Source organism: Tenrec ecaudatus, unplaced genomic scaffold (assembly GCF_050624435.1).
Source record: "Tenrec ecaudatus isolate mTenEca1 unplaced genomic scaffold, mTenEca1.hap1 Scaffold_1513, whole genome shotgun sequence".
Lineage (NCBI taxonomy): Eukaryota > Metazoa > Chordata > Mammalia > Afrosoricida > Tenrecidae > Tenrec > Tenrec ecaudatus.
This window is the reverse complement of record NW_027458002.1, coordinates 35,279-107,367: the sequence shown is the minus strand read 5'-3', so window position 1 is coordinate 107,367 and position 72,089 is coordinate 35,279. Positions and strand designations below refer to the sequence as shown.

Below are 72,089 nucleotides of genomic sequence, written 5' to 3'. Positions count from 1 at the left end.
CTTTTTAATCTCATAAGCCCACCATTATGCCATAGGCCCCCCAGAATTCACAACCATCTACAAAGGAGATGGAAATGAGGCTGACTGCTATTAAGAGCAAAGTCAGAGAAAGCAAAATAATCTCATATTTGGTGGGCATCTGCATATAGCTGGGGAGCACCCAAAGCTGTTTCGCATAGATAATGTGGCTTCTGCTCAGATATGTCTGAGTGTACGTGAGGTTTGGAAGGAGTAGCATTTAACTGGCTAAGGCATCATCTCACTTTACTGAATTTCGAAATCAAGATGCTCAAGAACTTGCAATGCTAAAGTGACCAATGCATGAATCATTCCGCCCTTCATTTAACACCACCTGTGCAACTTGGACATTTGGCGTGATAAGCTAAGAATATGAGTGAGCATAACCTGTTGTGAAAAACAGGAAGATACAGAAAGCTCCACTGTTTAATGTAATTATTGTATACGGGAACCTGCAGGATGTAAAATTTCCCATCAACAACTGATGAGGGAAAATGATAATGCTCCTTAACCCACCCCCCCCAAAAAAAAACTCATGTGGAGGCACTCTAGAAATGAAAAACGTAATCTGCGTGAGGCAACACTGAAGTCAGCCTATGAAACGCGGCATGTTAAGATTCCCTTCCCATTCAAATAGTTGAAAATCTAAGGCATGAGCTGAGAATAGTAAAACTGTTTGATGCTCCATAATCGGTGCAGGGGAAACACCAGAATAATTGCCTCTTCCTTAATATACTTGAATCTGCTGGAGTTACATTTGGAGGTGAGATATGGGAAACTGTTTGAATTACAATAGTATGGAAGTAAAAACAATTTTACACTGTGAGAAGCTCAAGTGTTTTCATTGGAATCAGTTGTCTGAATGACACCCACCTGGAGCTTTTTTTTTTTTTTCTTCAGTTGTAGCTTATGATTCTGTGTCTTCTCTTCTGCAGGCTAGGTTTTCAGGGTATTGACTGCTCTTTCTAGACTTTTGACAAACCTTTTGTCTGCATGTTTAAGGTCTGGTGCTGGCTGCACTTTTGCCTATGGGAAGGAGAGGGACACAGAATCAAAGGGTTTATTCAGATGGTCTATGTGTCCTAACGTAGAAGTCAGACAGAACAGTCTGGTTACTGTAGTTGCCATCCGCCTGGGACTGGGTTTTGCCTGCAGAAGAATGATAGGGATAAAAGCGATGCAAACAGAAGCAAGCATCTTTAATATTTTGATGCGTTCAGACTCCAGCCTAGACACTGATCCTTTCTGGGGACATTATATGCAGTCTCCCCTGACTCCAAAACAGTTCTGAGGAGTCGGTGATTGTGACTGAGTAGGAGGGCTCACTGTCTAGATATCACATGTCGTAGGTTCACATGAGGGCTATTCAACATCAAGCGGTGTCTTAGTGTGCCTCAATCAATTTTTCCACCCAAATCCCTAGGATTCTGAAGTTCCTAGTACCCTGTGTCCTGCAGTCCCTTTTACCCAATAACCCTGGTGTTTATACTTTATAACCACCTTTTCATTTGTGGAGATTAAAAAATTTAGTTATTAAATAATGTGGTTTATGGAAATTGAAAAAATAAGCCATTAGAAACTTATTTGTCTGAAAAAAATAATGCCAGTTTGCAAGGAAATGTCTGGATAGACTGAGTAGGCAATAATAGAGCCGGCTCAAAGTTGGCAGTCAAGCACTTGCTTCATTGAATGTATGTCACTATCCACAGTGTTGGAAGTAAATTGGCGTCATGAAACAGGTTCCTGAAAGGTCCCCAAATCACTATTCCAAGGATTTAAGCCATACTTTCCCCCATTCCATTTAACCTCCAGATCATTCAAGCTTTTAAAAAACAGGTCAATTTCACATTAAGTTCATCAGCCCACAACTCAATTGGCTCATATCAGTTCAAAGACCCAGAAAACACAATCTCTGAGTTGTTCTGTATTATAGTTATGATGAGCTGCATTATGACCATCTGCTTCTCTTTCTTTTTTTAGATAGTTTACCATAAGTAGCATGCACTCATGCTATACCACACACCTCTGATGCCATTGTAGCTGTAAGTTTATATCCAATGTATTCAAGACCCACAGACTGATGACGGTGAGATATGTAAAACCAGGGGGTGGGAGTCCCCCATCCAGAGATTTTTCATTTTTTTTAATATTAACTAAGACACTCAATATTGGTTTCTCTTGTTAGTTTTTAAAAAAATTTTTAAAAAGATGCTCAGTTACTGTTTTGTTGGGGTTTTTATATTTTGTGTTTGTTTTTATATTTACCTCTTTTGTATAGGTAGGGAATTTATAGGGAAATATGTACTGTATGGAATAAATTTTAAGAACTAAAATATATTTTATTTTAAATAAATTAACGGATCTTTGATCTTACAGCTAAATCACTGATTATATATATGCAGAGCCGACTTAAAGGATGAAAGAAAATTCTATCAAGGGTGTTACTTTTGACTTCAAAGCCTTTTAAATAAAGTCTTTTAACTACCTGTGGAAAAAAATATAAGAAAAAAAAAGCTAGAATCATGAGGTATTTGACTTCGGTCAGGACTGCCTCTTGACAAAATCGTCGGGATGGGATCGGACATAACTGAGAACTGAGTACCTTTCATCCAAACAGTTACTGTGGGGTAGATTCCAAGTCATGGAACTACCAGGTGTGCAGAGCCAAACTGAACCGAGTGATATAGGGCCTGCTAGGCTGTGTGAGGTTACAAAAGCAGACCACCAGGTCTGTCTTCTGAGGTACCACGATTTGGGTTCAGATGATCGTTTAAGTTATGAATTGAGCACTTTACTGTTTGTGCCACCCAGAGATGGCATGGATGAAAATAGCTTTTCACTGTTTAGTGTCTTTCCCAAACGGAAATGGGTGCTTACTTGTGTCCTGCCTTTTCTTATATTACTTGGGTTAGTCTGAGTACATTAGAGAAATAAATCCACTGAAACTGAAATGTATAAAATAGAGCTTTAGATAAAGGGTAAATGCACATGGAGAAAAAATCCCAAACCTGTGCAGCTGAAGTCTACAAGTCCAACATTAGCGCATATGTCACACCCCAATCCACTATGTCCTCCTCCATCTTAACAAACACATGCAGTGATGGTAGCTGCAGGTGGAAAGAACTGCCCATCTGGGTTTCTGAGGTTGTTAACTCTTTACTGGAATTAAAAGCGCCTTTGGTGCGCCTGGAGCGGCTGTTGTTTGTAACCACTCAGCCACGAGGGCTCCATCTCCTTGTGCAGGACTACTCGTGATTTATTATCTACTCCAATGCCGATCAAAGGGTGGTACATGGGTCGGTGATAATCTGTGACCTGTTTAAAATCTGTCCATTTGTGGCTAGGTACAGAAAGGAAGGTCAGGGTGCAGGTCACTGCTCTGTCATGTAAAGGGCAAAGCCGCAGCAGGGTTTCTAGAGTAAGGACACACTGAGGATGATGAAATACACCACTGAAAACCTTATGCTAATCATGGAACCACTGTCAGGTAGTGGAGGACTAGTAAACCAAGGCAGAACCTTGTCAGAGAGAGGGCCAGATGACGAACCCTTCTGGTCAGATTAAAGGAGAGGGCCAGTGACAAAGAGCCAGGCCGTTTGCAAGACGCATGGCCACGGGGGCTGCAAAGATGGGTTCAAACATCAGAAAGATATGAGGGTGGCCCAGGACTGGCAGACTCATAGTGACCCTATAGGACAGGGTACAACTGCCCCTGTGGGTTTCCCAGACTGTCACTCTTGACAGGAGTCGACACCCTCATATTTCTCCCAAGGAGTGGCTGGGGGTTTAAGACTACTGTCTTTGTGGTTAACAGCCCAAAAGTACCAGGGCCTCTAGAACTGCAGAATCCCAGGTCCCACCCTGAACCCACAAAATCAGAATCTGCCTCCCACCCTGATTTCCAGGAACCTGGGTAAGTGCATGCATGTGAAAGTTTAAGAAATACTGCCTTAGAAACCATTACTTTCCTGATCAACTTCCTCCTGCCAGGGGTGCAGAAATGGAATTCCATTGGGCTATGCTCCCCTAGAAGCATATTGAGGTCTCAGTGCTCCTATATCCTGCCTGTCGTCCAGATTTCCTGATTCTCACCTGGACTGTGGTCCCTACAGAAGGGTATTGGTGAGTCCTCAGTATGAACAGCCCCAAATTAGGTCTAGAGACACAGCTCCCATTTCAGAGTAGTAGAATCCACAGTTTACTGTAGAATTAATGACTTTTACTGGCTTGGGGTAGGGTCTAGTGGGAAACGTGTTTCAGCAAGAGATAATATGTATTCCAGATGTACACAATGAGTTTGTCTTGAGACATATTTATGCCTGTAGTTGTTATGGAGTCTCTTTATATCCCATGCAATGTTAATCTTTTTGAAAATTTATATTTGCTTTTTATTACCCAGATATATAAGTGATTTATAGCTAGGTCTGATGGATTGGAATCAGATGACCAAGCCTGGATTAACCATGGGTCCTGGTGACCATTAGTCAGTTCTTTCTGTTAATGATATTTTCACCTGAGTGAATGCATTCACGACTTTTCTTCTCTTAAGATAAATAAGCAGGTGGGTATCATTTTGCTATGCTGGCACTTCCTTGTGCTGTTTTAAGTTCACCCAGCAATTTTTAAAAAGACAGACATATTGAAACTGTCATACACTGAATAATTCATGTGGAAAAATGGGGGGAGTGCTAAATAGAGGTGACTCGTGGTACAGTCTTATTTACTGCTTGTTAGAAGGTACTGTGATCTTGTATACATAAACACTAGAAACCAGAAGAGAGGAAATGGTGGCTCCATGGCACAATTCTCACTAGTCATGAAGGAAATTTGGGTTTGATTCTTGGCCAGTGTGCCTCCTGTTACAGCTACCACCTATCTGCTAGTGGAGGCTGGCATATTACTATGATGCTGAACAGATTTCAGCAATGGTTTCAGCCTACAGTCAGACTAGGAGGGAAGGCCTGGTGACCTCCTTTCAGACATCAGCCACTGAAAACCCCCCAGCTGACAAGGGGTCAAATCTACAACCCACTGAAGGAATGGGGCAGGACCAGTGGGCATTGTGTTCTGTAGCGCATGGAGACCGCATGAGTCAGGAGCTGACTGACTTGAAGGCAATGGGCCGCAGCACTCTCTCGGAAGGCAGTGGTTGGAGCACATAGGTGTCTTTCATGTGGCCCCATGATCATCAAGCCTAAGTCACACAACCAACTCCGGGAAATGAAAGATACCCAGGGTACCAGGAATATTTGAAGGACCTGGTGTAAATTGGTTCAGTCCAGGGGAGTTCTGGAAGCCACCGAGGTAAGCTTCCTGCTGAAACCACTAACTTAGCCCAGTGCAAGTGGATGGGTGTCTGCGCATGCACCCAGGCACCATTAGTGTTTTGTTGTTGTTGTTGTTGTTGCTGCTGTTCACGTCCATAGAGTCGATGCCAATTCACAGTGAGCCTATATGACAGGGTAGAATTCCCCCTGTGAGTTTCTGACACTGTGACTCTTTATGGGAGTAAAAAAAGCCTCATCTTTCTCTTGAGGAGTGGCTGGTGATTTTGAATGGTTGATCTTGCTGTTAGTCCATTGCGTAACCAGGTGCTGTCAATTTGGTTCCAACTCATGACCACTCTATGTGCAGCAGAACAAAACAGCACGCTTCCCTGCGCCATTCTCACAGCCATTCCTACATTTGAGCCACTGTGTCAACCCATCTTGTGGAGGTTTGTCCTCCTTTTGGCTTGGCCAAGATGCTGCCCTTCTCCAGGGACTGGTCCCTCCTGATAACACCCAAAGTACATGAAGCCAAGTGTCACCATCCTCGCTTCTAAGAATCAATCTGGCTGTAGTTCTTCCAACATAGATTTGTTTGTTCTCCTAGAAGTTCTTTGGTGTATTCAATATTCCTCCCAAGGACCGTATTTCAAATGCATCAATTCTTCTCTTGGGACTTCCTTATGCATTTTCCAGCTTCCACATGAAAATAATCATGCCTTGAGTCAAGATGCTCCTGGGTTCTTAAGGTGACAAATTTTCTCAATGCAATTTGTCCAGTGATTTCTTGACAGATGTTTCCATGAGCGCTGGTTGTGGATTGGTCCAAGTAAGATGAAATGCTTCACCATTTCTATCTTTTCTCTGTTTCTCATGTTGCTTATTGGTCTAGTGGTGAGGATTCTTGTTCTCTTAACCTCGAGTTGTAATCCATACTGAAGACTATCATCTTTGAACTTCATCAGTAAGTGCTTCTACTCCTCTTCCCTTGCAGCAAGCAAGTTGAGTCGCCTGCATATCTCAGGTTGTTCTCAAGTCTTCCTCCAATCCTGAAGTCTCCAATTCAGCCATTCAAAACTCAAAACAGCTCAATGCCATGGAAGTCAGGTCAATTCTGACTACAGCAACCCTGTAGGCCAGGGAAGAACCTCCCGGAAGGTTTCCAAGACTGTAATCTTTCTCACTTGGGATAGCTGGTGAATTCCAAGTGCCGTCCTATTGATTAGCAGTCATGCTTAACCAAGACCCTACCTGGATTCCAAGTGTGACCTAGCAGCCACAGTTTTCTTCCGAGATCAACGGGGTTGTTAGGTGTGAATTCTCGACCCACGGTGGTCCAGCAGACCTGCTCAGTATTCTCCCAGGTGCAAAATCCATCAAGAGGATGCATTGTCATTACTTTTTTAATCATGTAACACACCCAGGTGTAGCAGCAACCCAGCTTTCTAATATCTCCCTGGTTTTGATAAATATGTCACATTCCCTGATAACTCTTCCAAATCCTTTAATATCCCGCAGCTCAGTCCCTGATGTCTGGCTGTAACAAAATGTGTGAAGGGAGACCAAATGCCAATAAATTCTCCCTGTCTGCCTCAACTCAGCACATAATCAGCTCCAAGGTAAATGCATGATAAGTCAGCTATGCGCTGGCGGGGTGGGGAAGAGGGTGGGATGAACCCCCTTTCAGTTTTGTCTTCTTATGGAGCTGACCAAAAGGACTTCTAATTTCAGTCTATTAGGAGAGTGAGAGTTAGGGTTTCCCCCTCACCCCCATTTTTTTCCTTTCCCTTTTTGTCCCTTTCCCCTTGGAAGATCAGCCTGCTCTGCTGTTCTGAAAGGGTTGTCTGCTTTATGCTTCACTCTCCACTCCATTAAATCACCTTTCCTCACATTAAATACAGGTCTTCAGGTGGTCAGAGAGCTTCGCTCTGAGGGATGATGTTATAATGAGGACGACATGTATGAAATATCATTTTTTAGCTCAATCCCAGGCAGACCACGGGGAAGCATGAATGGGGAGGGGGAGAGGTGTACCTCACTTTAGACAAGAGTCAGGCTTCTGAGAGGGCAGTCTCAACCTGGATGGCTGCAGAAGGCTTCTTTACCTCAATCACTCATTCATTCAAACAGCTTGCTACTTACTTATTAAGTGCCAGGCCTTGGGACTCTTTCAGTGAACAAAAGAGACAAAAATCCCTCTTCTGTCAAGAAGCTTCCATACACAGAGGCATTCAAACCCTTCCTGGGGAATGTGTTTAAAGTCCAATTTACATGAAAGCAGAGGAAGAGCCTGATGTGAGGGACTTCAGACACCCACACACACAAATCATCCAGGAGACACTATTCACTGGAGTTAAATAATTTTTGATTTTTTTCCCCATGAGCTTTCTTTTTTTTTTTCTTTCTGAGAGCAATTGTCCTTGGAAGCGATTAGCTGTTATCACTGTCTAACACCTTAGTGTGTATTTATTAATTGGCTCCTTTTCCTGCCTAGATAGGAGGGGCCTCCAGGGCTGCTAAAAGACAGAAAAATCCCCAAAAGGCAGCAACAAGAGATGCAGAAGACAATTGTGGCCCGTGTTTCTCATTTGAGTCTCTGGGGGGCCATTTGGTAAAGATGCAGATTACACACACACACTGCCCCGCCGCCCCCACCCAATATGGCCCTACTAAATAAGGATCCTACCCCACCATCTGTCCGGGAGCCCCTGAACTGGCCCTTCCCATGAAACAAGCCAGGGCCATTGAAAGTGAATCTTTAGGCAAAAAACCAGTGACTTAGGCTTTCCAAACCAGGATAAAGCCCATTTGCTAAGCACTTGCATATTAAAACCAAAAGGTTGATGCTTCAAACCCACCCACAGGTTCCTAAGAAAGCAGGCCTGCCAATCTGATACTGAAAGGTCACAGTCTTGAAAAGGATCCCTGGTGACATATTGTCCTGCTACCCATAAGGCCAGCAGTTCAAAACTACCAGCTGCTCTGAGAGAGAGAGCTGAGGCTTTCTACTGTAAAGATGTATAGTCTCAGAAACCTACCAGGGCAATTATACTCCGTTGCCATGAGTCAGAATTGACTCAATGGCAGTAAGTGAGTGGATGGGCTGGAATTGATTTACACCAACTAACACCAAGAACAACTATTTTGGGCGGCAGTGCCATTCTTCTCCTTTATCTAGAATCTGAACTCTCAGCGTCATTAACAATTTAGACAACAGACAAATAATAATAAACTACAGAAGGATAAAGAAAAGCTAACGAAGTTACTTCTGTTTGAGGTTTAGTTGTGTTTTTAGCAAAAAATATGAAATATGAAGGGACTTGCTGAAATTAAATATAAACCTATTTTGCAACCCCAAGTCTTTCTTGCCAAAAAATAATGTCTCACAATAGGAATGGCCTCTGCACTGCCAAGAAAGCATGGCTTCTGCGTTGGATCAGATCAAGATAGCTATAATACCCTGTATTGAGATCACAAAAGAATGTAATGCAGTGCCTTGTAGACAGTCTCATGTACATACACAAAATATTTTCTAAGAGTCTTCAGGAGGCTGTGCTACAGCCTAAGTAGGCTGAATTGCAGCTTAAAACAGAGAGAGATCCATCTCAAAGAGATGTGGGGATAGGCTTTCATAAAATGGAGTGCATCATGTAATCCAATGCAAGGGAAACCCAGTAAGTTTGGGAAGGAACTGCATTGGCTTGGACTAAACAGCCAGAGATTGTGCCACATAAAAAGAAGGAAGACAATTGATAAAGCAACCCAGACATTATTGTGGAAAAGGAAAAGAGACTTAGAAGACAATCAAAAGCTACAAGGAACCTCTCTCAGGGAGAATGTCCTGTGGCTTCAACTTGTGTGCTCTGGGGGATATTCGGCAGTCACATATAAAATTGTGTATTCAATTTAATCCCTTTAAGGGATTTATTCATGGGCCGTCACCCCAACTATCCTGACAAAAAATCTATCTTGAAAATCACCCTGCAGTGAGGAAGTTAAAGGTAAGAACATGGTACGATCACATGGAGGAAAATTGGGGAGCCAATGCAACAGCAAGAACCAAGGCCCTAGACCTATGAACCAAAGCAAACCCGTCTTGCCCGGTCTTGCTGCCTTAGCAGCTTTGGTCAATGCCATGTGGAGCGGAGTTGAGCTGCCCTGGTCAAACCTTCCTCAAATTACAGAATTGTGAGCAAATAACACACTGAGTGGGATTGAAAGTCACTAGGCAGCAGTAGGTAAGTAAAACATATGGGTCTACTATTACCTATCTGTAAAAAGTCTTTGGCAACTGGTTTATGGAAGACCCAGGCCCTGATTACCTCCCATAAACGTGTATTCTTTATCATAGCCACGGACGCTCATGAAAACATGACAGTTGTGCTCAGGAGAGGAAAAGGCGGGATAAGAACTGAGAAAGACGGTCATGTGACCTGGATATTGCTCGAACACTCCATTCTCCTCGGTGTCTTGGAAGAAGTAGAGGGATGAGAACCTAAAGCTGTAAACATTGTGTGGATTAGAAACATGTTAAGTTTGGGGTGAAGGCAGAAGGTGCAGTTTTAGTCCTATAAAGAGTTCCAGTCTCTAAAACCCACATGGGGAGTGTTACCCTGTCCTATAGGGTCACTGTGAGTCTAAAGGGATTCAACAGCAGTGAGGTTATTTGTTTTTAGATTCGTTGGCTGATTTGTTTCATGGCTGAGGAAAGTGGAACCCAGAGAGGTGAGATGCCTTGCCAAGGATATACAGTGAACGACTGGCAAAGCCAGGGTGGGAACCCAGGCCACCCACTCTGGAGTCTGGCCCTCCCCGACTTTTGACCCAGCCTCTCAGGAGCTCTGATTTATCACAAGTAATTTTCCCCGATGTATTTCGTCATCCTCAGTGTGTCCTTAGTCTAGAATCCCTGCTACGCGCTTTGCCCTTTACATGACATTGCTGGAATTGGAAATAGCAGTGACCTGCACTCTGACCTTCTTTTCTGTACCTAGCTACAAATGGACAGATTTTAAACAGTTCACAGTTTATCACCGGCCCATGTACCACCCTGGGAGCAGCATTAGGGTAGATAATAAATCACGAGTAGTCCTGCACAAGGAGATGGAGCCCTCGTGGCTGAGTGGTTACAAACACCAACCGCTCCAGGTGCAAAAAAGGCGCTTTTAATTCCAGTAAAGAGGTAACAACCTCAGAAACCCAGATGGGCAGTTCATTCCGCCTGTAGCCAACCTCACTGCATGTGTTTGTTAAGATGTTGGAGGACACAGTGGATTGAGGTGTGACAAATGCGCTGATGTTGGACTTGTAGACTTGGGCTGCACTGGTTTGGGATTTTTTCTCCATGTACTCTAATGTACTCAGACTAACCCAAGTAATATAAGAAAAGGCAAGACACAAATAAGCACCCGTTTCCGTTTAGGAAAGTCACTAAACAGTGAAAAGCTATTTTCCTCCATGCCATCTCTGGGTGACACAAACAGTTAAGTGCTCAATTCATAACTTAAACGATCATCTGAACCCATACCGTGGTACCTCAGAAGGCAGACCTGGTGGTTTGCTTTTGAACCCTCACAGAGCCTTGCAGCCCCTATCTCACAAGGTTCAGTTTGGCTCTGCACACCTGGTAGTTCCATGACTTGGAATCTACCCAACAGTAACAGTTTGGATGCAAGTATACTCAGTCCTGAGTTATGACCGGCCCCATCCTGACGATTCTGTCATGAGGCAGTTCTGACCGAAGTCAAATACCTCATGATACTAGCTTTTCTTTTCTTATTTTTTTCCACAGGTAGTTAAAAGACTTTATTAGGAAGGCTTTGAAGTCAAAAGTAACACTCTTGATAGAATTTTCTTTCATCCTTTAAGTCGGCTCTGCAAATATATAATCAGTGTTTTACCTGTAAGATCAAAGATACGTTAATTTATTTAAGATAAAATATATATTAGTTCTTAAACTTTATTCCATAAAGTACATATTTCCCTATAAATTCCCTACTTATACAAAAGAGGTAAAAAATAAAAACAAACACAAAATATAAAATCCCCAACAAAACAGTAACTGGGCATCTTTTTAAAAATTGTAAAAAACTAACAAGAGAAACTAATGTGTGTATTTGTTAATATTAAAAAAAGTGAAAAATCTCTGGATGGGGGACTCCCACCCCCTAGCTTTATATATCTCACCTTCATCAGTCTGTGGGGCTTGAATACTATGGATATAAACTTACAGCTACAATGGCATTAGAGGTGTGTGGTATAGCATGAGTGCATGCTACTTATGATAAACTTTCTAAAAACAGAAAGTGAAGCAGACGGTCATAAAGCAGCTCATCATAAGTGTAATACAGCACAACTCAGAGATTGTGTTTTCTGGGTCTTTGAACTGATATGAGCCAATTGAGATGTGGGCTGATGAACTGAATGTGAAATTGACCTGTTTTTTAAAAGCTTGAATGATCTGGAGGTTAAATGGAATGGGGGAAAGTATGGTTTAAATCCTTGGAATAGTGATTTGGGGACCTTTCAGGAACCTGTTTCATGACGCCAATTTACTTCCAACACTGTGGATAGTGACACACATTCAATGAAGCAAGTGCTTGACTGCCAACTTTGAGCCGGCTCTATTACTGCCTACGCAGCCTCTCCAGACATTTCCTTGCAAACTGGCATATTTTTTTAGCCAAGTAAGCTTCTAGTGGCTTATTTTTTCAATTTCCATAAACCACATTATTTAATAACAATTTTTAATCTCCACAAATGAAAATGTGGTTATAAAGTATTAACACCAGGGTTATTGGGTAAAAGGGACTGCAGGACACAGGGTACTAGGAAATTCAGAAGCCTAGGGATTTGGGTGGAAACACTGATTGAGGCACACTAAGACACCGCTTGACGTGGAATAGCCCTCATGTGGACCTACGACGTGTGATATCTAGACAGTGAGCCCTCCTACTCAGTCACAATCACCGACTCCTCAGAACTGTTTTGGAGTCAGGGGAGACTGCATATAATGTCCCCAGAAAGGATCAGTGTCTAGGCTGGAGTCTGAACGCATCAATATATTAAAGATACTTGCTTCTGTTTGCATCACTTTTATCCCTATCATTCTTCTCATGCAGCCAAAACTCAGTCCCAGGCGGATGGCAACTACAGTAACCACACTGTTCTGTCTGACTTCTACGTTAGGACACATAGACCATCTGAATAAACCCTTTGATTCTGTGTCCCTCTCCTTCCCATAGACAAAAGTGCAGCCAGCACCAGACCTTAAACCTGCAGACTAAAGGTTTGTCAAAAGTCTAGAAAGAGCAGTCAATACCCTGAAAACCTAGCCTGCAGAAGAGAAGACACAGAATCAAAAGCTACAACTGAAAAAAAAAAACTCCAGGTGGGTGTCATTCAGACAACCAATTCCAATGAAAACACTTGAGCTTCTCACAGTGTAAAATTGCTTTTACTTCTATACTATTGTAATTCAAACAGTTTCCCATATCTCACCTCCAAATGTAACTCCAGCAGATTCAAGTATATTAAGGAAGAGGCAATTATTCTGGTGTTTTCTCTGCACCGATTATGGAGCATCAAACAGTTTTTTACTATTCTCAGCTCATGCCTTAGATTTTCAACTATTTGAATGTGAAGGAAATCTTAACATGCCGCGTTTCACTGGCTGCCTTCTGTGTTGCCTCACCCAGATTTACGTTTTTCATTTTGAGAGTGCCTCAACATGGTTTTTTTGTTTTTGTTTTTTTTGGTCAAGGGGCATTGTCATTTTCCATCTTCAGATCCATATGGGAAATTTTACATCCTGCATGTTCCCGTATACAATAATTACATTAAACAATGGAGCTTTCTGTATCTTCCTGTTTTTCACAACAGGTTGTGCTCACTCATATTGTTAGCTTATCATGCCAAATGTCCAAAATGCACAGGTGGTGTTAATTGAAGGGCGGAATGATTCATGCATTGGTCACTTTAGCATTGCAAGTTCTTGAGCATCTTGATTTTGAAATTCAGTAAAGTGAGATGATGCCTTAGCCAGTTAAATGTTACTCCTTCCAAACTTCACGTACACTCAGACATATCTGAGCAGAAGCCACATTATCTACGTGAAAAAGCTTTGGGTGCTCCCCAGCTATATGCAGATGCCCACCAAATATGAGATTATTTTGCTTTCTCTGACTTTGCTCTTAATAGCAGTCAGCCTCATTCCATCTCTTTTGTAGATGGTTGTGGATTCTGGGGGGCCTATGGCATAATGGTGGGCTTATGAGATTAAAAAGATCTTTTAGGGAAGTTTTCTTGATGTTCATTTAATATTTAATTACAACTCTCTTTTATACACGTGTGTCTGTGGATTTCAACATTTCAGTGAACAGATTAGCACATTCCCATAGCGGAGTGAACCTCCCTTCCGTCATCTGGTCCCAAGTATTCTTGATATTGGTCAGGAGTGTTACCTGGAGTTGTCTCAGCAGGTTTCCTGCCATGGGCAGTAGAGCTACCACAGTGGTCAGCACAGCAGTTCTCGCTGACCAGGCACTGCAGTCCTTATCCAGGCTCCTGTCCTCACTTCTTTCTTCACTTGGTCCAGAGCTGATGGGTCCTTAGCACTCCTGCAGGTCAGCTTTCTCCCTGAGGTTAGTTTTATGTCTGGACTCACACTGACTCTCCCTCACTGTGAAAAACTTTGGAGGTAGAGAGTGCTACAACTTGAAGACAATCTGAATTGGGTACAGTGGAAGGAAGTATGATCTATAGATATAGATAATTATATAGATATTATATTGAGATATATTCCGCAATAAAATACTGATTAAGAAAGAAATCTGCCTGAAAGACAATGAAGGTATTGAACAGAGTGTAGGCTTCACTCTTTCCACATGAAGAGAAAGATACTTAAAACAGACTTCTATTCAAAATAATTGAAGCAAGAAAGTAAAAGTTATTTGTCCCATGTAAAGGAGGGAATTGTCAAGTCAATTCTTTTTGATGGGTGTCTGTGATGTGTGTGATAGGAAAGCTTACAGCTGTTGGCAATTGTTGAACATGATGATAATCTAAGGCCACTGAGTCATTCATGAAAAGAATTGTTGAAAATTTATTTTGTTGCCTATACATGTACCATGAGAAAAATAAATTAAAAATGAAAGATAATTTCTTCATGCATAATCAGAAACTGATGGAAAGTCTTGCTGGTACAACACTTCAAAACACTAGCTAAAATATTGAGCTGGAAAAGAGATTATGATATAAGCCAGAAATTTGAAATTAAAAAATTGTTAGCAATGGAATAGTCTTTATTTAATATTTAATTATTTTCTCATTTTTTTCTCCAAAACCATTTTATTTGGTGCTTATAATCATATCAATTCTTAGTTTAAGTGCATCAAGCAGCATTGAACAATTGTTACCAGAATCAGTTTCAAAACACCCCCTTCCTTCTTGAACTCCTTGGCATTAGCTCCCTTTTATCCCCGCCACGCCCTACTGTAGGCCCCAGAATCTCTTATTCTCTTTGCTATCTCGATGTGTTCATCAATTCTGGGTGTCATCTAATGTAAAACAGATAAACAAAGAACAAAATTTCAAGAATGTTACCGCCCATGACAAAAATACATCTGAGATAAACCCAAATAGGAATTGGAAATTGAAGAAGCAGGCAGTCCAAGTGCAGTCTGCTGCCCTTCCCCAGAGTCCATCACAGACCCAGGTGTGCTTAGGACCAAATGTGTCAGGCTGGCTACTGGAATGTGATGACCTTGCTGTCTGACTGCCTTTCCCAAGGCTTCTGGATCTAAAAATACTCTTTAGTAGCTGGCATCCTACAACACACCTACCTTCTTCTGAACATAAGCCAACATTCCCCAAACTGATTGTTACATACATTACATGGAATATACAAAACAACAACAACAAAACCATATCACTCCCTTCCAGTAGATTCCACCTTATAGCACAGCCTTCCAGTAGATTCCACCTTATAGCACAACCTTATTTCTCTATCTCTGCTGTTGAGGAGGGAACACTGTTCTTCACTTTCAGCACAAAGGAGGGATGCTTGCAAACCTCCATTCCTGCACTGGCCACAGTGTGAAACCACTGGCTGTGGAGACTGGTGCCCATTCCTGATGATGAGCCGGCTCTGTCTCTTCTCTCTGTGAGAAAACTATTGCATCCAATGCCTGTGAATAAGGTGTGCTTTTTCTGGTGACCTCAGACATTGGTTGAACGGAAATATTCTGTTAAGTCGTCCTTACACTATAAAAGAAGGGGAAAATGCAAATGGATGGAAGAATAAGGTTATTTTTATCAAGCTACTTTGTAAATTGAAGCACAACCAGAAAAAAATATCTTTAAAAGGAAAACCATTAACATGTTAATAAATATAAACAATATCATAAATGATGTCACAGAAAAGATGAGATTATTAACCTAAAAACACAATGTAGGAAATTCTATGAAGACCATGGTAATGGGAAAAAAACAATTCCTGACAATAGAATTAAATATGTTTAAACAAAATACAGAAAATAAACTAATGGACATAAGCAACCAAAATAAGATTCAAATTGGAAACACAATTAACGTAACTCACTGGCACTGACTCATAGTGACTGTCTAGAGTAGAGTAAATCTGCCTCTTAGAGTTTTAGGCACTGTAAAACTTTTTTAATTGAGAAATTGGCAATTTTATTATGAAATATATAATAGATAATATTATATCGATGTTAGATTTCTTATTTAATTTTCAATATTATTTTGTTAAAATAATTTTTGAAAGTATTCAAAATAAAAATATTTTAAAACATTTTTTCAAAACTAATATGTTTTAACATTTTATTTCTTTCAAACAAAAACCCTTTTATTAAGACCTAATCCAGACATCATCCCATTCTACAGTTAAATTGTATCCAGCAGTGTTTTAGAGTTAGAAAACATGTTTTTTCCTTCTTCAACTCCTATTAACTCCCCCATCTCTCTTGCTGAAACCCCCAGGAACCCTTATTCTGTAGAGTCACCCACCCTGTGCTTCATACATTAAGAAACATATAAAAATATATGAGGATCAAAAGTGCTACCAACAATAACAAAACACAGCAGAAATAATCCCTTAAATTTGTAAAAATCACATAAAATGTTAAAACCCAGATTCAGCACAAAATTCATAAAAGGAGAGATCAAGTGAAAAGTTTTAACCATCAAAGTCAGATGTGTCACTCTGAAATTCTATAGTCATCTCTCCAATACTCTCTGATCACCAGCTTTTTCCACCCCTCAGTTACGGTCAGAGGGAAATCACAGGAGGTGTATTCCCTGTGGAGATCCTGCAAATGTATTTTGAGATTCCACTGTCATCCATGGCCTTCTGCATGCCAGAATCTCACAAGTTAAGCTCTGATACTATTTAAAAATTTTTGTTTTTTAAGCTCTGATACTATTGGCTTCTTTGGATTTGGATTATATAATTTACATTCCTTGTAAATCTTTTTAAAGCCTCATCTGTCTCCCTTGGAGTGGCTGATGCTTTTGAACTGCTTACCTTGTACTTAGCATCCCAATGTGAAATCCACTATGCCACCAGGGTAGTGGAGTTGTAAATAACCTTTATTTGCATATATTATATATTAGTTATTTATTATACTTTGTTCTCCTGATTGAAAAACATATAGCTGTAATTTAATTAGGACTGGTACATTTATTACATTTTAAATGTTAAATAATTTAAAAATTATTTAACATTTAAAATTTTAAAAAACGGTTTCAGATTATTTTAGGTAATTACACTTAGCTGACCATTCTGCACCTCAGGCCATCAAAGATGCTGGGTGTTTTTGAGTCACTTTTACTCATGAAGACTTACAGCAAATAAGTAAACTTCCAAGTCCTGAACCATCCTCACTTGCTCTTAAGTTTGATACCATTTTTGCAGCCACTCTGTCTGTGCTTCTAACTGAGCGTTTTCCTCTGTTTTGCTGACACTCTACCAAACAGGATGTCCTTTCTCTAGGAACCAGTTCCCCTGATCACAGATTCAAAATACGTGTGAAGTCACACTATTCTCAGTTCTAAAAAGCATTCTGAGATATGAGTGTGGAATGTCCTCCTCTTATGACACATTTGCTTTCTTTTGGAAATCAAAGTTTTCATTCCAACAAGCGTTCACTTCCTTGGGACTCCAATGAGTAATCTTACAAAGGAGTCCGCGAACCAGACAGCTCATTCCAGTTCACCTGTTCCCCTCTGTGCCTGTAACACTTGTTTTTGCATCAAGGGAGACCGTGGAGAGCAAGCATTATGAAGGATATGCCACAAGTTTAGCCCCAGAAGTCACCCATTTATTTTCTCAGACTTAGAGATCTTTAGTCAATTATCACACACAGTGCACAGGGAGCATTGTAGAAAGAACTCCAGAGGCCTGCCCGGGCTGTAATAGATCAGCGAGCTCAGGACATTTGAAATCATGCTTTGCACTCATGAATCTGTGCATGCCTGTATTTCATTGTCAACAGATTTTGAGTAACAGATAGGATGAGAATGACCATGATAATCAGTTTGTAGAGAAGGAAAATCGGTCATACAAGATGAGTATGAAGGATCAGAGTAACTTTAATATTTGTTCCTCCGTTCAAGTATGCAGGGAGGAAATTAAAAAGCCTGTAAATTTAGAGGTGAGTGGAGAGAAAAAAAATTGTCCCTGGTGTGGCTGAGAGGTAAGAGAGGAAACCCTCATTCAACAGGAAATCCTCCCTGTCATTCATGTGTCTGTCTAGGACTGGGTGTGTGTGTTCAGTGGGTCCTGCACGCCCCCTGCTGCCCAATGTGTTCCCTGCAGGGGAGGCTTGTGTCGGCTCACACTGACTTCCCTCACTGTTCCTTGCACAGTAATACATGGCGGTGTCCTTAGCAGTCATGGAGCTCAGCTGCAGGGAGAACTGATTCCTCCATGTGTCTCTGGTGATGGAAAGTCGGCTCAGGAATGACGGGTTATACTCTGTACCACCATCATAATCTCTGTATCTCATCCACCACAGTCCTTTCTCTCAGGTCTGGTAGATCCAGTTCCAGTCGTAACCAATGCTGGTGATGGAGACACCAGGGACAGTGCAGGTGAGGGACAGCTTCTGGGAGAGTTTCACCAGTGCTGGCCCTGACTCCTGAGGCGGCACCTGGGACAGGACGCCTGTAAATAAAAATAATTGGAATATGTCAGTCACTTGCAGTTACAACCATCCTCATAGAATCAACACTGATATATGAGACCCTCAGGTTGGGGAACTGTCACCAGGCACAGAACTCACAGAAATGGCATCTTTAGACCACAGTTCTGCTTTCCCAAGGGACCCACAGCCCTGTCAGAAGAGAACTGATAGCTTTCAGTACCCAAGGCTGGGATTTTAACCTAGTGCCTGCAGAATGATTTGCATAGGAGGGAACCCTGTGTTTATCAATAGAGGTTCTTTTGTTTCTTCTGAGGCCATTGTAGGGTAATTCTTCTTTTGAACTTATTTGTGTGTTAGGCTGCAATGAGAGATCTCTTTTCCTAAGAGGTGTGTGTGAATGGCCAAAGGAAAACCCAGCATTTCTGAGCCCAGTGTTCTCTCCCTCCAGCCTTCATTGCTCCTGCCCTGACTGAGGCTCCCGTATATCCTGTGTGTCGAGGACTGGACAGTATGGAATTATCCTGTGTGTCGAGGACTGGGCAGTATGGAGTTCCTTGAAACCATCAGGTCCACCCGAGAGTATCATCATTGCCCCACACTCTCCAACACCCATGTCTTCTTTAGACACTGATGCTGTGAGGCAGAACTATGGGCTGTCACTCTACGTGCCAAAGCCTCTCTCGACCCTTACAGGAAGTTGGAAGCTGCTTAAGGCTAAAGGGCATGCTCACATTCAGGTCTTTGTGAGAGAAAGCCGGCACACCTGGTTGAGACGCCATCTAGGTCAGATGGGCTTGATTCAGCCAATGGGTTTAACCAGTATGGTCGACCACGCCTCCCAACTGGGGCCCTGAAAATGCCAAAAACTTTGAGACTACGCCTCTCTCCCAGCAGACACTATGCAGTTCAGTGCCTCCCGGCACTTAATAATTTAAGTATAAATTATTTCAGGAATTGTAAAATCATGCTTTGTTTTGAGTTGTTTTCTCTTCAAAAGATATTTGGCGTCAGATGTGCACACATACAGTTTCAACCAACTGGCATTTGGGGAAAAATACAACAGTGGAGAGAAACGGAATGTGTTGAAAGAAGCACATTGAGGGCAGAATTTAATGACATTGAGAGAACACTGGGCCTTCTGGGATTGATTTCAACTTATCCCAAGTTTGATGTGTTTCTCCCTGTCTTCTCAGGAAGAACGATGGATTTTCATTTTCAGGGCAGGAAAATAAGAGATATTTGAACTGTCCTTCCGGAGGAGTTCCCGGAGAGGCTCTCGGCTTGGGTAAATTGGGAAAGTCTAGACACAAGAGGAAACAAGCACTCAGCACCCCTGTCCTTGCTCCCATGGGAAAAACTGTATCCCCTGTACCCTGAGCTCCCTCTGCTACCCTCTTGGTCTCCTGACGCTTGAGATGTTTGTCCACGTTCCTTTCACCGTGCCTCCTGGTACTTTTCCCACATAATACATGCCAGTGTCTCCAGGTTTCAGATTATTGCTAAAACATGCTTAGCTGGCTGAGCTATCATGGTTGCAGTGTGTTGATTTTGAAGACGGGGCTGTTGCTAAAATTGTCATCACTAGGCTTCTTTGCCACATAACACACGCTTTGTTTCCCAGAGCCTGATAGATCTAGAAACTTGCTATCTGCAGACATGGCAGTGAGACATAGCCCTCTGAGAAAGCTTTCTGAGCCCATCACTGGTCTGTAGCAGCTCTACCTGCACTATTACACCTAGGAGTACAGAGGAGATCTAATTTAAAAGAGTTCTAAGATGAAAAGCACTGTGTTTGATGTTCAAGGTGCTCACAGGGTAAGACATCCATGTCACCAAGAAGAATCCAGAAGGGTGTCACCGCCACAGGTATCTCTGATCAACATGGGAAGAATATGAGTTTGAGTTGTGCTGCCATATTTTACACTGCAGGTGATCCACGTGTGCTGTGTTTGTGGAAGCAGAAGGTTGGCTCCGAGTAGGAAAGGCTGAGCAATGGCCCCTGGAGGGGATGTTCCTGACCCGCGTTCTGTGATTCAATCTCTCCTCTTCATCATTCACACTGACTGTGGACAAACAAGTCCTCCCTGAAAACCATGGGCAGTTTGGTAGAAATGCACGTGGTTGGCCTGAGCTGTGAGCCACAATGAAGGAAATTCCCGAGGATGCCATTTTGCTTGGTGACCTTCTTTCTTGGTAGCTCCATCCTATCCTAAGGACAAGGTTAGTCTATGAGAGATTCAGGCTATTGGGTAAAGTGAGGGTAAAATGATGACTATTTCTGAGCATCCACTTCTCTTAAAAAATAACAAAATGACATTTTATTGATAATTTATCCACATAATATACAATTCAGTAATTCAACCATATCAAAAGGGTTGTATAATCCTTACCACAATCAATTTTACATTATTTTCTCCCCCATAATCATTATCATTTATGTAACTTTTTATTTTGCAAAAATATACACAAGAAAGCAGTTACCAATTCAACAACTTCTACATGTGTGCTTCGGTGCCACTGACCATTCTTTTTATGTTGTACAACTATTATTTTTATTCTTCTGTGAATTGTGCTACACACCCATTAAAATGAATTCACTGTCCCCTAAGCAAAAATTCTTCCTCCTTCATGCACAGTAAAAAGTTTGGTTTCTTTTTAAAAATAATTTTCTTGATATAATTTTCACACTTCCCTTGTTAAACCAGACCTAAAAAGAGTTCCGTATGCATCATCACAATCAGCTCTAATGTTTCCTCCTGCCTCCCGCACCCTCTGATCACTCCCCAATTACCTTCTCCCTCCCCTTCCAGATAAACCATTGCCTCAGTGGTTGTCTTTATGTATCCACTTCTTCTGTGCTCCAAACAGGAAACAAATAACAGAAACTATAAACAAATACAGAAAGATAGAATAATAGCGCTGGAGGCTCAGGGAATCTAGGGTGGACGATACCTTCAGGACCAGGGGCGTGAGGGGCGAGGCTGGGAGAGTGGAGGGTGAGTGGGTTGGAAAGGGGGAACTGATTAAAAGGATCCACATGTGACCTCCTCCCTGAGAGATGGACTGCAGAGAAGGCGGGGAAGGGAGACTCCGGATAGGGCAAGATATAACAAAATAACAATCTGTGGATTATCAAGGGCTCATGAGGGAGGGGGCAGCAGGGACGGAGGGGAAGAAAAAGAGGACCTGATGCAGAGGGCTTAAGTGGAGAGCAAATGCTTTGAGAGTGATCAGGGAAAAGAATGTACGGATGTGCTTTATACAATTGATGCATGTATATGTGTGGATTGAGATAAGAGTTGTATGAGCCCCTAATAAAATATTTAAAAAATAAATAAATAAAGCATACAAAAAAGGGGGGAGCACCCACTTCTCTTCTCATTTCGTCCTCCTCATCTACCTTGGTGGTTGTGGAGTCTCACCTGTCACTTTCCAGGTACTCGATAGAAGTGCCCATGGTTTGTGACAAGATTTAGCTAGATCAGTGCTCTAGGTGATCTTATTCTGAGGACAGGATCTTATAACATGGCTCTGCACAATCCTCGCCTTCATGGGGAGATCACTAAAGATAAGGGCATTAGAGCAAAGTGTGGTGAAGAAAGCAAATGGCGCAAGGCTATCGATTATCTGGGGTCTTAAAGGTCTTGTCATCAAACAAGCACCAGTCTAAGTGAGGCGTCAAGTAAGTCCACACTGAAGAAGCACATCAGCCTGTGTGATCCAAAGATGGTGACAACAAAATACAAATATGATGAAGGGAAAAGTTTCAGAGCTACAATTGTGAACCTCCAATTTGTTAAAGGCTAATTGGACAGTGGGAACTCAAAGTCCATCTGGAGAATATCTAGTCATATTAGGCATTTGGCAGATCCTCTTGACAAGCTTTATTATCAGACAGAGATGACTGCAAACTTGATCATAGTGGATCAGACCATGGCATAATATGATACTTGGTCAGTTGACCTACCTCTTGACCCAACCTGAATTTGCTCTAGGGTCAAGTATTTCTCACTTGTTCTACAACAGATCCCCACCCACCTCTGGACTTTAAAATACTGAAGGTGAACTTTCCTTTCTTACTCTTTACTTTCATTTTTATAATGTTTTTATTCTCTTCCTGCTGTTTTGTTTTTGTGTTTTATTGTTTCTATGTGTTTTATTGTTTCTATTGGGTTTCCAAGTGTGTTAAGCACAGAAGGAGTGGATACTTAGAGACAATAACTGATACATTGGTCTGGGGCATGTGGGGAGCAAAGGAGTCAGGAGGGTGAGGGGATTTGGGGAGCAAGCAATGAATGCAAGAGGGGGAGGGAACATAAGAATTTGTTATGATATAGGTATATATATATTTACAATTCTTTTAAAAAGTGATTTAACTATGCAAGTGTATTACATGTGAATATTATATTAAAAACCCCTACATTAAAAGCCATCAAGAAGGCAAGGCCCAGGATGATGTAGAATAGCTGCTGCTTCAGAGAGGGGTTCCTGCATAACCGAGGATGAGGCTCCCAAACCCAGTCCCAATGCCGGCTCCAGAGACACCACTCCAACTGTTCCAGTCCCGGCTCCAATGAGCTTGGCTGCTATGTCAATGTCCCTTGAGATGGTGCTGACTAGAAGCTTCGACAAGGGATCAGTGAGGTCAGGGAATGTGGGACTCTCGAGCTGATGAAGTGCTCATCTGTCAGTGTCTCCAGTTATTTCGGCACCTACACAGACAAGGGTCGAGTCAACAACTGGGAGGTGTTCCTGACCAGGGAAAGGGTGGAGATGAATTTGGTGCAGGCATACATTTTCAGGGGATGAGGAGTAGTGTCAGGGGAGTTGCTCTTGGTGCAGAGAAGATAGACAGCTCTACACCTATTCTTGATATGACTGAATTATTGAATTGAAGCATATGTACATGAAGTTCCAATAAAATTGTTTTAAGGAAGAATGTTGTCTGTTACTTATGCAGACCTTCAGATAGGGCTTTGGTTAACAGGCTCATGGCCAAGAGTCTCTCTTTGTGAATAAAATTCTATCAGCACACGGCTATGTCCTTCTCTACTGCTTGCTGCTATTTTCACACTCCATCAGTTGGGTTCAGTAATAGTCTCCAAGAGTATATGACCAGTGGAATCATAAAGTATGATTTTCAGGCCTTTTTCAAAAAAGAAATTTGCTGATCCTTGATCTAGGGGAAGAGTCAGGAAGAAAAACAGCAAGACTTTCGGAAATATATAATTTTAAACTATAATGATTATTTGACAGAATATAATATTTTAAAATTTTCACTTGAATGGATAGGTAAGAACTACCTACTATGGTTGTACAGTGGTGACTTGCCCAGTAGTTAAATGAAAAGTCAATCATTCAGACCCAGCAACTGCTCTGTGGGAGAAATTTTTGGTAGAATAACCTCATAAGGAACTACAGGCTTGGTATTCTTATATGAGAAGTTCTCATCTGTCCTATAGGATTACTAGGAGTTGGAAATGATCAGTTTTAGCAGACTTTTAGTTTGGGTGAAAAGCAACTTTTTTCAATATATTATACTTGAATAAATGACACCAATTTTCAAACCACCAACTTTACAGCCATTAGTTGAGTCCTTAACAGTTAGCACTACCCAGGAACTTCACTGAGTCTGCCTGAAAGCTATTCGACTGTGGCAGTTAAGTGATTTCCTGTCAACTTGCAAAGGAATGAACTCTAGCCTGTCAATCAGTTTGCAGCTAAATGACCTAATTTGGAGGTGCAAATAAGATAAACATCTCACTAGAGGCCACATACATTCTCTCCATGCGAGGCATTCCTGTTCACAAGTCACATGGAGCTACGCAAATAGCAGCCAGAGCCTTGAAGCTGGAGGAGTCCCATGGAAACCCATGTTAGCACTAAGATGCTTTCAAGGCCACTGGATCCACAAGACCTTCCACCCACTAACTAGCCTGTGATCTGCCTGTACTCAGCGTTGTTGCATATGTTGCATGAATCGAGAGGAATTTACAGATTGGTGTCAGACATATGGACTACTATTGGACTTATAAGTTTGATCTGTCCTGGGCTGGTATGCTTTCTCAATTTACAATTGCTGCTTCTATAAAGCTCTTTCTATACACATAGAAGTGCCTATGAATTGATTTCTACAATCCACCCAGACTAACATACTGACCTCAAGACATATGCTGATCACCCCTGACAGAGTAATATACACTCCCTGTAGAACAAGCTCATTTGTTTGTTTTCCTCTCCAACAGAATGTTTTCTCTTCTTACAACTTTGAATCCACAAATATTAAGGGTAGGCACTGAATCATAAACAATATAGATTCCAAGTGGGAAACTATGAGATGAAGAACCCTGGATCAAAGTAAGAAACCTGACTTGAAACTCCCTCTCCAAATGCTCCAGAGTCAGAATGCTTCCTTCTTTTCAGGCCCTTACAGCACCCTACAATACACAGCTCCCTCCCTGCATGGGCGGTTCGTATCTGTACTCACACTGACTTCCCTCCGTGTGTCTTACCCACCGTAATACATGGAATTGTGATGGACTTTTAGACTGTCCATTCGCTGATACAGTGTGTTCTTGGCAATGTTTCTAGAGATGGTACACCAGCCTTCACGGAATCTACATAATATGCGATAGCAACAGTACTAATATGTGAAACCCACTGTAGGCCTGGAGCATGACTGATACAGGTCACAGCAGTGCTACTGAAAGTGAATCCAGAGATTGCACAAAAGAATCTCAAAGACATCTTAAGCTCCCTCAAGTCTCCTTCAGACCCAGCCGGTTGCACATTAGTGTTGACACTTGCAAACACAGAATATGCTGGTCATGAAAACCATGACATATTTCCAGTCTCCTGCTCCACACACTAGCTCTCAATAAAATGACTTGTTAAAATACCTGAGTGAGACAAGTCTGTGTTCATACAAACTACTGAATGGGCTTACCTGGGGACTCTGGTACTGAGGATCTTTTCCCAGAGCTGTATGGTTGGGAATGGTGTGGATTTTATTAGCAGAAGGGGGGGGGGCGGTATTTGCATATCTTCCTAATATACAGTGGCAACTATGGCTGAATATTTTCAAAATGCTCACTGTTCCACCTTAAACGTAAATGAGTCTCCCAGAAGGATTCATTGGGATTATTACTTGGAAATGGTTCCTTATTATGTGATTGCGATACACAGAATACAGTCCTGTTCATATTGTTTCATACACAATAAGCGATTTATATATAGCTGATTTAAGACAGTATGTATGCTCATTTGCTTAACATATTTCACTCAATTTATTTCATTTATGTGGCAATAGACCCATAAGTTTATATCTAGTCAGCATGAATTGATTTTAATGCTTAACATCTTAGAGAAGGAACACGCATATACTACAATTTATCTCTTTTTAGACATTTAGGTTATTTCTCATTTCTGGTTTTATAATGAAAGTTACTATTTGGGTTGAAATAAAAGAGAAGAGAAAAAAGCATTCACATTAATATTACAAGAAATCACAGTAACAGACATGGCCTTACAGTAAACTTTTCTTCAACACAATTGTAATATTAACAATAAATATCATATTTTTAGTGAGAGCGTTCCCATTAGGACAGAAACACACCAAAGTCTTAACTTTGCTAGAGAAGATGTCTTAGATGACATTGAAACTGCATAAAGATTTTTCTAAAATATTTAATAGTTTAAAGCCTCTTGTGTCAAAGTCAATAGGATCTCCCAGAAGCACAGACTTACGACAATACTTGTTTTATTGCAGAACAGAGAGTATGTTGTAGGACAACAGTTGCTAAAGGATGGTTTTGGGTCCAGAAGCCCTGGGAAAGGTAGTCAATCTGCAAGATCTTCACGTTCAAGTAGCCAGGATCCCACATTTGGTCCTAAAATAATAGTAGAATTTCCAATTCTACTTTCACATCCCTTGTCCTTTGGTTAATCTCTTCATTTTTTCATATGCTATAATTATATAATAATGTATGGCTAGTACTCTTGTTTTAAGAGTGATTTTAGTGCAATTAAACAAATAATATATTGAATATAGACTTTACTTATTCCATTGATAATACTGTTCATATTTCAAGGCTCTGAATTATATGAAAATCACTTTTCCTTTTCAATATTTTAAAGTGTAATTTGAAATGTTGCTGTACCCACAGATTTCCATCAGTTGTGCCCGGCTATCAAAAGAGATAGTTACTGGGGTCTTAAAGGCTTGAAGATAAACAAGCGGCCATCTAGCTCAGAAGCAACAAAGCCCACATGGAAGAACACACCAGCCTGTGTGATCACGTGGTCCTGAAGGGATCAGTTATCAGGCATCAAAGAACAAAAAAATCATATCATTGGCTGCACATCTCCATGATACGATCGCCGAAGACAAACGGGTGCATAAGCAAATGTGGTGAAGAAAGATGATGGTGCCCAGCTATCAAAAGAGATAGTGTCTGAGGTCTTAAAGGCTTGAAGGTGAACAAGCGGCCATCTAGCTCAGAAGCAACAAAGCCCACATGGAAGAAGCACACCTGCCTGTGCGATCACGAGGTGTCAAATTGACCAGGTATAAGGCATCATGCAAAAAAAAAAAAATATATATATATATATACCATAGTCAATGAAGGGGGAAGTGCAGAGTGGATACCCAAAGCCCATTTGTCGGCCACTGGAGATCCCCTCACAGAATGGGTTAAGGAGAGGAGATGGGTGAGTCAGGGTGCGATGTAGTACCGATGAAGAACGCAGCTTACCTCCAGATGCTGGATGCTTCCTCCCCCCAACTACCATGATCTGAATTCTACCTTGCAGGACTGGGTAGGGCAGAGGTTGCACACTGGTGCATATGGGAGCTGGAGGCACAGGGAATCCAGGGTGGATGATATCTTCAGGACCAGGGATGTGAGGGGCGACACTGGGAGAGTAGAGGATGAGTGGGTTGGAAAGGGGGAACCGATTACAAGCATCCACATGTGACCTTCTCCCTGGGAGACAGACAGCAGAGAAGGGGGGAAGGGAGACTCCGGATAGGGCAAGATATGACAAAATAACAATCTATAAATTATCAAGGGCTCATGAGGGAGGGGGGAGTGGGGAGGGAGGGGAAAAAAGAGGACTTGATACAAAGGGCTTAAGTGGAGAGCAAATGCTTTGAAAATGATTAGGGCAAAGAATGTACGGATGTGCTTTATACAATTGATGTATGTATATGTATGGATTGTGATAAGAGTTGTATGAGCCCCTAATAAAATGTGAAAAAAAAGATTTCCATCAGTTTCTGACGATGTGTGAACAAATATATCTGTCATTTATTTTAAATTTTTCTCATTGAACATATATATTCAAAAATATTTTCAACATACGTTTCATGCATAATTCAGTGGCATGAGATTTATCATTGCTTCAACGATTACCAACATCTGTTAATTTCCTGTCACCCTTAACAGAAATTGCGGAAAGAACTCCGACTTAACCCTTCCACACTACCATGGAATAAATTACTCTATCAATTTCTTGTTTCACTTGTTTTGAATAGAATTCTGATTTAAGTACTTTTCCTCTTCCTCTGGAAAGAAAGCAACCTAAACTCTGTTCATTGCCCCATTGTCTTTAAGCCAGATTTTTGAAATCAGTATTTTATTGTGGCATATCTCTCTATCTCAATCTCTATATAAACATCTATAGATCATACTTCCTGACACTGGAAACAATTCATAGAGCTTGAAACTTGTAGCACTCTCTACATCCAAAGCTGTTCACCGTGAGGGAGAGTCAGTGTGAGACCAAACATAAAACAAAACTGCGGGAGAAAGCTATCTGCAGGCATGCTAAGGACCCATCAGCTCTGGACCAAGTGAAGAAAGAAGTGAGGACAGGAGCCTGGATAAGGACTGCAGTGCCTGGTCAGCTAGAACTGCTGCGCTGACCACTATGTTAGCTCTACTGCCCATGGCAGGAAACCTGCTGAGACAACTCCAGGTAACACTCCTGACAATAGTCTGAACACTTAGGGCCAGAGAAAATGTTGATGTGCGACCCACAGAAGTTGGAAGACAGTGTAAGCCCAGCAAACACCTCTCCTGTATGTGATGGGATGCTGTCAACAGGGGGTTCTCAGAACACATTGACCCAAAACCCACCCCGGGTACTAATTCATGGGTGGAAAACTGAGCTTCCTATTTCTGTGGTTTCTTTTAGCCTCACAAATAGCCCTGCTGTTAGGAAACCTTTTCATTCCAACTCTAAATATAGAAAATAACATTGAAGTATTTTTTACCTCTTTCCAAATATTGTAAAATGTATTGGGGGGAAGAAGAATTTGGGATGATATCCACTTTTTCCCCTGTGTGTTCAGATGTACAAAAAGATTCAGGTTGACCTGGTCTTGATTCCAAAGCATGGTGAGGATAAAGATTGTCTTGAATTTCAATAGATCATTTGGGTACTTTTGATGGGAATGCACATGAAGTTACATTGAACATGAAATCTGCACAGATATTCATGTGATTGGTACAGTGAACACCTCAGAGAGAAGACTGTATTCTCCCAAGGACTCCACCAGCATCACTTTAATAGTCTGAGTCCCAGAGCTACAAGCTCCATTCAACCCTTTCCACCTTTAAATACAAGTGCACCTACCACATGCAAATACCAGTCCCATAAAATCACAGCATGCATGTACTTAAATTCATATTCCTTCGCAAACTGGAGAGTATTTTCTGGGTGTAACGATTCTTATCCACATGATCATGAATTGTGTGTGGGTTTTCCTCTTTCTGGTGGCGACGCCGGAAGGTAAGTGCTTCAGGGATTCACACATGAAGTCTGGGGATGCAGCATCTGACCACATGACTCACGGTGTTTCTCTTTATCCCCAGGTGTCCTGGCCCAGGTGCAGGTACTGGAGTCAGGCCCTGGACTGGTGAAGCCCTCACAGACCTTGTCTCTTACCTGTGCCGTCTCTGGATTCTCTTTAACCAGCAATAATATGCACTGGATTCGCCAGGTTCCAGGAAAGGGACTGAAATGGGTTGGGGTGATGTGGAGTAATAGGAGCACAGACTATAATCCAGCTCTGCAGTCCTGAGTCAGCATCACCAGGGACACCTCCAAGGGCGAAGTTTATTTAAAACTGAGCTCCGTGAATCCTGAGGACACAGCTATGTATTACTGTGCTAGAGACACAGTGATGGGAATTCAGTGTGAGCCCAAACACAAACCTTAGTACATCAGGCATGGTTTCAGCAGATGTGAAAGACAAGTCAGTGATGTTTTCCTCTCAAAAGCTGTGGTTTCCCCACCTTGTCAGAACCTCTCTAGGGACTACCAAGCACAGATTCTAGGGAACCTTCATGTATCTGAACCTGCCATCTTTTCAGTGAAATAGGATTTGTCTGTTTCACCTTTCAATAGTAATAGGTATCAACGAGATCTCAGTGTACAATTCAGAGGATTAGCAAGAGCTGTGTGTTGTCAAAGTTAGAAATAATAAAAAAAAAAAACCTCACTGTCATCGAGTTGATGGCAATTTATGGTGGCACCCTGTGGGTTTCTGAGATTCTAACTGCTTATGGGAGTAGAAAACCCTGTCTTTCTTCTTTGGAGTGGGCATTGGCATGCAGATCTCAGCGCAACACATGACCACTATGCCACCAGCCTTGTTATAAAAATATTAATGCAGGAAAAATTCTCATGTGAGCCCAAAATTGTCTCCAAGCCATCAGGTAGATGTTCAATGTTTTCATTCCAGTGAATGCTCTCAAGTGTACATTATGTAATGATTTGAACTTACAATGATCTGGACCATAATTGTATACGTTGATATTGTTAGGCACCCTTGAGCTGGCTTCATATCACAGAGACCCGTGTTCAACAGGATGAAATGCTGCCCGGAAGTGCACTCAGAATCATTCCTCTGTTTGACTCATCGTTGCAGCCTTTGTGACAATCCGCCTCCTTGAAAGTCTCTCTCCTTTTCATTGACAGTCTAATCTACCAAGCACAAGACCATTCTCCGGGTTCTGGTTCCTCCTAACAACATGCCCAAATAAGTGAGATAAAGTCTTATCTGAATGCTTCCAAGAAGCATCCAAGATGTGCTTATTCCAAGATAGACCTGCTTGTCCTTCAGGCAGCCTGTGATATATTTAATATTATTCTCTAGCACCAAAACCCAAATGCATCAATTCTTCTTTGATATTTCTTATAGGGTAATTGGCCTTTATTAGAGTCACTCTTGGTTATCACAACTGTGGTTGCTGTTTCAGGCAATAGAGATAACGTTCAGGTTGTTACTAAAATCACACAATGTATAGCACAGCATCCTACAATAAATACTCAAGGATCAAAATTCAGCAGTAGTGCCGACATTGAAGAAATCTATATAATCTTAACTCTGGTCAACATGAAGAGAAATGTTCATCTTCAGAAAGTAAAGGTCGGTACGTGTAAATTATACTTAGGTGAACCTGGACCACAAAACTATGTAGCACAATGATTAAATGCTCAAGTTTTAGCCAAAAGATTGGCAGTTTAAAACCACTCAGTGAGTCCGTTGACTAAAGACCTGATAACTGTCTCCCATCAGTATTACAGAAAAGAAAATCCTATTTGGACAGTTCTTTTATTTGATTCAGGGTCTAATAACCACCCTGCACCCAAACAACCTTGGATGCTTATAGTCATATCATTACATAGACAAGACATTTACAAGAGTAATTACCCGAGACAAAGTGAATGGCAACATAAGAATTATTATAAAGACAGTGTATTGTTACATATTTCCCTTTGCTAGGTGTGTTTTCCAACATAAAATATATACCTTTTCCCCAGCACTGACATTCAACATGGGAAGAATGTGGTGTGTTTGAATATGTTAAGTCCCATAGAGTCAGTTCCAGTTCTCAGTGATGCCATGTACAACAGAATGAAATAATGCCTTCTTCGGCACCATAATCACAATGAATATTTTTGAGCCCATTGTTACAGCCAATGTGTCAATCCATTTCATGATGCGCCTTACTCTTCATTGATCTCCTGCTTTATCATGGATGATGTCTTTCTCAAGGGACTGGTATCAAGAGTCTCACCATCCATGATTCTAAGGAACTTGCTGGCTGTTCTCCCTTCAAAACAGACCTGATTGTTATAGTGCCAGGTCTCCCCACAGCACTTTCCTCATTCTTTTTCAGCATCACAAGTCAAAGGCCATCATTTATACTATGGCCTTGCTTATTCATAGTGCAGAGTTCATATGTATATAATAATGTTGAAAATATTATGATTTGGATTCTAAAAGTGACATTTAGGAAACCCTGTAATATGGGTCTGTTGGTGCAGAGATATAAAGGGCTATGGTGGTGCTGTGGGATAAGATTTGGTTGCTCAACACAAGGTCAGGGATTCATACCAGCCAACAGTTCCCCTGAGTAAGATGACTTCTATTCCTGTATATAATTACAGTCAGAGAAAGCCTAACGAGCAGTTCCAATCAGTTTTCTAAGTTTCCTATGAGTCGGAATAGATGCAATCACAGTGGGATTGGTTTTGGAGGAAGAGATTGCTCATTTTGTCGCTTAGTTGCTTGGTCTACCAAGTGTCCCTCACCCAGACACATCCAAGAACCAGTTCTCCCTGCAGCTGAGCTCTGTGACCCCTGACAACCACTGTGGAAGGAGCCAAGGAGAGGGAAAGTCAGTGTGAGCCCCCACACAAACAACCCTGCAGGACAGCTGGGGTGTGTGGGGGGGTGGCTATTGGAGGGGTGACTGATGTAAAGATCAGCAGGGGGAGGTCAGGTCCAAATTAACAGGCCCAGGAACCAGAAGCAGGTGTGTGTGTGTGAGCACAGATGAGATTTTCTGCTGTATCTTGGTTTGGCTTTTTTCCCACCGCTAAGCAACTGATTGAGAGGAAACTCCAGTAGAAACTCTTCTATTTTGTCTTAACTTAGAAGAGGAAAAACTATTGTGAAAGCAAATATACAGAAAAACAGAAATATACTCCACTAAAATAAGTGATAGAAAATGGGTAAGGCTGCTGTTGAGTCAATGAAGACTCATAGAAATCATACAGGAGAAAACATAAGGTCCCTTTGGATTTCTGAGACTAAAACTTTCAATGATCAGAAAGTGTCATCTTTCTCCTGAGGAGTATATGGTGCTCATGAACAGCAGAACTTTCAATTAATAGTCGACTGTGTAATCCACAACACCACAGGATCTCTGAGGTATGACGGGTGGGTAGTTCTGACCTTGCTTATCATGGGTCTGTTTCATTTTTTTTAACTTGATGAGTATTTTCTTTTAAAATTTGGTCAGCAATTTCCATGCCCTTAAAGACCGACGCTGTATCTTGTTCAGAAGTGCATTATAATTATAGATCACTTAGAGTGTATTATTTTCACATACGTAAGCCTTCATCTTCCTGAACATGGTCCATTATTCTAATTATTTGTGTGTCATTTGGTACCTTGGAAGTGTTTTTCTTTTTCTTTTAAATTTTCTTTATTGTGGTGGTGTTGGGGGGGAGTAGTATTTTTCTTATAGTTTTCTTTATGTAAGACTTTTGTTTCTCTGCTTAGGTTTATTTCAATTTATTTTAACTTTTAGGTGGTTATTGTAAATGATATTATTTTTTAAACATTTTATTAGGGTCTCATACATGTCTTATGACAATCCATACATATATATATATATATACATCAATTGTATAAAGCACATCTGTACATTCTTTGCCCTAATCACTTTCAAAGCATTTGCTCTCCACTTAAGCCTTGCATCAGGTCCTCTTTTTTTCTTCCCCCTCCCTCCCCATCCCCCCCCCCCGATGACCCCTTGATAATCCATAGATCGTTATTTTGTCATATCTTTCCCTATCCGGCATCTCCCTTCACCCACTTCTCTGCTGTCCCTCCCCCAGGGAGGTCACATGTAGATCCCTGTAATCAGTTCCCCCTTTCCAAACCACTCACCCTCTACTCTCCCAGTATCACCCCTCACACCCTGGTTCTGAAGGTATCATCCACCCTGGATTCCCTGTGCCTCCAGTGCCCATATGCACCAGTGTACATTTTATTTCCTTTTCAGAACTTTCTCTATTGGTATGTGGAACTCAAACTGATTTTCTATGTTGACCTTATAACCTGTGAAAATTTTTAATCTTTCAACTACTTTCAATAATTGTCTTCTATGGCTTTTGGCTTTTCTATGTTTAGAATGATGCCATCAGCAACTATAGAAGAGTTTTACTTCTTTGTTGCCGTTTTGGATGCCCTTGTTTTACATGTGTTAATTGATAGCTGTAGTTAAGAGTTTGTGTTAGTTAGGGTTGACTAGAGAAACATGTGTTTAAGAAAGAGCTTTATATAAAAAGAGCAAGTGTAAAAAAAAGCTGAGAAAACATCCCAGCCCAGTCCAGCTCAAGTCCCTAGGCCCGATATTAGCCCATATGTCTGATACCAATCTACAAATTCCTCTTCAGACTCATGTAACACATGTGATGACACCGAATGCAGAAAGATCACATGCCAGTGGCTGGGCAGTCTTGTGGATCCAGTTGCGGTGGGAGCATCTCAGTGCTGGCAGGCGGTCTCCAAGTGGTTCTCCAGTTGCAGGATTCGAGTGTAGCTCCATGTTTCTTATCAGCAGGAATGTCTCGCAGGGAGTGAGTGTGTATCCTGCCTCCAGCAAGCTATTTATCTCCATAGCGCCCCAAAATGAGGTAATCAGTCTACGATCTGATTGACTGGCTAAACTCCACGCCTTCACTTTTAATAGTCTTAAGTTGACACCAGATTATGTAACTATCATAGAGTTTCAGCACAATATGAAATAAGTTTGGTATTTAATGGTATCCTTATCTGGTTTCAATCTGAAAGGGGAATGCTTTCACTCCCTCTCCACTGAGTACAATATTTGTCACTGGCATTGCATTTTGCTGTTTAAAATCATATTAACTCAGTTTGGACTCACAGCAACAATCGAGAAAACAGAATGAAAAACGGGTCATGCTTCATTTTCACAGATGTCATGTATGAGGCCTTTGTTGCAGTTACTGTGCCAATCTATCTTGCTAAAGGTCAGTTTTAAAAATAACTTTGTGCTTCATCAACCATTATGTTCTTTTCCAAGTTCTGATTTTCCTGATACATGTCCAAAGTACTTGAGATGAAGTAATCACCTCCTCACTTCTTTCAAGTAAGCATTATAAGAGTACATCATCCAATATACTTTTTTTTGTTTTTCTGGCTGTCCATCCTACCATCAAATTATTCACCATTACCATAATTCAAATACACCGTTTAATCTTTTATTTTTCTTTCTTTTTCTGAGTTGCACGTGTATATGAGGCAATTGGAAACCACATAGGTTGGGCCAGGTACATCTCAGTCCTCAAAGAGTCATCCTTGATCTTCAACCTTTCAGGAGTTCTGTGCAGCAAGTTTGCTCAATGAACTTCATCATTTGATTGACTGTGGCTTCCATGAGTATTGATTGTAGATACAAGCAAGATGAACTCCTTCACAACTTCAATATTATCTCCATTTATCTTGATATTTTCTATTGGTCCCTTAGTGGGGAGTTAATTTCTTTACAATGAATTTTAAACTAAAGTGAAATCAGCAGTCCCTGATCTTCATCAGTAAGGTTTACAAGTCATACTATCTTACAACATGTAGTACTATGTTACTTGCATGACAGATTATTAATACAGCTTCCTACAATCTTGATGTCATTGTTTTCATTTTGTACAGCTTCTCAGTTTATTTGCTCAGTATAGCATGTTGCATAAAGAACCTGCTGAAGTTTTCAAAGATTCTGTATTACTGTGATGAACAATGAAAATCAGTGGAAACAATAAACAAAGCACACTATAGATTGCATTGAACATGTTTTTTTTAATTCTATGAAAGTACTTAAAATGTTTTCCAGAAAATATGGCCAGGCATTCTGTAACCATTCCAAGAAATGATCTCAAAACCAAACAAAGCCAACCGACCACACAATAACAGCACTAATAAATAATGGGAGTTAATATCTTTGTATGTGTTTTTTTGCAACTTGAATGTTTCCTTTGGTCAAGTTCATGTCCTTTACCCACTTTGAGTCTCAAAACTCTGTACATGTTTCACTCTCCAAACGGATGCTTAGTGAGATGTTAGGAAGAAGAAAGAGGAGAGAACTCTCAAGAGAATATGCAGAGAACTGAGAAAACATGGTAGAATAAATATCCATTATCAATTGCGGGTCTTAATATAATCCAAATTTCCTAACACTCTCTGTGCTTTCTGTGTCCCAATAGTTTCTCTGGTCTTCTGCTTAAGAATCTTGATTTCTCAATAAACAGCGGTAATCCCAGAGAAAAGGAAGGCATTAGACTTTCTCATTGTGATTTATGAGAAAAGATGGAAAATTTCTCTACTTTTCTCTCCTGGGATTCTAACATGTAGATCACCCCTTCAATTTCCAGATTAAAGTTCAAAACTTGGTGCAAGACACCACATAGTGGTCAGAGTTCTGTAGGAACTACATCACTTGTTCATCAGTTTTTATTTTCTTTTGGGTATTCTTTGGCCTGATAGTATCAAGAGATTCTAAAAATGGGTTGACATAAAAGAGGTTTGCATTAGTTGTCATCATGGATTTTTTCCATGCCCTGAGTGTCCTGTTACAGGTACAGCATCAGGATTTGAGCCCAGGAGTGACAAATGCACCACAAATCCTCCCCCTTAAGATATTCTGTCTCTGGTGGCTCCATATTTTTGGAGCTGGATCTACTACAACCTGCAAAAAAGTTTTCAGTGGTTGTTATCAGTATGTCTGAGCAGCAGAAAACAATTACCCGCTTCAATAGAGTTGACTCTCAAGCGCCAAAAGAATGTCCACCAATCCGTTCTCCCGGCAGCTGAGCGCAATGACCACTGAGGGCACAGCTGTCCATTACTGTGTGAGAGGAACAGTGAGAAGACTCAGTACCATCCAGGCACAACCTATCCTGCAATAATGACCTCAGTCTATAGAGATCTCATGGCCTGCACAAAGCACAGGAGCCAGACTTCTGGGCAAGGGCAATGGGGGAGGGATGGGAGCAAGGAGCTTCCTGTTAGTAACTAGGGTTTCCTTTCCCTCCAAAATATTTTCTCTGAAAATCTTGTCTTCCTAAATATTACAAAACACCACATAAATTTAAATATTAATTCATTTATATGTTGTATGCATAAACACATTTAAATACATGTATGCATAAATAAACCCTGGTGGTGTTTTGGTTACTCATTAAGCTGAGACCTGAAATTTCAGGAGTTCTTAAGCACTAGCTGTTCCACAGTAGAAAAACGGGTCTATTTTCTCCCATAAAGAGTTACAGTTTCAGAAGTGCTCAAGGACAATTCTACCCTGTCTATAGGGTCATTATGAGTCTGCACTGACTCATGGCAGTGAGTGTGAGTGATGAATATATGGATATATACTATTTGTATCATGAACATGTGTTTAATGATTTTCACATCCTGGATGGCTGTACTGGATTAAATGAAAATTAAATCACAAGATCACAAACCGTGGGGTTCATCTGAAGAGAACTTAATGAGGAATTCATAGCAACACAGAATTGTATAGTATAGAAGTAAAACTGAGATGGATTAGTTCAGTTTCCAAGTAATGGAACTAGAAAAAGATGAGCATGCATAGGTAATATCCATGGCATAGGTAGCACACGCCTGGGAGAGGCAATAAAAAAGTAACCAAGATAAATGAAATAACAGGAACACAACCAGTAATCTGATTATATGAAAAATGACTTTTTTAGAAGATGAACAAAAGTGATCAATAGCCAGGTTTCCTGATCATCCCAAGAGCAGGAGGGCAGGAATCTCAGATCAGAAACCAGAGAGGAGACACCATTCCGCATGTTTTGTGGACATGCTTTATGAAGAACTTCCTGTCCACACTGTACAAATATCACTGAAATATGGAAATGCCTTAGAAGGAAAGAAAAATCAGTAAGGTTCCCACACAAGAAAGAGGTAATAGAACGGTCTACTATCATGTGTATCCAGTCCGTAAGGTGAACAAGAGAGGATGCATTGTGAATGCTCATACGACACAGGAAGTCTGTTATGTATGTAATATAAAGTTCACACATTGAAAACTATTTTTTAAAAGATTGATAATACATAACAATTAAAGCAATGCTTGATAAACAACCTGTTTAAGAGCTGTTTTCTGTTGGAGGTGCTCGTGTTTCTCTCAGTCCGAGGGAGAACTCTTGTCCATATTCTCTACTCATCTGCTTCTAAATATCAGGGGACATGCAAATGCAGCTCTCTGCCTGCTGATAAAACAACCACAACCTCTGATGTGGGACATCTCAGAGGACAGTGCCAGTTTCAAGGGTCTCTGCTGTTAATATTTTGAAATCAGGAGCTAGTCCAGAGGACACATAATGAATTTCGTACCAAACTTGGCTTTCATTTTGGCCATTTTACATGGTAATCATTGTAGAGCTTGCTGTGTGTGTGTATAATAGTGTGTGCGTGTGTTGGTGTGTAAGTCATCTAATCAGAGTGTCTGTTTGCAGGTGTCCAGTGTGAGGTGCAGCTGGTGGGGTCTGGGGGCGATCTGAGAAAGCATGGGGTCTCTGAGACTCTCCTGTGCAGCTTCTGGATTCACCTTCAGTGATCACTGGATGACCTGGGTCCGCCAGTATCCAGGGAAGGGCCAGCAGTGGGTCGCAGGCATTAGTACTGGGGGTAGTACATACTATACAGATTCAGTAAAGGGCCGATTCACCTACTCCAGAGCCAATACCAAGAACACACTGCATCTGCAGATGAACAGCCTGAAAGCCGAGGACACGGCCATGTATTACTGTGCAAGACACAGTGAGGGGAAGTCAGTAAGAGCCCAAACACAAACCTCCCCTGCAGGGAGAATACTGGTCTCCAGGGGGCACTCCAGATGCACAGAGCACAAGATTCAGACCCAGGAGCAGCTGGAGCTTCAAGGCTGATTTCCTGTGGTTATATGTGGATTCTTCTAAATCTCACAGTTCCTCACAGATCTCTAATTCAAAAAAATAATTCTTCTGTGCCTACTCCTGGCATCTATGAATTAAAAAGTTATATTGTAACAAAAGAATATATTCTGTCCTACAGCAACAATCAGCTTCTTAACCTTTAAGGACAAGAAATGACTCTGCCAGTGGTCCCTGCATCAGAGTTCTCATGACGCTCAGATAAAATACTTTCCAGTCAGACTTCAGGAAAATGGTGCTTGAGTATTGGCTGACAGTCTTAACAGTATGTGCTTCCATCACACTCTGTGGGGAATTCTGGCAATGATCTAGCTAATGATTTAATTAAAAGGTAGGCAGTCTGCCTATTTTATATTGAATTTCTTCAAATGACACAATTTTTGTTGTTGCTGATTTTTGCTTTTGTTGTTTTTCCTTTTATTCCCCGCCAGGGGAGAGCGCAAACTCAGGGCCCCATTACCACAAATTTTGCAGTCAAGTCTCCAAAATTTGGGAATCTCAGGAGTCAGCACAGCTTTGGTTGTTTTTCCTAACATTCGTGGCCTAATGTTTCTGTGTGTGTGTGTGTGTGTGTGTGTGTCTTTTCTGCAATCCCATCTGAAAAACACATAAATTCACCAATTGCATTTTATTACCTGGGTGCTAATATCCTCTATCAGTCTATCCTTCAGAACCTGCAGGCCATGATAGTCCAGGAAACATACTAACTTTTGTGAAAATTCAGGATTCGGGGAGAATTCTAGGGCCAAACAGGATCATTCAGTTCTTCATGCTGGATGCTGTATCTTCATCTTCACAGCCGCACAAAATGTCGGACACTCTTTCTGGTTTCACCCAGAGAATCCACATTTGTCCTGTTAATCAGCTTCTCATCCTCCTGGTGGCTTTGCTAGTTAATTTGCTGTTTGTTACCGGTAACATTCCCAGTATGCAGTGACACACAACTGTAGGTGAGGAATTTCAGCTATTTTGGTATAAGATCCTGTATAAAATGTAAGATTATGTGTGAATAACTTTATCAATGATGACTTTGTGGACAAGAAATGTCTTCCTGTGCCAAAGGTAAATTTTTCATTGTTGCAGGTACTCTTTTCACCTTAGAATGACTCTTGAGCAGATGTAAGAGTATAGTTGTCAAAGGAAAGCTCTTCCTTCTTAGTGACTTACAAAAGCCATTCCTATGTACAGCATACATTGAATGGGAGCCACTTTGGGCTGAATTCAATGAGATTTCTAGATTTAGCTGACCTTCAAGCTTTTGAGTATCTAATGATTTTCCATAATCTATTGCAGAAGAGAAAATGTGTATCTGACAATTTAAGTGTTCCTGGTTTTGTTCTGAGTGTCTTATAAAGATGTAAGTCCCCGAGAGAAGAATACAATTGCCTTTATTCCTAAAGTCATCCTAGTCATCCTCACCTTTCTCAACCATCTTCTTCATCACTTTCTGTGGCCTGAAAGAACAGGAGCTTGGTCTTGGAGAATGGAAAAATCATGGAAGGGAATGTGTTCTCTGAGGAAGCAGTCAAGGTTCTCATCCCAGATTGATTCCTTTTAAACTTTATTACAAACTTACAAATCACATGCATACCAACATAGCCCATCAGATATAGTCTCATGATGTATTTATTCAAATTGAGGTCTTACTCACTCTGAATAATACACTTGGGATAATAGGCCTCATTGCCAGTATGTCAGTTTCTTCCTCTTCTTGGGGAAACTCTGAGGTGAAACGCTCAGGGATTGAAGCATGAGGTATTGTGACTGCTTTATTTGTGAACCTGGCTCTTTCTCTCAAGGAGAAGCATATGCAAATAAAGGCCTTCCTTCTGCTGATTAAAAAAAACACCCCAATCCCAACAATACAGTTCTTGGAGAAGATCCTCAGTACCATAATCTACAAGAGTCCCTATTATGCAATCTGTATGAACACAGACTCATCATGGAGTCTGTACTAAGCTGTGTTTTTCAGGCAGCTATTTCAATAAGTAATGTTATTGAGAGCAAGTGTGTGTGAGTGGGCATGAGTTACAGACAGTTGACATGTGTGATCGTTTTCATGACCGGCATATACTGTTTGAAAATGTCAACTGTAATGTGCAACTGGATGAGTGTGTAATGTGCAACTGGATGAGTCTGAAGGAGACTTGATTGAGCATAAGACATCTTTGAGATTCTAATGTGCAAACTCTGGATTTACATTTAGTAACTTTTCCATGACCTGTAGCAGCCAAGTTCAAGGCCTGCAGGGTATCTTATCAGTACTGTTTATATCACGTATTGTACAGATTCCATGAAAGCTGGTTTACCATCTCCAGAGACATTGCCAAGAACACACTGTATCCGCTAAAGGACAGTCTAAAAGTCAATCACACATCCATGTATAATGGTGGGGAAGAGACACAGAGAGAAGTCAGAGTGAATACAGACACAAACCTCCTATGCAGGGAGGGAGGGAGCTGTTTTGCAGGGCTCTGTAAGGGCATGGACAGAAGGAAGGATTCTGGATCATGAGTATTTGGAAAGGAAGTTTCTAGTCTGTGTTTCTATTGTGATCCAGGGTTCTTCATCTCATTATTTCACACTAGGAATTTATGTTTGCTTGTTTTTTATGATTAAGTGCCTACCCTTAATATCTGTGAATTCAAAGTTGTATTGTAAGAAAAGAAAACATTCTCATAGAGAGAAAAACAGCCAACCAAAATGAGCTTGTTCCATAGATAGTAGAAATTTTCCAGGGGTAATCAGCATCTCTTTTGAGAAGGTCAATGTGCTAGTCCTGGTAGACTGGAGAAACAAATTCATGGACACTCCTACCTGTATAGGAAAAAAGTTTATATAAAGAACAATGGCATATTGAGAACACATATCACTCCAGTCCAGACAAGCCCATGAGTCCAATAGTAGCCCATATGTCTGATACCGTCCTGTAATTCCTCTTCAGTCTCATGCAACACATGATACAACGCTGAGTGCAAGAAGATCACAGGTTAGTGGGTTGAAAGTCTTGTGGATCCAGTGGCATTAGAAGCATCTTACTGCTGGCGTGGGCCTCCACATGGCTCCTCCAGCTCCAAGGTTCTGGCTGCCATTAGCATAGCTCCATGTGGCTTGTCAACAGCAATGCCTCACAGGGAGAGAGTGTATCTAGCCTTCAGTGAGCTATTTATCTCCTTCGTACCTCCAAATGAGGTCACTAAGATGCAACCTGATTGACAGGATAGACTCCACCCCTTCTTAAGTTGACAAGAGTTCATGTAACTGCCAGTCGAAGAATCTTTCAGGCAGACTCAGTGGAGTGCCTGGGTAGTGCTAACTCTTATGGCTTCAACTAATGGCTGTACAGTTGGTGGTTTGAAACTTGGTGTCATTTATTCAAGTATAATATAGTGTAAAAAGTTGCTTTTCAAGCAAACTAAAATTCTGTTGACATTGATCAGTTCCAACTCATAGTAATCCTATAGGACAAACTAGAACTGCTCCCATAAGATTTCCAAGCCTGTATTTCCTTATGAGATTATTCTACCACTAATTCTCTCACAGAGAAGTTGGTGGTTCTGAAAGATTGAATTTTCATTTAACAGCTAGGCAAGTCACCACTGTCTAACTGGGGTTGGTAGTTCTGACATATTTTTAGTGAATTTTTAAGTATTATATTCTGTCAAAAATCATCATACTTTAAAATTATGTATTTCATGAAGCCTTGCTCTTTTTCATCCACACTCTTCCCCTAGATCAGGGGTCAGTAAATTTTTTTTCAAAAAAACCTCTGAAAACTATAATTGATGATTGCATTGGTCATATAGACTTGGAGACAAATATTCAACCTTACTGATTGTGTAAACAACAGCAGGCAGCAGAAAAGGGCATAGCAGTGTGATAATAGAATGCTATTCACAAAGACAGGAACTGGGCCATGAGCCTGTTAACCAAAACCCTACACTGAGGGTCTGTGTAAGTCACAGATGATCTTCTGTTTCTTTTCTAAAAACAGTTTTATTGGAATTTCATGCACATATGATATAATTCAATCATACAAAGAAGAGGCATACACGTCAGTCTTCTCTGCAGTAGGAGCAGCTCGCCTGCCACTACCCTCATCCCTTAAAAATTTTTGTCAGCGCCAAATTCTTCTCCACCCCTCCTCTGGTCAGAAGCGCCTCCCAGCTGATGAGGTGACCCTTGTCTGTCGCGCAGAAACAGCACAGGCACTGACAGAGGAGCGCTTCAGCAGCTTGGCAGCCCCACATTCCCTGACCTCACTGATCTCTAGTCACAGCTTTCAAACCAGCATATCTCAATGGACTTTGACACAGCAACCAAGCTCATTGGGGCTGCCACAGTTGGAGTGGCATCTATGGAGCCCGCATTGGGACTGGGTTTGGGAGCCTCATCCTGGGTTATGCCAGGAACCCTTCTCTGAAGCAGCCACCCTTCTCCTATGCCATCCTGGACTTTGCCTTCTTGAAGGACCTCAGGCTTTTCTGCCTGATGGTGGCCTTCCTCATCCCTTTTGCCATGTGAAGGAGCCATATCCACCCCCCACATTTCTCTGTCCCATGTCTGTCTGCCCAAAATTTCCCTTCTCTGCACCTCCCCGGGCAGTCTGGGGAAAATAATTGGCTCAGAGTTTGACAGAGGAAAGACAAATAAATACTTTATTAATAAATATGTTTCTTTTTTTTAATAAAGTGGGGGGTATACAATTATCATCACTATCAATTAAAATTTTTTCTTCCTCTTTGTTCATATCATTACATTTTTATTTTGGCAAAATGTACACAGGAAAACATTCTCCAATTCAACCACTATTATATGTACAATTGAGTGTCTTTGATTATACTCTTCATGTTTACAACCATTATTGATATCCTATTCAAAATTATCCCGCCACCATTCATATAAACTGACTTCCCCCTAAGCAACAACCCTATCTCCTCCACCCACGGTAACCCTTGGTCAAGCTTTGTTTTTATGTAGTTTTAAAAATAGATGTATATAATATTCACATATCAGGCATCAAAGAACAAAAAATCATATCATTGTTTGCACATCTCCATGATATGATCGCCAAGGACAAACAAGTGCATAAGCAAATGTGGCAAAGAAAGCTGATGGTGTCCGGCTATCAAAAGAGATAGGGTCTGGGGTCTTAAAGCATTGAAGGTAAACAAATGGCCATCTAGCTCAGAAGCAACAAAGCCCACATGGAAGAAACACACCAGCCTGTGCCATCAAGAGGTGTTGAAGGGATCAGGTATAAGGCGTCAGAAAAAAAAATCTTACCATAGTGAATGAAGGGGGAAGTGCAGAGTAGAGACCCAAAGCCCATTTGTAGGCCGCTGGAGATCCCCAATCAGAGGGGTCTAGGGGAGGAGATGAGTCAGTCGGGGTGTAATGTAGCACAGATAAAGACTACAGCTTTTCTCTAGTACCTAAAAGCTTCCTCCCCCCCCCCCCAACTACCATGATCCAAACTCTACCTTGCAAGTCTGGATAGAGCAGAGGATGTACACAGGTGCAGATAGGAGCTGGAGGCACAGGGAATCCAGGGTGGATGATACCTTCAGGACCAAAAGTGTGAGGGGCGACACTGGGAAAGTAGAGGGTGAGTGGGTTGGAAAGAGGGAACCAATCACAAAGATCTATATATGACCTCCTCCCTGGGGGGACAGACAACAGAAAAGGGGGTGAAGGGAGACTCCGGACAGGGTAAGATAGGACAAAATAATAATTTATAAATTATCAAGGGCACATTACAGGGGGGCGGAGGAGCGGGGAAGGAGGGGGAAAAAGAGGACTTGATGCAAAGGGTCTAAGTGGAGAGCAAATGCTTTGAAAATGATTAGGGCAAAGAATGTACAGATGTGCTTTATACAATTGATGTATGTATGAATTGTGTTAAGAGTTGTATAGGTCCCTAATAAAATGTTTAAAGCCAGGAAGATGGCCGACCTGGACACCTGCATACTCTGAGAGCTCCTCCAAACAAAGCAGATTTGGTGTCCAGGTAGCTGAATAGTAGGGGTCTGGTGAGTGAAATATCCCCCTGGGACAGCACCCCAGTACCACCCCACACATTTGTCCTGAGCAGGGGTCTAGGTGAAACAGGACCGGACTCGTGGGACATCTCTGGTCACTAAGCTGCCACCATCTCACTGGCGACTAGCCTAAGCTCCATCCCCAAACCGGACCCCCGCCCAGAGTCGCTTGCCTGCCCTGCTTAGACCAGCGCAGCAGGTCACGCGCTCCCCTACACCAGCGGCCCACTCGCGGATCCCCACTAGGAGAGAAGTTTTCCTCTCCCGTGGTTCCCCTCTCCCTTCAAGGCAGAGATCTGCCCTGGGGCCGTGTCCCTCCCTCCATTTATCCAAGCTCTGGGGGGCAGACCCGCAGGTTGTCTGGCGACCCCCACGGGTGACCACCACTCACACTGCTGCCGAGGACCTCTCCACCGGCCCTCTGTGTGCTGGCCGCCCACCCCACCCACCCCCTGCAGCCTAGCAACAGCTCCACTCCCGGCAAGGACCCTGCGCTGAGCATTTCCCGCCGGCGGGAGCCATAGCCCAACCCGCGCCTGTCCCGGACCCTGCGCTTCCGCAGAGCGCCGTGGCCCGTGCTGCTGAGTCTGCCCGAGGGCCCCTCCCGGTGCCAGGCACAAGAGTGGGTGCCTTCCCCAGGGTGCTGCAGGGACCCCGGCAGCCACTGCTCTGAGCTCTGAGCCTGAGCGGAGGACAGGCGCCATTGCCCCCTGCGGTTTCACACCAAGCCGCTGCTGTCCGCACAGCTCTGAGCTCTGAGTGGGGGCAGAGGACGGGCACCATTGCCCCCTGCGGTTTCGCGCCAAGCCGCCATTGTCCACACGGCTCTGAGCTCTGAGCCTGGGCGGAGAACAGGGGCCATTGCCCCCTGCCGTTTCGTGCTGCTGTCCAAGGGGCCTTCCCGTGCCCGCTCACAGCCCGGGCAGATCAAACATTCCAACTGCGGTGGAGCCTAGGACTCAGCTTTGCAGTCCCTGCGGAGCCGTCAGTGAGCTACAGCCGGCTCTCACCACCTGGGGGCCCTGTGGGGTCCCCAGTGCCAGCCCTAAGCCTGCCGCAGCCCTCCCCAGACACCACAGGAGATGGGCACAGTGGCCTGTGCCCCCCCACAGTACCCTTAGCTGTCCTAGCACTTCCCAGCTAGAGCACAAGGACTGCCAGTGGGGAGCGGCTGGACCTAGAAGGGCTTGCTGAGCTGAAGAGCATTCCCACCATCACATAGATCAGCACCATATCTTGGGACAACACGAACTCACCCACCTCTGCGCTCTATTAGGCATCACCAGCGCTTAGAGGAAAAGGGGGAAATTTTCAGATATACACATCTACACATCCTCCATCTAGCATAGGTTTTTTTTTTTGCCTTTTTGTGTTTTTTGTTTTTTGTTTTTAATTTCTTCTTCCCGTTATTTTACTTTCTGTGCTGTACTCTCTCTCTCCTTCCTTCCTCCTTTTTCATTAATGCTTTTATTTCTCTTCTGCCCCTTTTCTATAGATTCTCCTTCTCTCTCTCTTTTTCTTCTCCTTCCACCTCTACTAGTATCACAGCTTGTCCCTCTTCTATTACAGATTCTCCTCCCTCTCTCTCCAATTTTTTTCTTCCTCCTTCCCAATATTTTGTTAAAAACTATTTTTAAATCGTTAACCTTTTAAATCCTTTTTATTACTAACCTCCACTCCCCATAAAGGGGGTTGCTAAGGGTACCCTGTCACACCTGGTCAAAGCAGCCTGAGGACACTCACTGAGGCTCCAGCCCCCATTCCAGCTGCTGATACATCTCTGCACTGCGGGTTACCAACCCGACAGGGAACTCGGTCTACACAGCAGTCTGACCCACCCTTACAGTAGGTCATAGGCAATTGCCTGAAAGAATCCTTAACAATAACATAGATAAGGTTACCTCGGTCTCCCAGAAGCATGGGGCCTATGAAAGAATCAAGAAAAAATCAACAGACCACATCACTCCCAACAAAGAAAGAAGAGAAACGAGGCACTTAAACAGACCTAATGTCACTCATAGAAGAAACAGATATGGATCAGCCACAAAAGGAAATCTTCAGAACTCTGCTTAGAGTAATACAGGAGCTAAGAGAAGCAACCCAGAATAAGGATGCAACAATAGAAGGGATGAAATACACAATAGAGGGGATGAAGTCCACAATAGAGGGGATGAATTCTACCCACCAAAGGGAACTGCAGAAACTAACAGAGGAGGTAGCAGAGGCCACACAAAAGGTCACAGAAGCTACATCTAGGCTTGAGGAGGCTGAGAACCGTATCAGTGAACTGAGGACACTCAAACCGAACGAAGCAAGCAAGAAAAACAATCAGATGGGAAAATTAACGAAACAGAAGACAGCCTGAGATCAATGACAGATGCTATGAAGAGGAATAATGTTCGAATAATCGGTCTACCGGAACACAACATAACACAAAAATGGACAGCAAAGATAGCAAAGGAATTTCTGGAAGAAGATTTTCCCAACCTAGCAAAGGAGAATCAGACTTTCATACAGGAAGCAGAGAGGACGCCGGCTAAGGTAAACACCAAGAGCAACACGCCAAGACATATAATAGTAAAAATATCCAACTTAGAGGAAAAAGAGAAAATTTATGAGCAGCAAGAGAAAGGAAGACAGTCACATACAAAGGAGCGCAGGTAAGAATATGCTCAGACTTATCAGCACAAACCATGAAGGAGGAGAGAATGGAGCAACATCTTCCAAAAACTGAAAGATAAAAATGCCTCACCCAGAATCCTACACCCTGCCAAGTTATCCATTAAGATAGAGGGTAAGGGTCTTCCAGGACAAGGAAGAACTCAAAAATATGCTTCAAGTCACCCGACCCTGCAGAAGATACTGGCGGACTCACTATGGCCAGAAGATCAAGCTCCAACTAGAACCATCGGGAGGCCACCATATATCCCATCTCCATCTAGAAGTTAACATGCCAGCAACAAGTACCAGGACAACAGGGTCTCAGATGGAAAAGAGGACATGATAGAAACCCTCACTCAAACGCAGCACACTGATATGAAGGGAGATAGGTAAAGACCCAAAACACAAAACAGAGTATGGAAACTATGAAGCCAGAGACAGTAATAATCACTCTGAATACCAATGGGCTCAATTCGTACATTAAAAGTAAGAGGCTGGAGGACTGGATTAGAAAACATAACCCATCAATCTGCTTCCTGCAAGAGACCCACCTTAAGCTAGCAGACAAGCTGATGGTTCCCGGCTATCAAAAATATATAGCGTCTGGGGTCTTAAAGGCTTGAAGGCAAATAAGCGGCCATCTAGCTCAGAAGCAAAAAAGCCCAAAGAGAAGAAGCACACGGCCTAAACGAATACAAGGTGTTGAATGGACCATGTAGCAGACACCAAGGAACAAAAACAATCATTGTGTGATCACCTTCCTCACATAATCACTGAAGACGAAAGTGTGCATAAGCAAGTGTGGTGAAGAAGGCTGATGGTGCCCGGCTACTGAGAGACATAGTGTCTGGGGACTTAAAGGCTTGAAAGCAAACAAGCGGCCATCTAGCCCAGAAGCAACCAAGCTCACACGGAAGCAGCACACCAACATATAGGTGATCATGAAGGGCAGAGGAGACCAGGTCTCCAACAACAAAGGTGGGGTGGTGGTGAGAATCATATCACCGTGAAAGAGGGGGAGTACATGATGGGGACCCAATGCCCAACTGTAGACAGTTGGACATCCCATCCCTTCCAGAGGGGTAGTGGGGAGGAGATGAGTCACTCAGGGTTCAGTGTAGCAACAATGAAAGTAAAAACCTTCCTCTAGTTCCTGAACGCTTCCTCCCCTCCCAATTATCATGACCCCAATTTTACCTAGCGGGCCTGGTTATACCAGAAGATGTACAGCGGTGCAGTAGGGATCTGGAAACACAGGGAATCTAGGACAGACAAACCCCTCAACACCAGCGGTGGGAGTGGCGACACCAGGAGGGAAGGGGGTGTAGAAAGGGAGAACCGATCTCGGAGACCTATGTGTAACCTCCTCTCTTGGAGATGGGCAATGGGGAGGTGGGTAAGGGGAAGACGCCGGGGAGTGTAAGATAAGATATAATAATTATTTATAAACTATCAAGGGACCAGGGGTGGCATCGGGGAGGGAGGGGGACAGGGGCAAAAAAGGGAAACCGAGCTGATTCCAGGAACCCAAGTGGAAGGTGAATTATGAGAATGACGAGTGCAACGAATGTGTAAGGGTGCTTTGCTCAATTGATGTATGTACAGATTGTGATAAGAGCCTTATGAGCCCCAATAAAAAGATTGAAAAAATAAAATAAAATGTTAAAAAAATATTCACTGACTTAATGTTTACAGTGTTGTAAAATATATATGTATATATGCATATATATCATAATGAATTCTTATGTTCTTTCCCCCTCCCACATTCATTGTTTGCTCCCAAAATTTCCTCACCCTTGCTACTCCTCTACTCCCCTAGGGCCCTATAGACCATTGCATCAGTTATTGTCTCTAGGGATCCGTGTCTGTGCGTTACAACTTTGGAAACCCAATAGAAACAACCAAAACCAAAACTAAAATAAAGCTGCAAGAAGAAAATAATAATAATATAAAGATAAAAATGAAAATAAAGAATGAGAAAGGAAAGACTACCATCAATATTTTAAAGTTCAGCAAAAAAAATACTGTTATGGAACAAGTGGGAAATACTTTACCTTAGAGCAAGTACAGGTTGGATCGAGAGGTAGGTCAACTGACCAATTGTCATATTATGCCATGGTCTGATCCACTGTGATCAAGTTCACAATCATCTCTGTCTGATGGTAAACCTTTTCAAGGGGATGTACCAGAGGTTTAATATGACTAGATATTCTTCAGATGGATTTTGAGTTCTCACTGTTCACCTACCCTTCGACAAGATGGATGTTCATCATTTGAGCTCTGGGACTTTTTCCTTCATTACATTTGAATTTAATTGTCACTATCTTTGGATCCCACATGCTGGTGTGCTTCTTCATTGTGGACTTCCTTGACACCTGACTTAGATGGCTGCTTCTTTGAAGACAAGCCTTTTAGACCCCAGATAATTGATAGCCTGGCACCATCTGCTTTTTTCACCCCACTTTGCTGTAATGTCCTTATCTTCATTCATTTTTCAATGAAGGTAAGTATTGAACAGAGCCATGTTAAGATCTTGTACCCAGAATATGATCACCTAGAGGATGGATCTAGCTAAATCTTGTCATAAACCATGGGCACCTCTACCTAGTGCCTGGAAAGTGAACATGTGAAACTCCACAACTGTGTTACTCTGGGTTGACTAGGGAAAAAATTCATAGACATTCATATGTGTACAAGAGAGAACTTTATATCAAAGAGCAATTGTACATTAAGAAAGCATACCTGCCCAGTCCAGTTGAAGTCACTAAGTCTGAAATTAGCCCATATATCCAATACCAGACTATAAATTCTTTTCAGACTCACACAACATATACAATGATGTCGAATGCAGGAAGACCACATGCCAGTGAGTGGAAATTCTTTTGGATCCAGTGGAGGCGGAAACATCTCAATGCTGTCAAGGGTCTCCACGTGGCTCCTTCAGCTCCAGGGCTCTAGTGTCGCTTCATGTGTCTTGTTCACAGGAATGTCTCACAGGGCATGAGCTTGTGTCCCGCCTCCAGGGAACTATTTATCTCCTCAATGCCTCCAAATGAGGTCATCAAACTGCACCCGCACTGACAGACTAAACTCCACCCCTTCATTCTTAAGTCTCAAATTGACAACAGATTATGCAACTACCACAGCAACCAAGGAGGCAGATGAAGAGGAGGACAGGAAAAGAGAAGTAGGTGCCTTCTCTGTTTTATACTCTACTTAAATTTGTATCTTTATGTTATTATTATTTTTCTTTATGTTTCTTTTTTGGGTTTTTAATTGTTTTTGCTATTGTCTCCCTGTTTGGAAGCAAAAAAGAAGTGGATGCATGGAGACAATAACTGAGGCAATGGTTTATATGGAAGGGGGAGGGGAATTAGGGAGTAATTAGTGGATCTGTGAGGCACGAGTGAGCATTAAGCTTATTTGACAATGGATATACAACTCTTTTCTAGAAGTGTTTTAAGTATGGAAATCTGAATGTTATATCAGGAACATTACAAAAGAAAGGGGGGGGGGACTTGATCTATGGTTACCATGTGTGAAGGAGGAAGAGTTTTTGCTTAGGGGATAGTGAATTAATTTTAATGGTGGTGGAAAAATATGCAGGGTGATTAAAATAATGGTTGTACAACATGAAAAGAATACTCAGTGGCACTGAATTACACATGCAGAAGTTGTTGAACTGGTGAAAGTTTTGTTACATACATTTTTGCAAGTATGTGAAATATATTACATGAATAATGATTATGGAGGGGAAAATTGTTCCATAATTGACTGTGGTAGAGATTGTACAACTCTTCTTGATATGATTGAGGTATTGAATTATACGATAACTTGAAAAGTGCCAATAAAAGTGATTTGTTTTGTTTTGAAGAGAAGCAAATTCTCAGAAATGTTCATCATTTTACCTCCCACTTTAACCCTACAGCCTGCACATTTCATGGGGTACCCTTGTACTAAGGGTAGAACTGGGCTGCCCAGAGAGAAAGTGAAACATTCCAAGAAAAATAGTATCCCCAGGAATTCCCTTCGTTATGGCTCACACCTCAGGCCAACTGTCTGCATTTCTACAAATCTACACATGGTTTTCAGGAAGAAATTATTTGTCCATAGTGAGTGCAAATGACGAAGGGTAGAGATTGACCTCACAGAACAAAGGTCAGAAAAATTCCCTCTAGAGGCCATTACTCAGCTGCTCCTACTCAGAACCATCCTCCTTCTGCTTCCACATGCACAGCACACGTGAATCACCTAGAGTAAAATATGGTAACAGAGCTCCAAGTCACAAATGAAAGTCAGACTTCTTAGGTCTTCATCCTTACCATGTTGATCATAGATGCCTGTGGAGGTAACACCCTTCTGGATTCTTCCTGGTGACATGAATGTCCTACCCTGTAAGCACCTTCATGTCAAAAACAATGATTTTCATCTTAGAATGGTTTTAAATTATATCCCCCCCTTTATTCCTAGGTGTGATTGTTCAGGTAGAGCTGCTACAGACCAGTCATGAGTTGGGAAAGCTATGTGCAATGTCTCAAAGTGCTATGTCTAACTTTCAGGTCTGCAGATATCAAGTTTCTAGATCTATCAGGTTCTGGGAAACACAACCTGTGTTAGGTGGCAAAGAAGTCTTGTGATGAGAGTCTTAGCAACAACTCAGTTTTCACATATTGATACATTGAAACCACAACAGCTCAACCAGCTGGGTGTACTTTAACTGAACAATCTGAAACCTGAGGACAATGACATGTAAATGTAGGAAACTTACCAGGAGACACAGTGAAGGCTAAATGGTCAAACATCTCAAGCATCACAACACTAACTGGGCAGCAGAGGGAGCTCAGGGTACATGGGACACAATCTTTGCCACAGGAGCAGGTGCAGGGGATGCCAAGTTTGTTTCCTCTTGTGTCTGGAGTTTCTCAGTTCACCCACGTGGAGTACCTCTTCAAGGACACTTCAGCAACTACAGTTCTCATGTCTCTTATTTTCCTGAAGGGAAGATCCTAAAAATTAAAATTCCTTGTTCTTCCTGAGAAGACAGGGGAGAAAGAAATCACACTTGGGACAAGTTGAAATCAATCCCAGAAGGACCGATAATCTCTCTAGGCTGTTAAAATCTGACCTCCATGTGCTTCTCTCAACACAATCAGTTACTCTCCATCCTAATTCTTTTTTACCAGTTACTGTAGGTTGAAACTATATGTGTGTGAATCCCAGCCCAAATATCTCCTGTGAAGAGAAAACAAAAGCAAACCTGATTTTACCATTTCTGAAATAATTGACAGTTGCATGTATTTTTGAAACTTGGAGAAACTGACATTTTGAGATTCTTAATAAAGCATCAAAATGTCTCATAGTCATTAGAAATCATATAATGGCGCTTGCCCCAATCCCAACTATGTGGACTCTCCCCCTTCCCTTCCCCCCACCCCTACCTAAAGAAGGCAATTCAGAGAACAGAACTGAAGCTGAAGCTTGGGGACATGTGCATCTGTGATTAGAGCACACGGGAGAAGCGAAGAGGGTAGGAGTGTGAGAAGAACACATCCTGACCCACTAATCCCCAAGGACGATATTACTGCTCATAGCAGATAAGGCACAGTGAGGATCATAGGGCCAGTCACACCACAAGACATGATGTCCCTAACTGAACCATATCACTATGGGGGACAACACTGGAGACTCAGGGTGGGACTTGTGTCTGATCAGACCCCATCACATTGGGGCAAAATACTAAGGGCATGCAACAGCAAGGGAAGCAAAGCAATGAAGTCCCCGGGGAATGCCAAAATTAGATGTTGGGGACAGTGTGACACAGCACCCCTTCAGACTCGACTTGAAAGCATTCCTAAAAGTCAAAAACCAGCCTGCAACGATTTATATGCATTTCTTGTTTTGTCACTGGCTATCTTTTTGTTGTTATTTCTGTTTGTTCGGTTGGTTTTGTCTTCCTCTGTTGTTTTGTTTGGCTTTGCCTTGTTTTTGTTCTTATTAATGTCTCTGCATGTCGATCTAGATAGAAGACTGGATAAACAATTCAGAGAAGGAAAAACAGGACCAGTGGTCCCGGGGGGACATGGGAGAAGGAGAGGTGGGAGAATAGAAGGTGGGGGTGAGGGGATCAACCAACCCAAGGTCAAGTTAACAACAAATGAACTAAAATCGTTGGAGAGAAAGCATAGGATGCCTAGTGGGGATTAATCGAGGGCAAAGTCAGAGCGAGGAATTACTGAAACTCAAATTAAGACTGAACATGTTAGTGGGGCAAGAGGAAAGTAAAAGGAAATGGAGGAAAAATTAGAAAGCAAAGGGCATTTACAGAGGTCTAAATATAGGCATATACCTATGTAAATATATTTATATGTAATGGCAGGGAAATAGATATGTTAGGTATTAAGGTTGAAGATGGAAACTGGACCTCAACTCAAGTACTCCCCAAATGTAAGAACACTTTGTTCTAAAACCCTGCATTCTGTGATGCTCACTTTCCCAACACGATGGCGGTCGACAAATTGGGTGCATAAGCAAATGTGGTGAAGAAAGCTGATGGTTCATTGCTATCAAAAGATATAGTGGCTCTGGTCTTACTGGCTTGAAGATAAACAAACAGACATGTAGTTGAGAAGCAAAAATGGAAGAAGCACACCAGTCTGTGTGATCATGAAGTGTCCATGTGATCATGTATCAGGCATCAAAGACCCAGAACAAAAAAAAATTTTTTAATCATATCCATGTGAATGAAGAAGTGTGTGCAGTGGAGACCCAAAGCCCATCTATAGACAATTGGAAATCCCCTTACATATGGGTCACAAGAAAGAGAAGAGTCAGTCAGAGTGTACTACAGCACCAATGAAACAGACAACTTTCCTCTAGTTCTTTAATGCTTCTCCCCCCACTATCATGACCTCAATTCTACCTTACAAATCTGACTAGACCAGAGCACGTTCACTTCTACAGCTAAGATCTCACAACAAAAGGAATCCAGGACAGATAAAACCCTCAGGGCCAATAATGAGAATAGAGATACCAAGAGGATAATGGGAAGATGGGAGTAGAAAGGGGGCATCAATCACAAGGACTGACATATAACTCCCTCCCAGTGGGACAAACAATGGAAAAATGGGTGAAGGGAGACAGTGGAAAATGTAAAATAAAAATTTATAATTTATCAAGGTTCATGAAGGAAGAAGAGTGGGAGAGGGAGGGGGGAAATGAGGAGCTGATATCAAGGGCTCAGGTAGAAAGCAAACACTTCCAACATGATGATGGCAGCATATGTACAAATGAGCTTGACAATGGACGAATGCATGGATGGTGATATGAGCCATAAGAGCCCCCAATAAAAGTATTTAATAAAAAAGAAAGCATTAGTATTGTAAAGCATAATACCTAGATTTGGAGAACAAAATCAACTCCTTAACCATGGGAGACTTCCTCTAGTTTTAGGAAGATGCCCTGGAAACGTCCTGATGTGTTATGCAAATTCACGAACAGCATTGGCTTCTCTGGGAGATGTAGAGATCTTCAGCATTTAAAGAACATCTAAGTGTAACTTGATACCTTAAAATTCTTGGTGTGCAAAAGATTTGTGAAGGGAAGGCAAGCTTGATTAAGGCAAGACAAACCTGCAGGGAAGGAGCAAAACTCAGGAGCCACTGTCATATTCAGCTCTAGTGGACAATTAGGGAAGGTCTAGAAGGTGATGATGAGGGTTTTACTTTTAGCATATGAATTTCCTTTCCAAAAGATAATTTAAAACAGAATTAGACAAGGGAAGCTTGTGTCAGATTAAATATATATTTCTACGGGGAATATTTAACTGCATCAAGAAAAGAATAAGCACCACACAGAGGGGTGGGGAGGAGGTGGGCACATTTCAAGGAAGTGTCTCTAACTGTAGGTTGACATTTCCATTAAGTCAATTCTTTCTCATAACAACCCTATAGGATAGAATAGGACTGCCCTTCTAGGCTTCTGCGTCTGTAAACCTTCATGGGTGTGGAGAGCATTCTTTCCCCTGCACAGCCATTGGAGATTTAAAATGATTGACCTTGCATTTAGCAGCCCATCGCATAATGAACTCCACACGCAGAGCTCTCCAAGATATCTAGAACATCCTTAGCTACTCTTGGAGTGACTCTCTTAGAAGTCATTCAACATTACTTATGACTATATAGGCAAAAGGTATGCAAATAGACATCTCCCCTGCTGATGAAAACCATCCAAGTCCCAACTCTGAAGTTCTTGGAGAGGTGCTCCAACTCTGGAATTCCCAGGTGCCAACATTCAGGACTGAACACATCAAGTCACCATGGAATCTGTATTGAGCTCAATTTTCCTTTTTGGAATTTCAAATGGTGCTTTGATGCAGATAAAGTGTGTATGAGGGGGCGTGAGTGAGAGGCAGTGAATATGTTATGATTTCCATCATCAGGATGTCGGTGTGTTTACAGGTGTCCAGTGTGAGGTGGAGCTATGGAATCTGAGGGAGACTTTAGGCAGCCTGAGGCTTCTCTGAGACTCTCCCCTGCTGTCTCTGCATTCACTGTCTGTGTGTATAATACACAGAGGGTCTGCCTAGGCCCAGAGAATGGGCGGAAGTGGGTTTCATACATTAATAGTGTTGGTAGGAAAAGCCACATAGATTCTCTGAAGGGCCAATTTACCATCTCCAGAGACAATAGTAAGAATATACTATAACTTCAAATGGACAATCTGAAATTCGAGGACATAGCTCTGTAATTCTGTGCAAAAGACTCAACAGTTGGTAGTTATATAATCTGGTGTAAATTTGGGACTTGAGAGGATAAAGAGGGAAGGGTTGGAGTCTGTCAATTGGGTCATAGCCAATGATGCCTATGTGTGGGCATCTCGATCTCCTGAGAATTCTGGGAAATCCCATATTCCATCTTTGAGGGGAAGACACTCTTTCTAATCCCTGGGAGACACCCTACTGACAAGGGTGACCCCCTGTGAGACATCCCTGAGTAGAAGCCATGTGGATCTACCTCATGAAGCCCTGGGTGCTGGAGAATCCATGTAGAGCCCCCGTCAGCACTGAGAAACTTACAATGCCACTCGATCCAAAGACTTTCTGCCCACTTTCCTGTGATCATCTTGCATTCTGGATCATTGCATGTACTTCATAAGTCTGAAGAGGAATTTATACATTGGTATCCGACATATGTGCAAATTATGGACTTATGGGCTTGGACCTAACTGGGGTTGAGATGCTTTCTTAATGTACAATTGCCCTTTATATTAAATCTCTTATACACAATATGCGTGTGTCTATGGATTTGTTTCTCTAATCTACCCAGACCAACGCATACAGTTAGGGGAAGTCAGAGTTAACCAAGACACGAATGTACTCTAGTGGAAGAGGTTAGGCTGCAGGGGCCCTCAGGACCCAGAACACAGGTCTCAGACCGAGGAGCAGGTGCAGATGGAGCTTCACCACTGGCTTCCTGTTGTGTCTGGGGATTCTTCTCCTTCTCGGTATCCCTCAGGGAATCAGTGCATCTCCTCACATCTTTCTCAAACACTCACCCAATCTCCCTGTGACGATAGGATGATTTTGAACTTAGTTTCTGTTTCGTTTTCCCCTTGAATCGCGCCACATTTCCCATATAATTGGTAATTCCTGCATCTAGGATGAATTCTGTTCACATCATCTGCTTCATCAAGCTCTTTATGCCTTGCATTCAATACCCCTCCTGTATTCCCTCCTTCCCTGGGACAACAGTCCCTGCTGTGCAAAGGATCTCATTTTATTAGCTTGTGTGTATATATATTTTTCCAGACAACATATTACAAGAACTTATCACCAGTAGCCCAATCCTATATCAAGTCGCCTGTCTCCATTCATCCAATCGGAGACTTTCTTCTCTGAGTTCATTCATTTTATTAATTCACAGCTCCTGTCTGCCCTTGTCCACCACAGACTGATTTTAGAGTCCGTTTTTTTTTTCTCCAAAGGCTGTTTGTTTAATTCAGTACTTGTGAATATTGATACAAGAGTGGGAAAAGGGAGACAAGACACATTTTATGCTTAGTCTCAAGGTACCTCCACAGAACTCACCTCCCTTCGTGCCCTATGTCCCCTTGTGCATGGGCTATACACGTCCTATTCTGCACAGGGCACCCACAGGTTCCCTTCAAGTTCTGTGGGTGGCTATGCCTCCACATATTATTGAGAGCAGAATATCCTTCTCTAGAGACATGACCAGGAACTGATTTTCCCTCAATTAGCAGTGTGACTGCTGTAGTTACGATCGTGTATTTCTGAGTCGGACACACAGAGGGAAAGGTTGTGGGAACCCAGACACAAACACCAATACAGGGATATGGCTGGGCTCAGGGGTCACTGAAAGCCCACAGATAAAAGGGGCCCTCAGGGGAGAAATGTAGAGGAGCCTAAGAAGGATTAGTTAAATTAGGTACCTATTTCCTCTACCTGCAGAGAAAAATGTCCCTACCACAGACCTCCACATTCTTGTAGCTCAGTGTATGTTCTTGTATGCACTTTATGTCTGTGTGTTTTGTGTGTGCTAGCACATTGCCTTAAGATGTTATACAATGTGACAGAACTTGTAGTCTGTTCTGCATTTATTTTATTATTATAATTCTAGTATATTTTAGTGTGTCTTTGTGGTTTTTCTTAAGTAAATGCATGTGTATTTATTAATCTGAGGGTATTATATGAAGATTTGTTAGTTGTAGTAGATGTGCTAATTTGTTCACAATATGCATGTGTATGTTAATATGACTGTTAGAATACAAATGTCATTTTGTGAGTTTCCTGCTAGTGTGTGTTCACTCCAACTCATCTGGGCTCTTCATCAAACTTTATGAGCTCGCATCTCCTTGAATAATCTACTGAGTGTTAAGAAATGACTTAGGCTGGGGGAATCCATTAGAGGCCCATAGTAATATGCACAGCAGAGTGTGCTAATCAGTGAAACTTCTTTTTGAAGTGGACAATAAGAGACAGAGGGACATGAACAGCAAATCCTAGAGGTGAGCTGGTCAATGCAGAGACAGCCTTAACTAGGAAACAGGCCAAGGGGGATGCTTATTTTCTCCTCTCTGCAGCTCTTGTGTTTACAGATGGCAATGATAAAGCCTTTGTAGAAGGATGCATGCTATACTCAAAGAAAGCCTAGTTGTAGGTAAATGGGTAATGCCAAGAGCCAAGGTGACGGCTGAAGCTTGAAGGTAAATGAGATGGATCAAGGAAAGAGATAACTTATCTTCCGTCATCTTTGCCCAGAGCATGAGGTTCAAGCTCTCTAAATAATGTTCAACTGATGACAAACAACACAAACTGTTGGAAAGGGCTTATTCACTTGTATTCTAGGATGTCCCATCCATAGACTTGGGCTTCTAGGAAGAGGGTGGATAGCTAGTGTGTGGGCATGAGCTTGTAAAACATGCTCCACCAGGAGGCTGAAGGGGTAGGAAGACAAAATGAGTGTGGAGGGAAGAGGCTGTGCTGCGATCAAGTGGGGAGGCATTAGCCTGAGTGGCTACTTGGATATCATTACCATTGGCCTTTTGCAAGCACCAGTGAGTTTCTAAGGCAAGGAGGTGTGAAGTGGCAGTTATCTGACAGAGGTGTAGGTTAGTGCCCCTATAAAACTAATCTGCAAATCAGCCTACTAGAGAAATACACACTTCATAAAATTTCTCCTACCCACTCATCATGCATATGTGGAATATAAGGCTCACCATTCCCCTATGTTATAAGTCCAGGTTCCAATTTCAGAGCTCTGGGGCAGGCAGGTTGAAGAACAAGGTTGGATTCTAGGACCCTTGTTGAAGGCCATAAAGACTCAGCCTTGAAACGGCTGAGAAGTCTCAAGACCTATGTGTCACTGTTTGCTGATTTCTTCTGTGAGTTTACATTTAGAACAGACTGTTAAGAACAAGAACGTGTGCAAGCTCTGGGAAAATAGGTCACAAGAGTTGCTATGTGTATCAAATATGCTTGCTTAACAATGAGATAATTAACCCCAGGTTGTTTCTGCATGGTTAAAAGGAGTATGAAAAATAAACGCGAGGCTTCAGTATTCACTATTGCCCTCCCAATAAATTCTGTCTCACTCCCTCTTTCAGGACTGTTCAACTCATTGGCTGGCTTGGACAAGAGTGGCGCCCAAACCAGGGACACTGAAAACGGGGGACAAAGTGAAGGACACCGTGGATTACAAAGGTGTACACAAAGAGATTGGTGGTGACGTGAGTAGCTATTGGGAGAAAAATGGGGCAAGGAAATAGTAAACAGATTTTTGTAAATATTTTTCAAGATATGTTAAAAGCTAGAGGAGCAAAAGTAAGCTACCAAAGAATAGAGAAGTTTTTAGATTTTGTGGTTAAGGTTTGTCCTTGGTTTCCTGAGGAAGGGACTGTAAATATTGAAACTTGGCAAAAAGTAGGGAAATGGTTAAAAGATCACTACACCACTAATGGACATAGAAGGTTCCCATAGACACGTTTAGCTTATGGGATTTAGTTAGGGATAGCCTGTACCATAGGCATGAGGGACTCCAGCCTGAACACCAATTTGCATGCTCAAACAAAAGTGAAAGTAAACTTCCTTCTGCGCCTCTGCCTCCTCCTCAACCACTGAAGTCACTGAAAAGTTAACTGGAGGGCTTTGAAAGCAAGGATGAGGAACCCCTTGACCCAGGCGATGTGGAGCCCTTAGAGGACAAGGTGGCACATTATCATGATGAGGATTTGGGTATTTTCGCTGCCTCCGAGGCACTTCAACCTGAGGATCAAAACCTGGTGCAAGATACTCAGAAGTCCTGCCCAGATTAAACAAAGGTGGTAGGCTGGCAGGAAGCTTATGCATCATTAGCAGCAAAGATGAGGAAAATGCAAGTCAAGTTAATAGAAAAGCAGTCTGAGATAGAGTCCCATGAATGGGTGCCAAAACTTACTGGGGCCAAGGTATTTCAGAGGCTTCAGAGTGCATTCAGTGAAAGGAATCCTTTTCTAGAAGACTTGCCAGTTGCAGCACTGGTTGTGACTGGGGCTCCAGGAAAGGATCTATGCTTAGTGCTGCTGCACATGCAGCAAAACAAGGAGAGGATATAGGGGAGTTCAGTATGCAGTTCCCTGTAACTGAGTGACAGGATGCCCAGGGTAATCTGATGAGAGATCATACTCCTATTCCTTTCAAACAGCTAAAAGAATTCAAGGTTGCTTGTGACCAATATGTCCCGAGTACCCTTTTACTCAATCTTTATTAGATACACTTTCCATCGCGGTACTTGCCCTCACAGAATGGAAACAATTGGCTTTTGAAAATGCCAGGCAGTGCTGAGACCTTTTAGAAAAAAGGGCAACATGTCCGAATATATCAGACTATGCTCGGACATTGGACCTTTCTTTACTCAGGGGCTTGCGACAGCAGCTGCTTTGTAAGGAAAAACAGTAAAGGAGGGTTAATAATACTATGGAACTTATGGGAGCCCTGCAGGCTGGGCTCCCTTCCCCCTCTGCTATTCCAGCCAATACATATGAGATCATTTTAGATTTAAAAGATTGTTTTTATACCATGCCCTTGGATCCAAATGATTGTAAAAGATTTGCCTTTAACGTCCCTTCCACCAACTTCAAAGAGCCTATGAAGAGATCTCATTGGCTTGTTTTGCCTCAAGGCTTGGCCCCGAACCGGTATTAATATGGGGACGAGGGCATGTTTGTGTTTTTACGCAGGATGCTGATGGAGCACGGTGGCTGCCTGAAGAGTTGGTGCGGTTTGCAAACCATGCGGATGGTAATTTGCCTCGGTGTGTTTCTGAGGACATTGCTCAGTGAGCAGTATAGGCTTCTGTTCCTGATTTACCCTTCTTACATCCTCCTGTCTGGGAAGGTCTGGAAATCAAGGTGTGAGTTAATGACTCATGCCCTCCCTGTACAAAGTGAAGGAAATGTAATCTCACCCACTCCGCAGTCTTTTTCCCCTTGTGGACTAGAGACTCAAAAGAATAAAAGCATATTGTAGAGATTGTGTCTCACGGACAAGCCCATCAGGTATAATATCTCAAAGGAATTATATATCATAGCTTGGTCTCGCAACCAGGACAATACTAAAAAAAAACACTGCTGAATGGGAAAGGGGGCTGTCTGTAGGACTTTGGTGGTCAGACTCGGGTTTTCCACAAATTCAATGGTGGAAAATAGGGGCTGCTTTAGTGGACACGAAGCTTATGGGCCCTTCCTCCAGACCGCAGGGAAACGTTACTGCCTGCGTACCATCGCCTTATGTACTTTTGGCAGGGAATATTACTATAGATCATGATGATTCTAAGTTTAACATGTCTTGTAATAATTGTAATTTGTCTACTTTTATTACCTGGTCCCCTGAAGATATTATCATCGCCATTTTGTATCAATCTTCTTTTGTTATGCTACCAGTGAATATTACTGGGGCTTGGTGTTCAGAAAGAGGGTTATAGGTATTAGAAGAGATTGAAAAGCATTAACCAGACCCATGTGCTTTGTAGGTTTGCTTATAGCAAGTATTTTACATATACTAAGTTTAGGTGCTACTGCTACTACTGCAGCAATTGTACTTTCACAAATCATACAAACTGCCCACTGTGTAAATGAATTATCCAAAAATGTGACTACTGTGTTGGGAACTCAAGAAGATATAGACAGGAAGTTAGAACAAAAAGTAAATGCTCTTTATGACATGGTCATGTATTTAGGAGATGAGGTGCAAGGGCTTAAGGCCAGGTCTAGTCTACAGTGCCATGCTGTACGTACATGGATCTGTGTTACACCTAAATAGTACAATAACAGTCAGTATAGCTGGATTAAAGTGAAGAACCATCTTCAAGGTATATAGCACAATACTAATGAGTCTTTAGATTTATTACAACTCCATCAAAAAATATTAGCCATAAAATATGCTAAGTCTCTTGATTTTGATGCCGCTAAACTTGCTGAGGATTGGCTCCAGCACATTTGAGTTGCTTTCCCTTCATTAGGAAATCTCAGAGGCCTACCTCACATGCTTATGTCTCTAGTCAGAGCGGGAGTGTGTGTATTGTTGATCTCATGCATACTCCCTATGATACTGCACAGGGTTATGGTTGAATTATTGGACTTAAGAACAAAGCTTCATGAAGTACACCTGTGCACTTTGCCCCCTCCCCAAACAGGGGTGTAAGACGGAGGCTGGTTAGTCAGAGATGCGTAAGATGGAATCTGAGTTTCCCAAACTAAGACGGGTCATAGTCACCAACAGGACTGTGACTGATGACAGGTAAGGGTGATTTGAGGACTCCACAACCTAAGACAGGCACAGTCAGTTGCCGACATTTTGAGTAAAGACACCTTCAGTAAATAGAAAAGGGGGAGATGTTGAAGGCCATTAAGACTCAGCCTTGAAAGGACAGAATTCTCATGACCTATGTATCATTGTGTGCTGATTTCTTCTGCGACTTTATGTTTAGAATAGACACTTAAAAACAAGAACAAGGAAGTATGCAAATGTATCAAATGTAGTTGCTTAACAATGAGATAATTAACCCCGGTTGTATCTGCATGGATAAAAAAAATATGTAAAATAAACTCCAGGCTTCAGTATTCCCTGTTGCCCTCCCAATACTTTTTGTCTCTCCTTTTTCCTTAATCATCACTCCCCCTTTCAGGACTGTTTGACTAGTCGGCTGGCTCTGACAGCCTCTCATTTATCAAAACTCTTAATCTAAAGCTTGAGTAAATTTTAACTCCTTCCAGAAAATTGGTTAGCTTATGGAAAAAAGACCAAACAAAAACCCTGAATACTGAAAATAATAGTCAAGAGATCAATAGTTACACTGTATTAGCTAAATCTGCTGAACTATGCCTCTTTAGAGTATTGAAAGGAAAAGATATTACCTCGAGGACTCGGTTCACCTGACCAAAACATGCTATTGTCAATTGATTTCATGTGCATTTGAAAGATGGACAAAGGAAGGCTGAGGAACAATGAATGCATTAGAATTGTGGTTCTGGTCAAGAATATCTCACTTACCATGGACAGGCAAAGGACAAACAAGTCTGTCTTGGAATAAGTAATGACAGAGTGCTACTTAGAGGTAAGGATGGTGAGAGTTCATATTATATACTTTGGACATATTATCAGAAAACATCATTCCTTGAAAAGGATACTCTGTTTGCAAAAGACGAAGGGCAGTGAAAAACATGAATCCCTCTACTAAATGGATTAACAAAGTGACTGCGACAATTTGTTCACCCTCACATCAGGGCCCACCAAACCCCAAGCATGATATTCTTGCTCGAATTGGCCAATGCACAGAGAGGACCATAGGCCCAGCCACACCACAAGACACAACATCCCTCAATGACCCATAGCACTATGAGGGACAACACTAGTGGCACAGTGTGGGAAATGTGCTCGATCTGACTCCACCACACTGGGGCAAAATGCTAAGGGCATGCAACAGAGCAGCAAGGGGAGCAAAGCAATGAAGTGCCCGGGAAATAAAAAAATAGAGTGTGTGGCCAAGGCATGGTACCACATCAAACTCAACCGATAGTAAAATACTCTTAATGGTCAAAAAACAAACCTGGGACGATTTCTAGTCTTTTCCCTTTTTCTCCAATAGTTGTTTTTTGTTTGTTTTGCTCTGTCTTGTGTTTGTGCTTACTATTGTCTTTGCATGTCTATCTAGATAAGATAGGCAAGATAAACACACCAGAGGAGAAAACAATGGGGCTGATGGTTCTGGGGGGGGATACAGGAGACAGGGAAGCGGGGGGGGGGGGAAAGGAAGTGGTTGTTAACCTGGGGTCAAGGACACAAGTAATCTAAAATCCTAAAATCGATGTCGAAGATACTCTGGGATGCCTGGTAGGGCGTGATCAAGGGCAATGTAATGAGAGGAATTACTGAAAACTGATGAATGCCAAACATGATAGTGGGACAAGAGGAAAGTAAAAGGAAATAGAGGGAAGTACCAGGAGACAAAGGGCATTTATAAATTTCTAAATACAGTCATTTGCATATTTAAATATATATGATGAAATGGAAATAAATCTATGTACATATATTTAAATGTTAAGTATTAAGGTAGCAGACGGACATTGGACCTCTATTCCAGTACTCCCTCAATGAAAGGAGACTTTGCTCTAATAACCTGGCATTCTGTGATGCTCAGCTTCCTGACACAATCAATTAAGACAAAATGGTGCAGAAAGTTGATGCTGTCTGCCTATCAAAATAATAGCATCTGGGGTCCTAAAGGTCATCTAGCTGAGAAGCAACAAACTCCACATGGAAGAAGCACACAAACCCGTGTGATCATGAGGTATCAATAGGATCAGGGATCAGGCATCAGAGACACAAAACAAAAAATCCTATCAATGTCAAAGAGGGGGAGTATGGAATGAGACATACAGTCCATCTGTAGGCAAGTGGACACCCCCTTACAGAAGGGCATTTTATAAACTAAACCAGGACACTTGTAAATATATATACATATATATGTATATATATTTATGTGCTGTATACATCTATTATATATATTATATATAATCATGATATATAAAATCATTCTATATAATATATATAATCATTATATATTATTATGTATTATATATAATGGATAGACATATAAAGCACAAAAGAATATAGCAGCTAATTAGTCCACACGGCTGTACAAAGTGCTCAGTTCATCTCACTTCCATGAAACATTTAATATACTGGAAATCCTTCAACTCATGAGAGCCCCTGGGTCCAAGGTCAAGGAAGCAGACAGGTGAGTCTTATGTAGGGCAATGCAGGTAGTGTGGACACAGGAAGCAAACAGAAGGTCAGGTCATCAACAGTCAGCAAGACAATAGGATCCAACAGTCCCAAGCTCAAGTGATGTATAAACCAGCAACATGATGAACCACTTCTCGAAGGAATCTCAAGTTCTAGCGACCTGATCCACAGGTTGGCAGTCCCACTGTTAGTGTAGCTCACAAGTTGGGGCAGAGAACTAGCAGGCACACCCTGATCTGATCAGAAGGGAGCAAGAGAGAGAGAGAGAGAGAGAGAGAGAGAGAGAGAGAGAGAGAGAGAGAGAGAGAGAGGCAGGATTTGCCTAGCCATTTATCTATTTGCCCTCCAATCAAACTGCAACATTATTAATACCATGTTCCTATTGCCCAAGTTGGCACAATAAACCAACCTATCAGAAAAGGTGAAAGGATGAGAAGAGCCAGTTAGGGTGCAGTATAGCACCAATGAAACATACAACTTTTCTCTACATCTTTAGTGCTCCCTCCCCCCCACCCCCCCTCCCCGCCCCACTATCATGAACCCAAACCTACCATACAATTCTGGCTAGACTAGAGAAAGCACATGGTTACCGATAAGAGCTAGAAACACAGGGAATCAAGGGCAGATAAAACCCAGCAGGACCGGTAATCAGAGTAGCAATACCAGGGGGGTAAGTAGTAGGTGGGGGGTGAAGGAGGAAATAAACACAATGATCTACATATAACTCCTTCTCAGGAATGGACAACAGAAAAGGGGTGGAAGGGAGACATCGGTCAATATAAGACACGAAAAAGCAATAAAAACATAAATTATCATGGCTTCATGAGGGAGGAAAAAAACGAGGAGCTGATACAAAGGGCTCAAGTATAAAGAAAAATTTTAAAAACAATTGATAGCAACATATGTACAAATGTGCTTAACACAATGGATGTATGCATGGATTGTAATACAAGCTGTATAAGCCCCTAATAAAATGAGTTAAAATAAATAAATTAATTAAATTTTTAAAAACATACATTCATCCTCAATTGTGAGGATGGCACAGGAGAGTGCAGTGCTTTGTTGTGCAATGGGTCCCTGTGAAATCGAATTGACTCAATGACAGCTGACATAACAGTCTCAGAATCCACAAATATGCATCCAGCACAAACACAAAGACATTAGTGTGTGTTTACATAAGGTATTATTTCTCTCATTAAAAAAGGGAAGAGGTTTCTTCAGTTAATAAAATTGGAACAAACAAGGTGACAACGAAATCACTGAGGCATTCCTACCCCTCATTAATCCATTCTTTTGGTGAGCTGAAGGCAGTTCTCTAAGGGCCTCACAGCATGCCAGATGGCAGAGTATTTTCACAAACATGAGCTCTAGTCTAAGGGCAGCACAGTCACTAAGTTTTTGGTTTTTTTTACAAACCCTTGTGTGGAGGGCTGACTTTCAATAGATCGCAGCGAGGGAGCTGCTCTGCTATGTACAAAACCCCGACCCAGAAGCAGGTCGTCTACGAATGGTTTAGCACCAGGCTCCCCACGAACGTGCGGTACGTGACGGGCGAGGGGGCGGCCGCCTTTCCGGCCGCGACCCGTTTCCCGGGACGTGGGGCACTCTGTACCAGACCCCGGTTCCGAAGCACAGCGGGGGCAAGCGCGTGGCCGGCCGAGGCGGATGCGCTCGTGGCCCGCCTGCCGGCGGGGACGGCAGAGCACCAGCTATCCGAGGCCAACCGAGGCTCCGCGGCGCTGCCGTATCGTTCCTCCTGGGCGGGATTCTGACTTAGAGGCGTTCAGTCATAATCCCACAGATGGTAGCTTCGCCCCATTGGCTCCCCAGCCAAGCACATACACCAAAGTCACTAAGTTTTGAGTAGCTATTTGTCTTTCAAGGAAACTGTGAATCATGTAGTCCTGTACACTGAGGGTTCAGCTGGAAGATCAGAGATCTAGCAGAGCAAGAGACTGACAATAGTTAACTCACTGGATTTCAGTATGTTTAGAAGGTCTATAATCAATTGAATCAAAATAAAATGTCATGAGAAACTTCCAGCCTAACTGTATGATACATGAAAACTAAAAATTTTGGCAGAGTATTCACAAAAGATGAATAAACACTTTTTTTTTTACTGTTTTGTTGTTTAAGTTCAACTTATTGGGTTCCAACATAACAATAGTTTTGAGAGAGTACTTAGTAACACCATCTATGAGACCAGAAGTAACCTGAGACCAATGTCAGATAATGATACTTTAAGAAAACTGTAGACCAGTGTTGATAAGGGATCTGAATGAAAAAGTTACATTAAAAGCAGGAAACTGAGACAGATAATATATTAAAATAAGTATGTATCATGATTAATTCTAATCATCCCAGAACTGAATTAACACAAGAAAATAAACACTCAGATATGTCTACTGATGGGGGGGAAAGTCAATTATCTAAATAGACACAGAATACATACTAAACAAAGTCAAAAGCTTTTCACGTTAAAAACAACTACAAATCTAACATGAAATGGGTCAAATCCAATATGCTAATACACATTCATGAAAAAAACTGCAAATTTCACATGTAGAAGAGGAAAAAATTCACACTACCTCAGAATCAGCATAAACATACGTGTCCATTTCCACCACTCATATTAAAAATTGTACTAGCTAGATTAATCAGAAAAAAAGAATTAATAAAAGGAAGAAAAACTTCCAGAAACAAATGAAAATTCCTTCTTCATCATAAATTGATGATTTCATATAAAAAGATGCCAAATAGGTGATAAATGCTATAGCTAGTAAATGTAAAAAAGTTGTAGGCTACATTTCAACACTCAAAAATAATTTGGTACTTAAATCCCTAGTGATTAACTGCTAATCTCCAACTCCCAAACTATTAACTCTTATATATTAAGATGCTGCCCATCTTTCCAACACACCGATACCCTCCTAAAACACAAGAGGAGGAGGAGGTGATGCTGTTTGCTAGCGAATAGTGAGCTGGCCAGCCCGGCTGCAGGGCTAAAATGGGCACAAACAGGAATAGCGGATTTATATACGCACTTGGCAGGTAGCACACATATTTCCGAACAAGACTACTGGTCGACCTCCTTAGTGGTGATCCAAAAGGATACTACAAAAACGTGTGCATGGTACACACACATGCACATATGTACACACAAAAATCACGTAAGTAAAATAATAGAATTGAAAATAGACATTTTGTGAAACATTTTGAAACAATGATAAGATCTAAGAAACTAAAATGGAATCCAACTCAACTATTTAAAAGTTTGTGAGAACAGGAGGGAGAGCCTGGGGACCCCAGGGTTGGAGAGCGCCGACAGTGGGCCAGGGATCCAACTGGCATGCTGACACACAGTGCACAATGTGAGCATCTCCAACGTGTTTTCCTAATAGGATCTACCAGTCGACCACCTACGTAGTGTCTAGAAAAACAATTAAGTCCCCACTCAGTGGCTGGTATACCCACCTTGTCGGGCAGGGGGCAGCCTGGGAATCCAGATTAGGGGCCATCAGGGTGTGTGGAAGCTGCTCCAATCTCTCTCTTTCTCCTCCTTCCGCTCCTCTGTCCTCCCTCCTCTCTCCTCTAACCCAGCCCTTCTCTCTCCACCCCCATCTTACAGGAGAGATCAGATCAAATCATTCCAACATTGAAGGATTAAAAAGTGACATCACTATGAACACTTGGCCACCACAAGCCAGTTATCCCTGTGGTAACTTTTCCAGCAATTCCTGCTGAAAACCCAAAAGGTCAGAGGAATCTGGAGGTCCTGCTTTCACAGTCTATATTCCTGAAAATCAAGATCCTGCAAGCTTTAGCCCTTCTGCTCCAGGGGAGGTTTCTGTCCTCCCTCAGCTCACCTTAAGACACCTACATTACCTTTGCCAGGTGTACTGTCCCAGTCAAACAACCCACTTGACCCTGATAAGTCCATGGAGACTCTAGCTAAGGCTCAGAGGGAGCACTGTAAGAAATGCCAGTGCAGCAGCAGAGGCTTACTTTTGTGTATGTGCACAAGGTGCTCCATTAAGTCCTCTTGGACTTCAGCATCTCATTCAGGGCCATGGACATCGTGCACTCGTTGATCGACAACTGTGGGCTCATCGCCTACCAGGCATCTCAACTGGCACATTCCAAACTGCTCCACCATCAAAGCCTGGGACATCCTGGCAACTGTGCGCCTGCTGTTGCCCTGCAGGCAGGCTGGCCAGCTCTCGCTGCACTCTGGTAAAGTAAATTGTCCTTCAGCCTCACAACGTTCATAACCCAAGGGCCCATTTCAGGGTCACTTCCATTTTCATCCCCAAAATAGAAGTCAAGTACTTTAGCATTACTTTTTTTTTGTTTCTTTGTTTCAGTTTGTTTTTTTGATTCTTCTGTATATAGTTTAGTTAGATTGCTTTTATGATGGAGAACTTTCTTTTTTTCTTTAACACTTTTTGGGGCACTGAATCCACATATCCCACAAATTCCCACAATTCCATAGTTCAGCCATCTTAAGCACTGCAAAATCATTACCACAATCGATTTCATATTGTCTATTTTCCCACCATGATTCAATGGCCTTTAAAAAGGCTTATTAGTCACTTTCAGTTCTAGTGTTCAGTCCCCTCAATCCTTCATTCTTAGTCCCCAACTCCGCCAGCCACCCACCCCGACCCCACCCAGACATCCTTACAAACCATCGCATGTTATTTCATCTCCAGATATCCACTCCTTCTGTGCTTCACAAACTGAACCCAACAGAAGCAATAAAGAATACCAAGGAAAGGAAATGGGAATGGTTTAAAAAACCATAGTAATATATAGATAGAATTCTAAACAAGGGGTTAAGAAAAAAAAGGGCCGCGACCAATATTTTAAAGCCAGGCAAGACGTTTCTGTCACGAACTCAGCAAGAAATCTTGTGCCTAGAACAGACTCTGATCGGGTCCAGAGGGAGGTCAGCAGAACAAGACTCCGGGGCTCACCTTTGAGCTGAGGAGGTGCAAGGAGTCTCGGGGAGCAGGCATCGCTGTGTGGAAGGAAACAAGGGAGGGGGGTTAGGAAACTCACAAAGCAACAAATCTGGGAACCCGGACCCCAAAACCCCAGCCGTGATCCCCTTTCTCCAACAGGGACTCCCACCATGAACCCCACCCAATCCGAAAGCGGGAAATAGGACTGGCCTTAGGGACACCCGCCCACCTCTCACCAAGAGAAGCGCTGGCAGGGTTCCTGGGGGAGAGAAAGGGCGCTTGCACCCTAGTCAGCTGGACTAAAATAGCCTCCGCCCACATACATGTCCCGGAGCCCAGAGCCTCCCACCTGGGAGCGCCGGCAACAGGGTGCTCAGGCTGTGGGCGCTTCTCTGGCACCCCAAGCAGAGTACCGACAGTGGAATCCTTGCAGTGAGTTGCAGTTCAGAATAAGACACCGCCACTTCCGGCCCTGTCTGGGCGTGAACCGGGGTGGGAGGAGCTGGCGGGGTCAGAGAGGGGTAGGGGTCTGCCTTCACTTCCTCTCAAGGCAGCTCTTTCCCCGCCCATTTCTGCTGAGATGCCAGCACAGGCGCCTGGTGAGGGGGTGGGCGGGGCCTGGCCGGCTTGGGGCGGGGCTTTGGGAGGAGCCAGAGAGGAGAGAGGCGGTCCACGCCAAAGGGCCCACACCTGTGGCTGAAACTCCAGCGGCAAAGACTCAGATAACAATGGCTGAGGCACCAGTAATTTGGCCCTTTGCAGAGGGAGTGCATGGGTGACATGGTTGAGATAGAACCATGTACATTGGGTGTGGATGTGCATCCTCCTAACAAACTGGAAACACCCAACCCCCCAACTCTGCCAAAGTGTTAATGGGGCTGAAGCAAGAACTGAGGGTCCCTGCTTAACATATGAGTTCAAACAGTTACCGTACCATGGGCTCAGAAGATAAAGGGGGGCCTGGCCTCTATCACTTTCTGTTTATAAGGACAGGACTCCCTCATATGCAAATTATCTTTCAGGCACTAGGGTACAATTTCACCCTTGGGGTGGGAAAACTATCAGTTCTCTTCAGACAGGGCTGTGGGTCTCTTGGGAAACAGAGCTGTGGTCTAAAGATGCTATTGCTGTGTGTTCTGCTGTGCCTGGTGACAGTTCCCCAAGGTGAGAGATTCAGATATCCGACCTGGGTCTATGAAGATAGTTATGACTTCAAGTGACTGACATGGAATATTTTTTTTTTAATTTGCAGGCGTCCTGTCCCAGGTGCAGCTTCAGGAGTCGGGTCCAGGATTGGTGAAGCCCTCCCAGAAGCTGTCCCTCTCCTGCATTGTCTCTGGTTTCTCCATAACAAGCAGTGGTTACTGTTGGAGCTGGATCCGCCAGACCTCGGGGAAGGGGCTGCAGTGGATGGGGTGCATAGATTATGGTGGTAATACAGGTTATAACCCGTCCTTCCAAAGCCGACTCTCCATCACCAGAGACACATCGAAGAATCAGTTCTCCCGGCAGCTGAGCTCCGTGACCGCTGAGGACACGGCTACGTATTACTGTGCAAGGAGCACAGTGAGGGGAAGTCAGTGTGAGCCCAGACACAAACCTCCCCTGCAGGGAAGACACTGGGCAGCAGGGGGCGCAGAGAACCCAGCCTTAGACAGGCACAGATGGATGACAGGGAGGATTTCCTGTTGGAATTAGGGCTTTCTCACTTAACTCTTAGCCTCCCCTGGCACAGGTTTTCATTTTGCCATCTTTTTATCTATTTTACATTGGGATGCAAAGTTCAATGTCAGTAGTTTGAAATCACCAGCTCCTCCAAGCGAGAAAGATGAGGCTGTTTGCTCCTCCAAAAGATTAACAGTGTCTGACACCCTACGGAGCAGTTCTACTCTGTCCTAGAATCACTGTGATTCGGGATTCAACGGTGCCAATGGCTTATAGTTATCGAATTTCTGAATTTGCATCTTGTTTTGTTTATTTATGTCCATTAATTTGTTTTCTGTGTATTCTGCATTGTGTTTAATCATACTTCATATTATTATCAGGAATTGTTCTATTTTTTAAAATTGTTCTATTTTTTCCATCATCCTGGTCTCCACAAAACTTCATATATCGTATTCTCATTTTAATTATATCATCCT

At 42.3% G+C, this 72,089-nt stretch overlaps 2 long non-coding RNA genes across 2 annotated transcripts; both read right to left on the bottom strand.

Moving 5' to 3' along the window:
- Positions 1-17,605: 17,605 nt before the first annotated feature.
- On the bottom strand, positions 17,606-70,435 carry LOC142436107 (uncharacterized). The gene is made up of 3 exons (XR_012781780.1): positions 70,298-70,435; positions 69,961-70,004; positions 17,606-18,471 (listed from the first exon to the last, which is right to left on the bottom strand). It is a non-coding gene; the product is annotated as an uncharacterized LOC142436107 (long non-coding RNA).
- Positions 51,361-69,293, bottom strand: LOC142436108 (uncharacterized). The gene is made up of 3 exons (XR_012781781.1): positions 68,990-69,293; positions 51,956-52,219; positions 51,361-51,589 (listed from the first exon to the last, which is right to left on the bottom strand). It is a non-coding gene; the product is annotated as an uncharacterized LOC142436108 (long non-coding RNA).
- Positions 70,436-72,089: the final 1,654 nt, after the last annotated feature.